This window comes from Ips typographus, linkage group LG11, assembly GCF_016097725.1.
Source record: "Ips typographus isolate SLU linkage group LG11, UJ_Ityp_2.0, whole genome shotgun sequence".
NCBI lineage: Eukaryota > Metazoa > Arthropoda > Insecta > Coleoptera > Curculionidae > Ips > Ips typographus.
Window position 1 is genome coordinate 2,030,267 of NC_138432.1, and position 72,089 is coordinate 2,102,355.

The following is a 72,089-nucleotide window of genomic DNA, read 5'->3' on the forward strand; positions in this document are numbered from 1 at the left end:
AGTCACGTGTTTTATACAGTATTTTATTAAATTTCGACTTCTTATATTAAAAAAAAACAAAAATTACAGTTCTATTAAATTTGCACCGTGCCCCGTAGATGTAACATTGATGTTTGTTTTTTTACATCTGTAAACAGGCGAATGTCATTCAGAGTGATTTAATAGTTATTTATACAGCAAGTGACTTAAACCATTTTTTAGCCTTAGCTAAACCACTTTTAGGCCTAAGCTCTTCGAGTGAATAAACCGGTTTAAGTCACGTGTACACCTTTGTGACTAAGTATGTTCAGGCGAATTGCGTGTGACAAGTACTACCAAGTAATCTTCATAAAACGTCTTATTAACTCAAAGCTAACTAAGGTAAAATTAGTTTTTATTGAATAATTTTGTTATTTAGATCACTAAAATCAGAATAAAACGTTCTATTTGGTGGGCTAAAAATCCAATATGGCGCCCATAAGAAAAAAGAAAGTTGATGATGGCCGCCAAAAAAAACGAAACGTCGTGTAGCAAATTTGAATCCATTATCGAATAGCTGGGAAAAAGTGGCAATGAAGAGGTGCTTTTAGTTTTGGAATATCTCTTCAAATAAGGTTAGAAATAAATAAAAACAAAAAATCAAATTTTCAGTTTTTTTCGGATATCTTCGAAAGTACTCGGAAAACCGAAATTTTTAAAACGGCGTTTGGTTGAGCTTTACATTGCGCATCTTTGCCCCAATTTAAACTTTCTCGTATCTCTCTCTTTCCGAGATCCCAATGGTGAGGGTCGAATTTGAATTACCTTGTATACATATTATCTTGATATGAAATAAAAAGTACATGTACATTATTTTTGACAAAATACTATAAGTATCTTTTGTAGTGAAAGTTGGGTAGTTTACTATTTCAGAATAGTATATTTGGAATTTGTTTCTCAAAAATAAATTTAATTTGCTGTTTAGAGATCTTAACTCTATTATTTCATTGTATCTAATCTTATATATGTATTTTATGTTATAAAAATTTTCTTACTTTGAAACTAGAACTGACCTGCATTTTACTGGGGATAATTGATAGCTAAGAGCAAATATGGCCCAAATAGTAATATGACTTTGAACCACATTTGCTCTAAACAGCTCAATTTAGCTCGAATAACATGTCTGAAGGACGTGCAAGTGACGTCTGTGGTATTTAAGTGTAACGTTTGTGGGACGTCGAGATCACGTTAGCAGGTCGTCCGATAAACGTCCGCAACTAAGCCAAAATGACGTCCCAAAGACGTCACATAGTAGGTCTATGTGACGTCGATATAGTGACGTCTTTGGGCTGTGACATTTTGCCTCCTCTGCGACGTCCGTAGGACATAAGTTTAAATCTGAAACTGGTCATCTACGTCACCAGCAGACTTCTACAAAACGTCGTGAGGGCGTAATCATGTTACTTGGGTAGTTAAATGCAAATATTGCAATAATAATATCACCAAGACGCAAGAGAGTATCTTGTGTCATGGAGACTGCGCCGGATGGTAACATAGAGGCTGTACCAAGTTGAGTTATAAGGAATATGACTTGACAGCTTTCGTGAGGACGATGCTGCGGATTCAACTGGATCATTATCGGATTCGGACCACTCTGACGAGGAGCCTGTCGCTTCTCAGAGTCGGCGGTCTTTGTCTAAAGCCAAGAACGTTGAGTTGTCTAAGAATAGCCCGTCAAATAGGGATGTTATAACTGTTCTTATGAAAAGACTGGACGAGCTCGAAACTTGAATTAATTTTAATAACAATCTGGTAGATAAAGTTCAAAAAACACTAAAAAATTATTGCTCTTAGATTGACTTTATTGGAGGGGGAACTTGCTACTGTTAGGGAGTCTGCGGATAAGAATGAAATTCTAAAAAAGGCAAATAATATAATAATCGTTGTGTTGGAGGGTGGCGAGAAGTGCAACGATGAAGTTTTAAAGGTTTTCTCCAAGTTCAACTTTGTCGCCGGGACTGCAGATTATAGTGTGCACTCGCTGAGGAGTGAGCTTCAGCGAAAGCCGGTCTTGGTGGAGTTTGCGACACCCCAGCTGAAATCTGACTTAATGGAACATTTGAAGCGCAAGAACTACAACCTGTCATCTATTGAATGTGGTCTGGATGGGGGTAATCGAAGGATATATATCAATGATGATCTGCCTATTCACGTTCGGAAACTCCTTGCTGAAGCACGTAAGTTGAATAATCATGGTTATCGGTATGTGTGGTGTAAAATGGGACGTGTGTTGGTGAGAGCGAAAACACATCACATTTTTCAATGGCCTTAAATGTAAGTAAAAATATTATAATGCACATAAATACTCGGTCGCTTTTCAGTCAAGAAAATGTTTCTTGCTTTTTATCGGATCAATCTGGCTATTTGTACAGGTTTGCAATTTACACGGGAAAGGTAGGAGATAAAACTGAGAAAAACCTAGGAGAAAGAGTGGTCAAAGACTTAATAAAAGGCTTGGAACATAAAAATCATTGTCTATTTATAGACAATTATTTCTGTTCATACAGGTTACTACTGGATCTTAAAAACAATGCCATTTGGACATGTGGTACAGTTCTTTCCAACAGAAAAAATATTCTACAGATGAGAGCAGATAAAGAACTAAAACGGGGAGACACGGACTAGAAAATGAGTGACACTGGTTTGTAAATTTTTAAGTGGAAAAACAAAAGAAGCGTGCATTTATTATCTAACTATCACGATCCTTAAATTTTCTCGACTGTGAATCGAAAATCGAGAAATGGGCAAGATATAAATTGTCCCCGTATTTTATTGGACATGAATATGGGTTTTGTGGAAAAATTGGATCAACTTAAGTAAAACTTTGGATTAGATCGACGAAGTCGTAAATGTATTTTTTTTCATTTTATTGACAGTTGTGTAGTGAACTCATATATACTTTTCAAACAAAATGGGCAACAGATATCTCATAAAGATTTCAGAAGAGCCGTAGTCAGTGGACTAGTTGCCGAGAAACTAGTAGAGCTAAAAACTACTAGGGTTAATTCTCCACTATGTATTAAAAAGCATTAAGCAACCGTGTCTTCGGAAATTAGATTGGAAAGTTCTGCCCATCAGCCAGAAACAAGCACCAGAAGACGCTGTGCATTATGTAGCACTAAGACGAATCAAATACTACTAACAGAGTGGACCTGTTCAGTATGCAAAGTACCGTTGTGCTTGTCAAAGTCGAGAACATGTTTTCAACAATACCATCAGAAGGTAAGATAATTAAATAAATATATACATTTTTCGTTAAAAGTGAGAATAACTTTCAGGCATAGTGGTATTAAATTTGAAATTTGAAAATTATGACTTTATTTTTTACGTGCAACATGGGTAAAAAAGAGCAATTTTTGTTCATGCTTCTAAGGGATATGTTGTACAAACAAAATGAACAAGAAACCATCTCGATCACAGATTTCAAAAAATCCGTCGTAAAATATATAACATCTTATAAACATCAAACTGAAATTTTAGAAAAAGGCAATAATAATCGAAATGAAGGTACAAAATCATTTTATCAGGTACATCATCCCCGTCTAGAAAGAAAGTACAAAATAAAATATTTACCAAACTTAAGGTACGTTTTACACTTATGCGGTGAGATCTTTAGTAGATTAAGATTTTTACAGCCTCTGAAGATGAGCATCTATATGCTCGAAACATGTCAGGCGTTTTGACTTTCAGCTGAGTTTTGAGGGTGTAATAAATATATTGTGGAGAAGGTTGCGTGTTTTTTCACCACTTTTACGATTTCACCTCCACTGCGAGTAACATGGACACTACTTCGCTCCGTAAAAATTTGAGTTTCAAAGTCCCAACGAATATCATCGGATCATGACTCAAGTCATGTGAAAAAGATTGATTTTATATTTCTTTCTCAAAGAGTGTTTCAAACAAGTTTGTATACACATTAAAAACGAGGTTTTTTTAAAGTTCTAATAATAAACATTCTGGTTCATTCTTAGAAAACACACGTGATATAAGGTTGATTCTTCGATATAAATCGGAACTGGGCAGACACAAAAAGTTAATTTTGCTGTAGGATGTTAATCAGTTGGAAAATAAATTGTACGTTTGATAGATATTAATGACTGATTGCTGGTCTGGTTCAATGCCAATGTCAACTTCTGCACAGTTACTCAGTTCGCCATGCGTAGATTGACGTTTAAAGGAATGACAATTGTCAAGTGGATAGGAAAATGCTGCATATGCTATAACAGCAAATCGAAATAGCAAATAACTACACAACCCGCGCCCCAATCTTTATATTAGTAAAATTCCAGCGTTTCCCTGTACGACTTTTTATGCATCTCGCTTCACCGGGAGAATATCTGAAACAAAGAAAATAATATTACGACAAGAACATAAAAACGTCAACGTGTTTTAACCGATTTCAGCTGAATACCTAAAAAAAATTCTAAAACTTTTTATTACATTCGGAGATTTCCGACAAAAACCGAAAAAGTGAAATTTCTATTTGTTTTTATCACTTTATTAATGATTATTTAGGAATTTACTCCGGATATATTAAAAAAATTTTAATTTTTCTTTACCAAATTATTTAGCAGTAAAATGCGCAACGTTTCCTTAACGAATTTGTAACACCCTGTATACAGGGTAATTCAAATTCGACCCTCACCATTGGGATCTCAGAAACTATAAGAGATACGAAATAGTCTAAATTGGGGCAAGGTTGCGCAATTTAAAGCTGTAACAAATGCCGTTTTAAAAATTTCGATTTTCCGAGTCCTTCCAAAGATATCCGAAAAAAACTGAAAATTTGATTTTTTTGTTTTTATTTATTTCTATAATCTTATTTGAAAAGATATCCCAAAACTAAAAGCATCTTTTCATTGTCACTTTTCTCCAGCTATTCGATGATGGATTCAAATTTGCCACACAACGTTTCGTTTTTTGGCAGTCATTATCAACTTTTTTCGATTAGGCGCCATATTCGATTTTTACCCCACCAAATAGTACGTTTTATAAAATGTCATTATTTGACAGTACTTGTCAAACACGAAAATTCGAACGATCATTAAAGCAAGTCAAGCATAGTTAAAAATGTATCTAGAAAAGAAACCGCCGCACAAAATGCTATTATTATACAAGCTATGCTGAACTATTTAGGTTAATCAGAAGAAGAGATTGGTTAGCATTATCTGTAACTTAAACCGCTCATTTATATTTTCAAGAGAAATATCATCATTTTAGGAACTTGATTTTATTCCAAACTTCATTTTTTTATAATGTTAAGTGCAAGTTTATAGTTATTTATACAGCAAGTGACTTAAACCATGTTTTATCCACGAAAAGAACATAGGTCCACGAGCGTAGCAAGTGGCTTATGTTCTTCGAGTTAATACACCGGTTTGTCACGTGTTTTATACAGTATTTTCTTAAATTTCGCCTTCTTATATTAAACAAAAAACTAAAATTACAGTTTTATTAAATTTGCACTGCGCCAAAATCAGAATAAAACTAAAAAAAAAAGAATATTTGATGGGCTAAAAATCGAATATGGCGCCCATAAGAAAAAAGAAAGTTGATGATGACTGCCAAAAAACGAAACGTCATGTGGCAAATTTGAATCCATCATCGAATAGCTGGAGAAAAGTGGCAATGAAAAGATGCTTTTAGTTTTGAGATATCTCTTCAAATAAGGTTAGAAATAAATAAAAACAAAAAATCATTCATCAAATTTTCAGTTTTTTTCGGATATCTTCGGAAGTAATCGGAAAATCAAAATTTTTAAAACGGCATTTGGTTCAGCTTTAAATTGCGCCTTTTTTTTCGCGCGTTCAGCTAACTTTGCCCCAATTTAAACTTTTTCGTATCTCTTATGGTTTCCGAGATCAAAATGGTGAGGGTCGAATTTGAATTACCCTGTATAGTGTAAAAGTTTAAGAATTAAGTGTAGAATTTAAAATGTATTAAAAAATGTGGTTCTATTTAAAAATACCCATATTTTATCTGCCACAAATTTATGCTCCATCCTGCATAGTCAAATAAAAAAAAACATTTCTAATTTTTGTTTTAAAAAATGAAATGAATTGCCCAGCCTAAATTAAAACTGATATTATCACATAGCTTATAAAAAACAAAGATCACAAAACGGTGCACGCTAGATGTAACAAGTCTTCCTGATCAATCAATCAATGAGTAAATTCAAAAATTCAATAATATGCAGGGTGTTACATTTTACAAGATACTTTTTGTAGCTACCCAAATAGTTTACTCTGATTAAAATAATCAAATCAACCTTAAGGTTAATTCCTGTCTATCTGAGATATTATTTATAGAAAGGGAATAGCTTGAATAATGAAATTATCTAAAAATTCAGAAGAATTTACTTGGTTTTAAAAACACTGCAACCACACAAAGGTGTTTGCTTTATAATCATAGTACTCATAAGATGTATCATGCAAGCGGTGTCTGAGTTCATCATTTGTATTCACTGCAGACTACCTCATTATTACTATTACTTTAAACATGCTTTTAGATAACACTAAATATAATACATATTGATTTGACGTTCAATAATGCAATTTAGTAAAGTGAATAATGATGATTATTGCTGAGATTATTGTGTTAACATAAAACAATAATGAAAACTGCAATGCTTTTCATTTTAATGTCAATTTCAGTAAAAATAGTTAACTAACATTAAAACTGGCTCTTTTATACACTGTTGTAATGTAGTACTTCTTGGTGGGTAATTTGAGCCTTGTTTAAGTCAATTTCTTCATAAAAGTTATGCTTTCTCACATGAAAAAGTAGTGAAGTATTCAGCATATACCAGATACATTTTTGTAAGAGAGGCCTAATTTGCTACTTGACCTATACTTAAAAAATACCAGACGAGAAAAATGTGTAGTAATGATGCATCAGCAGGGTTAAATACCTAGGTTAAGTTTGAAATTGGCATTATAATTTTACTTAGACCAGCAGGCTCTATGTCCTTCAAAAAATATACATTTACTTGATTTTAGTGTATAATTTTCAACTATTATTGAAATATTGTATTAAAATTAAAAATATAACTATTTTAGCAGCATGGGAATCTGTTTGATATAACATAATAAAAACAAAAGCAAAGTGACAAATTCGAACTTTAGTTGACATAACAACAGATGGAAGATGGCTTAGATGGCTTAATCAGCTGAATTTGTTTCCTCAAAGTGATAAGGCGCGTGACGTTGCAGTAGGGTGCTCAGGCTGCACAATATGCACTTAAAACTTTTTATATTATTTTCTACATTGAACATTAGAAACTAGAAATCTACTTTCACAGAATGTACGCACTACTTTCCATCTGAGACCATATTTATAGAAAATGGTAAGCTCAAATAATCAAAATATGAAAAAATTGAACTTTATTAAGTATTGGATTGTTAAAAAAAACATTGCAGCTGCACAAATACAGGGTATATCACACATCATTAGTTTCAGAAGGGTTGTGGCTACTAAAAAACGAAATGTCGGAGCTGAAAACTAAAACTATTTTACGAAAGGAAGGAAATGACAAACAGTCTTCTCCACAATACTTTATTATGACCTTAGATAGTAAGGTCTGCTCAACAAGTTTCGGTCACATAAATGACCATCTTCAGGAGCTACAAGAATAACCCACTTTACTTGGTGTAACAGAAGTTAAATGTTAAAAAACGAGATGTTAAAAAACGAGAAAACGTACCTCAAATCAGTCGACCAATGTGACTACTGTCTTTTTACAAGGGGAGAGACAGAGAGACCCATGTTATGACGAAATAGTGAAATTAACAAAGTTAAATAGGTGAACAAAGCTGTAAAATTTAACACATGTAACTATGAATTAAAAAGATTATGTGAAATTTAATAGTTACCTCATTATGGAGAAAAAATAACTATAGCACATTAAATCAAAAAATTAATTAAAAATTAAACAAAAAAAAACTTAAACTAGACCCATTTAGGGCTGGGTGAGACCCTAGGGGGGAAAAAAAGAGCTTAACACTTGTGCACCATCCACAGAAGAGGCGATGAAACAGGAAACAAAATGGAGGTGCAAAAATTTTAAAAAATTTCACATTGATAAGCCGTTAATTCGAAGGCAGAGGGGGAACCGTTAAGAGGGGGTTACAATAAATAAAATCAATAACTTAGCTGACAACAAGTAGAGAGTTCTGCAACCCACAAAGCAATTGAGGATTAACAATAGAACGGTTAAAAACCCGCAACCATTCATACCGCAGGTAGTGAAGTTGAAAGTAAACAATGCACCAAACCAGCAAACAGGTGGACAACGTGTTAAGCCAGATGGGGGTGGCTAATAGGGGTTCAAACAGGGTGGTAAAACTCGAAGAAGTGCCGACACCGACACAAACCACGGTGAGGGAGGGGATGGTGAAAGAGGAGGTGTTAGGGTTGTGTAAAAGGGTATGTGATGAATTAAAAGGTTAAGGACCTAAAAAAGGAGGTTGATGTATGGTTAAGCTGATCATTCAGGCAGGTGCACCCACCATCACCAGAAGCCTTGTTAATCTCAAGCACCTCAAGGTGGTTAAGGAGGCTGCCCTTACCACACACATGAAGAATCTTGAAACCCTGTTCGGTGTTGAAGGTATGATCATTCTGACGAAGTAGTCAAGAGAAATTAGATTTCATGTAAGTGGTATTTAGGTTGGGGTTGTTGGTGAACTTCAAGTACTCCCGAGTGTGTTCATGAATGCGAGTGGCAAACTGTTGTACCCCAGGATGTAATGCCCTCTATGTTGGTCAGACGGGCAGGAAGTTTGCCACTCGCATTCATGAACACACTCGGGAGTACTTGAAGTTCACCAACTACCCCAACCTAAATACCACTTACATGAAATCTAATTTCTCTCGACATCTTCGTCAGAATGATCATACCTTCAACACCGAACAGGGTTTCAAGATTCTTCATGTGTGTGGTAAGGGCAGCCTCCTTAACCACCTTGAGGTGCTTGAGATTAACAAGGCTTCTGGTGATGGTGGGTGCACCTGCCTGAATGATCAGCTTAACCATACATCAACCTCCTTTTTTAGGTCCTTAACCTTTTAATTCATCACATACCCTTTTACACAACCCTAACACCTCCTCTTTCACCATCCCCTCCCTCACCGTGGTTTGTGTCGGTGTCGGCACTTCTTCGAGTTTTACCACCCTGTTTGAACCCCTATTAGCCACCCCCATCTGGCTTAACACGTTGTCCACCTGTTTGCTGGTTTGGTGCATTGTTTACTTTCAACTTCACTACCTGCGGTATGAATGGTTGCGGGTTTTTAACCGTTCTATTGTTAATCCTCAATTGCTTTGTGGGTTGCAGAACTATCTACTTGTTGTCAGCTAAGTTATTGATTTTATTTATTGTAACCCCCTCTTAACGGTTCCCCCTCTGCCTTCGAATTAACGGCTTATCAATGTGAAATTTTTTAAAATTTTTGCACCTCCATTTTGTTTCCTGTTTCATCGCCTCTTCTGTGGACGGTGCACAAGTGTTAAGCTCTTTTTTTCCCCCCTAGGGTCTCACCCAGCCCTAAATGGGTCTAGTTTAAGTTTTTTTTTTGTTTAATTTTTAATTAATTTTTTGATTTAATGTGCTATAGTTATTTTTTCTCCATAATGAGGTAACTATTAAATTTCACATAATCTTTTTAATTCATAGTTACATGTGTTAAATGTTACAGCTTTGTTCACCTATTTAACTTTGTTAATTTCACTATTTCGTCATAACATGGGTCTCTCTGTCTCTCCCCTTGTAAAAAGACAGTAGTCACATTGGTCGACTGATTTGAGGTACGTTTTCTCGTGTTTTAACATCTCGTTTTTTAACATTTAACTAAGAGTGTAATGCATAAATATAATTGAATTATTCAGCAAAAATATATTGAATACAGGGAACTTGCCGGAGTATCATTTACTACCTTTACAAGCGTGTAAATATAATATCAAACGTAAAAGTGTGCTTGCCTAAAATTGTAAATAAAAATCCTACTGTAAATAAAACCTGTACAGGGTGGGCAAATAAGCGAGGTAATGATCGTAGAGAGTTACGGTAAAAAAATTTATAGGTTAAGTAGGCAAGGGAAAATGCTGGAAATTATTTTCAAGTTTCCAAGATGGCTACCAGAGGGCGTTTGCGCCATCTTGAATTACATAAAGTTACGTTTCTTGTGATTTTCCCCAATGAATGTAACAAAAAAGTTTTTGCGTTTTAATGTTAACTTAAAGTCGAACATTTTTTGAAAAAAACATTTTTCTCTATCTTCCGAAATAAAGTGGTGGGGGGTATTTGAATGTTGTTTTAAATAAATGCCTGTAACTTCGAAACGTCTTTAATACATTTGGATAAATTTGGTATCATTGAAAAGAGCATTTCTTGGGCTTTTAGGTTTCTTCTGATAATGACAGTTGTGACCTAAACGGCCGCCGATAGAGGGCGTTATTTGATATTATAACCAAAATAATGGATTTTCTCAAAAAATTTAAATGCAATGATATTGTCACAAGTAGATTTTCGTTAATTACTTAGTCAGCAAATAATCGGCCACTGACCGAAACAAGTCGTCGACCACTTGGGTTGCAAAATAAGCAATCGAACCTTTTAGAACGGAAGCTAGCTAAGGTGTTGCAATCGCCAGTCAGCAATAAGTCATCAATTGTTCGGACAATGATCCAAGTGCTTAGACAAGCAATTAAGAAATTGAACTGACTAAGGGATCGCAATACCTTACAATAAATAGCCGAGAAATTGGGAAAGGAGGAAGTTAGAAATTATCCGCGAAACTAAACGGTTCGGTCGCGAAAGTTAAGGGAACTCTACCTTGACACTTACCCTCGTCCAAAATGGTTTGTGAATTAATTATCATGTAAGTACAAACCTTATAATTTGAATTAAACCAACTTATGTCTGACAATGCTTTTTATAAATTCAGTTTTCATTTAATCTTTCTTTATTAGTTTCTCTATGAATAAACGTTGTTGTTTTTGTTATCCAATCTTTGAGTTTAACTTGACTACGACCCCAGCCTACACGTCCCCGCGTTACGACTAAAAATTAGATCGTGACAATACTTCCATTCCTAACATCTTCTGTACAAATTAACAATTTTTACAATATTGAAATTGGTGGAAAGTTATATTAGAAACATCATGACTTCAATAACTAAAATTTGATATTTTTGGACTTGTTACACTACAGAACTAAGATATCAATAATATGATATATTACACCCTTGTATGTATTATAAAAAACTTTTTCGTAGGTGTCTTAAAGATGAGGTTTCGCTGTATATTGAAAGACAGAGTATTGAAGTATCAACCCCACAAAGCAGGGCAAATCATAAATGCCACTTGTGTTTTGCATAACATGTGCATTAGAGGAAATTTGCCTTTTGAGGAAGCTGAGATCATCCCTCCAGAAGAAGTTGACCAACAACTACAAAACAATGATTTAGTTGCAAGAGATGACCTAAGACAGGCCCAACAAAGAAGAGAGGAATTAATTCACCAATATTTTAATTAATATTTCATATAACATTAACTGATAACTGTTAAGTACTTTAATTTTATTACATAAGTACTTGCTTATAGACCATATATTATTCAAGTGTAAATAAAAAGAAGAATATATAAATCCATCATCTCTATTATTAAAAACATGAAACAAACCAAAAATTAATTCTTCATACCCATAGCATTGAAATAAAAATCAGTAAATGGACTCATAACATTTGAGCAATCTTTAATAACTAGTTTTTAACAAATAAATATAAACCAGCTTCAACATTTCTAATACCTTAAAAATATTAAACTTTAAACTCATCACAGAAAAACAACAACAGGAACATCACTTAAATGGTTCTATTCACTAATTAAGAGTACATGTAAGTAAGAAATCACAGCTATTTCAGTCTTAATGAGACTACTTTTATAGCCTTAATCTTCATAAAAAATATAAAAGAAAAAACCTGAGTAGCCCTAACAATTAATGATCAAAAACTAAAAAAGGTAAATTCTAAAGTCACAAAAAAAATAAATAATTAAGGCTGTACAAACATAATAACTAAGTAAGTAGTAACCTAATAATCTTTCATTATATGTTGACAATAGGCTGTTAGGGCATTGCTCATTTGTACTAGGGCACTTGCCATTGTACCCACATTCTTATCAATACTGCTCAATTTTTCCATGAGCTCTGCGTGCATTCGATTCATATTAACAAATCTTCTGGTTTTTTCACCAGTAGTTCGAATTTTTTTTCTTGGGGGAGCACCTGTTGTACTTTTCTCAGAACCCCTTTTTGCTACTTTTGGAGTCAGAGGTACCAGGGGGGGTAATATTTCATCAGACCCTTTGATGAGGCCACTAGCTTCATCTATGGTTTCTACCACTGCTACTGGGGCCATTGGAAAAATAGTGTATGTTGACTAAGATATTGATTTTTTATGTAAACATTGCAATTTTTTAAATCATGCTTATATAAAAATACTATATAATACTCACAATGCCTAATTCCTTATTCAAGTCCCCGGTGATGGACTTGTACTCCAGAAGGTTCATTAACCGTTCCTCCGTTGTATTTAGAGGTGGAGCAATAGCTGGACCTCCTCCAGTTCTTTGAGAGTCCAGTCATATGGCACTGGCTTTGGCCTTAGTTTTTGATTTCCATCTTCCAACTGCCTGGAGAAAATTATATTTTATATTCGGTTAATCACTCTTTATTCCCTATTAAATATTGGACTTACAGCTTGCCATTTGGAGACAGTTCTTATTCCCAGCCCCATTGAATTTAAATGGGTTGCAAGGTTTTCCCACAATTTTTGGTGTTTCTCATAATCACCATCTGAAGATTGAAATTTGTTTTTTAATAGAATGGGATATTCTTCTAGATATCCTACTATCAGGGTTGGGTTGTTTTAAAACAACTGTTTTAACACAGTTGTTTAAAACACGTTTAAAACACTGCAAATAAAACAGGTGGTGTTTAAATCAGTGTTTTAAAACTTATGTTTAAAACACTGTTTTTTTTTCAACTAATTAAAAGCTGATTATTATGCGCCTATATTTAATTTATTTAGTGCTTTCAATTCTTTGAGCCTGTGATCTGCTGGATTGTAATTTTTAAATTAGAGTTTTTCTTGTTTTTTTTTTTAATTTTTTTCAGTATGAAAGAACCAAAACTAAAAAAAAAATCAATTTGAAACATACATTTTAATGCTACTTTTTTAAAAGGAATATTTATGCACTAGGCAGCTACCAGCTCTACAAAACTTTATTGAAAATATAGTTAACTACATAGGAACAGAGGTATAACACCTGTAAAGTGTAAACTGTAAAAAAATCTGAACTTAACATGTCACATGGGTAATAAGTTATAAAAGTTAAAAGTCAAGACCTGAAAAAAAAACATAAAAGCTAATCTTCAGCATTACTAGTAGTACTAGTAAGGTAGAGCTCGAATCAGATGAGAAAAGGCCACCGCATCATCAATGACGCAGTTTTTAAAACTATTTCTTTCTCCTTCTACAGTTGCCGTCGCATTAGATATAATCAGAGGCGTCCTATTAAAATATTCCCGAAAATATATTGTTAAGCGGTCAAAAAGCCACTTGGCAACGTAGTACGGTTTTTACTTGGACACAATTAAAACAGATGCGGCAGCGGCCAGGGACATTTGGACCTTTTTATATGCTTTTACTAGCCGGCACTCTAAACGGTGTTGCCAAGTTTAAAAAAATGTAGTGGCGGACAGGGAGACTTAGGGGGTTAGGTTAGGTTCCGTTTTAGTCTGGTGTTTTGGTTGTATTGTTGATGGTCGCAGTTGAAGTTCACATAGTGTTATGAATAAAAAACGTTATTTTGTCAAAATGTCTTTCAAAAAGGTTGGAAAGAAAGGTGTTATCATATACAGCCAAGGCCGTGAAATCGTCAGTAACGTCTTACAATTTATGAAGATCTCTAGAGCTCGAATCAGCTAAGAAAAGGCCACAGGCGTCATCAAACGATGATGTCACGATCTCTGTACGTCTCGCTTTAAATATTGCTGCTCTCGTTACTTTCCAAGTTGTTGCAGCCAGTCAGTGGCGTGCTATTATTTTATCAGTAAAATGAAACATTTTCGTCGTTTTTAATAAAGAAAATAAAAGACAACAAGTTTTTCAAAGGAATGGAAACTCCTTCTGCTTCTTTCTTCATAAATTGTAAGACGTTACTGACGATTTCACGGCCTTGGCTGTATATGATAACACCTTTCTTTCCAACCTTTTTGAAAGACATTTTGACAAAATAACGTTTTTTATTCATAACACTATGTGAACTTCAACTGCGACCATCAACAATACAACCAAAACACCAGACTAAAACGGAACCTAACCTAACCCCCTAAGTCTCCCTGTCCGCCACTACATTTTTTTAAACTTGGCAACACCGTTTAGAGTGCCGGCTAGTAAAAGCATATAAAAAGGTCCAAATGTACCTGGCCGCTGCCGCATGTGTTTTAATTGTGTCCAAGTAAAAACCGTACTACGTTGCCAAGTGGCTTTTTGACCGCTTAACAATATATTTTCGGGAATATTTTAATAGGACGCCTCTGATTATATCTAATGCGACGGCAACTGTAGAAGGAGAAAGAAATAGTTTTAAAAACTGCGTCATTGATGATGCGGTGGCCTTTTCTCATCTGATTCGAGCTCTAGTGCCCACGTTCCCAAGCTAAAAACTATGAAAACTTTTACGTACATTATTTAACATTTTTATTTAGATGTTGAAACATGGTTACAAGTTTTGCAGCCTTATCGCCTCCTAAACGATTTCTTAATTTCGAATGTACTAATCCAAAAGAAGAAAACAGTCTTTCAACTCCAGCAGGAGATCCACCACGTTAAAGAAGTTGTATTTATTACAGTATTTTTTGCGAATAGATACTGTTTAAATGGTGTTGCTTTAGCTTGAAATGCTTGAACTTCAGGCATTATATCTGGATAAAAATCAGTAACATAAGTCATTGCCTTATCAACCTCTTCTTCCGTCAGTTGTTCCCCTTGATATTTGGGGTCCAATAAGTTAGCTAGTAAATGAGCTTCTGTAATAGCCATTTCATAACGTGTGCGCACCTTTTGCAGCTCCTTCTCGTCACTCCAACCTCCTCCTGGCTGAGCTTCTTTTTCAAAACACTGTATCACGTTTTTCCAAATTTCTGTGGCATCCGCTATATTGCAAGTATTGCGTTGACATTTATCCAATGCGATGGCAATGACTTTTAGCTTTGCCAAGTAATCCTGGGCGTTGCATTTTATCTGTATATTCTCGACTTTTGCAATTATATTTTTATCAAAAGTCAGGCGATTTTCTGTGCATATCTTGCTCAGAATATGCCAGTTGTCCAAATAAGCTTCGATAGTATCAGCAATTGTGTTCCATCGAACTTCAGAAGGCAAGACCAGCATTTTTCCACCTGCCCGACGATATTTGGCTGCAGGGATGTGGGTATTTCTAAAATATTTCACTATTTGCTTAATGTGGTTTGCAATGCCCGGAATCTCAACGTCTTGAGCTAACAAATTGAAAATGTGCGACGAACATCCGTATGTTATTACATCATTGTGGTGCGTCTGCAATTCTTCGGTCTCAGCGAGAGACTTACGCATTTTGGTCATATTTGCCGCATTATCGGTAACAAAACTCGTTACCAGACATTTGAATTCGTCATTGCATTTCTTGATGGCTGCCACTGATATTTGAAGCAAATATTCGGAATCATGTTTGTTATCTTCCGTGTTTATGGTATCAATTAAATATCCTTTTTCGGTAGTCACGTCTGTAACCACTGCACATACAACAGGTTCTCTGTGGATATTGGACCACCCATCCAAAGACATGCAGACATTTTTACCAATCAACTCAGTTTTGAATTCATTACAAGTGTTTTCAAATACGTCATCGAGAAGGGTAGTGCTTAATTTTTTTCTGGATGGAGGGTTGTATACTGGATGTAAGAGTTCACATAGATTTTTGAACTCGCGATGTTCAATGTGATTAAATGGAGTATTTGACGCAAAAAAATACTTGGCTATCTGAATGTCAAATTTCTGTGATTCCTCAGCAGATGTTTTAACCACAAAGTTATCAAGATTGCTCTTTTTTAGATGTTCTAGATGATTCTTCTTTTTCGGGGGTACGTCTACGACATCACCTTGCTGGCTTCGTTTGAAAGTTGAGTTACTACCACTAGATGAACTTGGACCTTTAAAAAAAAGATGCACTTGTTTAAAAAGCCTAGTATTTTTAATATTTTTAAAAGCTAAACAAAGTCAATTTTTATCAGTTGGCTTAAATAGTGGAGTTTATTCAGTTTCCTATGATTACTGCTAAAATGTGCACACATATGCTCGACAAAATAGGTGTAGATCTGTTGGAAAATATCAGTATGATCAAAGTAAAAGCACAGTGGAAAAGTATCAAAGAGGGAAAAAACTGTAATGGGAGTAAACGTTAAGCGTGGTGCCATTCGAAATCGGAAAATTGACATTTTGGAATATACGAAAAAAAAGGTACGTGTGTGAAGTAACATAAACCCTTTGTTCTTAATTAAAAAAAAAATGAATCACATATCACATAAACTGAATAAAAGTGAATCAATGTTCATGTTGCGAATGGAATTGATCATAAGGCTTATAGATTACCTACCTGCATAGATCTCGAAAGTCTCGGAATTTGAATTCATTTTCCATTCATTATCTGAGGCATCCATTTCCACTATTTCATTTTCATCGTCGTCTTCACAGTCTCCAGCCTCTTTACGAGAACAAATTGCATAGTGTTTTTTCATTCTTTGCACTAGCACAGGCAACTGTTTTTTACATTTCTTGCATTCAGCTTTAGGCACAGCTTTATTATTAGCATTCATTATTTTTATCTCATTAAAATGAACCCATATAGGGTCTCTTTTTCGACCCTGGCCGTGGCCAAACATCTTTTTCAAGTTTTACGATTTACAATATTTTAATGAGTAGAAAGAAACAAAAATCAACGACCGCCCAGTGTCGACTTGTCCCAACATGCAAGATGCAAGTAAAGTTAGACAGTTTAAAGAATAAATAAAACAGTTAAATCCCCCACTTCGACAAATCGCGGCGTTTTGTTCTGGCGCCACGCGCCAGGATATAATTAAAAAGCGAGCATCTTCGAAAACGGAGGCGTGGCCAGAATGCGACGTTAATACACGGTGGTTTCCGGATTCCCAAGGTTGCCTGTATACTGTATTAGATAGCAAGATAAATATTGTTTTAAAACACTTTTTTGATTTTAAAACAATGTTTTATTTCACACGCAAGAAAAGACTGTTTTAAAACAAAAAACATGTTTTTTTGGTTAAAAAACAAGTTTTTTGTTTTTTTTTAGAAAAAAACAATTTTCACCCAACCCTGCCTACTATTATCTTCCATTGTTCTGGAGACGTTTTAAATTCCCTTTGTCTAGTTTGGTCCTCTGCAATGAGTTAGGGGAATGTAAAGTGATATTAATTTAATAATTTTAAGTGATGTTATCTACTTACCCATTTTGAGAAAGTTTATTCACTTTGATAAAATTCAGTACGGATCAAACTTAACCAAAACTAAACACAAACTCTAAAACAAAAACCACACAAAAACTAGTAAATAAAAAAACAAATTCTAAACTTTTTTTTATTGACTTATTGATTAATCAATATAGCCTATATAGGGCACAACATTTATTATTAAGATGGGTACTTTAAGCACACTTTTACGTCTAGGGAAAAGACAACGGAAAAGAAAGATAGACATATGTAAAACTTCATGCCCCAAAAAGAGATAAAATCAATAAAATCATAGCAAGACCTTATTTGGTCTTTCTATTTTGCACATCCCGAATAGCTACGTTAAGTGCCGATCTTCGCCGATCGAAACATAGAGAGTGCCGTGTTTTACGATAGAGAAGAGTTTGCTATAATAGCAAAGAAATTTCCTTGCTATTCGTTAGAGAGTTCGCCTTCAGAAATATTAATTATGTACTTACATTTATTTATATTCAAAACGACTTGTTCCTAATATTTCACGGAACATTGACATTGAATGATAATATACGTTGTTAAAATCTCATTTCTAAAATTATTGCATATACAGGGTAATTCAAATTCGACCCTCACCATTGGGATCTCAGAAACCATAAGAGATACGAGAAAGTTTAAATTGGGGCAAAGTTGCGCAATATAAAGCTCAACCAAATGCTGTTTTAAAAATTTTGATTTTCCGAGTACTTCCGAAGATATCCGAAAAAAACTGAAAACTTGATTTTTTGTTTTTATTTATTTCTAACCTTATTTGAAGAGATATCCCAAAACTAAAAGCATCTTTTCATTGCCACTTTTTCCTAGCTATTCGATGATGGATACAAATTTGCCACACGACGTTTCGTTTTCTGTCAGTCATCATCAACTTTCCTTTTTTTTTATGAGCGCCATATTGGATTTTTAGCCCACCAAATAGTACGTTTTATTCTGATTTTAGTGATGTATAATAACTTATGATTTGCTTCATAAATAACAAAATAATTCAATAAAAACTATTTTTACTTTAGTTATTGGCTTTGAGTTAATGGACCGTTTTAAAAAATGTCATTATTTGACAGTACTTGTCAAACACGATAATTCGGATGATCATTAGAGCGTCAATCATAGTTAAAAATGTATCTAGAAAAGAAACCCCCGCAGAAAATGTTATTATTATACAAGCATTGCTGAACTATTTAGGTTAATCAGAAAAAGAGATTTGTTAGCATTATCTCTAACTTAAAAGGCTTATTTATGTTTCCAAGAGAAAGATCATCATTTTAGGAACTTCATTTTTTGCCAAATTTCAATTTTTTATAATGTTAGTTTTATTAATAAAGTTAAGTTAATTTTTTATAAAGTTTATAGTTATTTATTTTGGAAGTGACAAACCATTTTTTATTCATTCATATTTATTCGAGTGAATAAACCGGTTTAAGTCACGTGTCTTATACAGTATTTTATTAAATTTCGACTTCTTATATTAAAAAAGAAAACTAAAATTACAGTTCTATTAAATTTGCACCGCGCCCCGTAGATGTAATAGTGCCTATTTACAGATGTTTGTTTGTTTACATCTGTAAATAGGCGAATGTCATTCAGAGTGATTTAATAGTTACTTTGCAGCAAGTGACTTGTCAAATAATGACATTTTATGAAACGGCCCATTAACTCAAAGCCAATAGCTAAAGTAAAAATAGTTTTTATTGAATTATTTTGTTATTTATGAAGCAAATCATAAGTTATTATACATCACTAAAATCAGAATAAAACATACTATTTGGTGGGCTAAAAATCCAATATGGCGCTCATAAGAAAAAAGAAAGTTGATGATGGCTGCCAAAAAACGAAACGTCGTGTGGCAAATTTGTATCCATCATCGAATAGCTAGGAAAAAGTGGCAATGAAAAGATGCTTTTAGTTTTGGAATATCTCTTCAAATAAGATTAGAAATAAATAAAAACAAAAAATCAAATTTTCAGTTTTTTTCGGATATCTTCGGAAGTACTCGGAAAATCGAAATTTTTAAAACTGCATTTGGTTGAGCTTTACATTGCGCAACTTTGCCCCAATTTAAACTTTCTCGTATCTCTTATAGTTTCCGAGATCCCAATGGTGAGGGTCGAATTTGAATTACCCTGTATATGTATTTAAATTTAAAAGCTTTTTTTATAGTCTTTCAATTAATAGTTTGAACTCGAAAATTAACATGGTATCTTACAGTTAAGCTTCAGATATTTAATATCCATTGGAGAATGTACTGTCTATATATTAAAATATATCCGGCGCCGAATATGCGTTTTGGGATATACTGTGGCTATACGTGTTATTCTAAGGTATGTATGATTTAGAATATACTAAGTACATTCGAAGAATATCAAGTGCCTCATATTCGTTTCAAAATATTCTAAGAATATACTATACATGTGAATGTCCGTTTTATGCTATGTGGGTTAGCTGTCAACAGTTTTTCCGGAAAAAAATTCGAAAAAATTTCACACTCCCCACAGCAACATAAAGAATAGTGTTACCCTTTCTAGCTTGAAAGTTATTGTTCTTATTAATTATTGTTCTTATTGTTTTAATTAAAATAAAATGTTTATTTTACTCAGGAGATAATCTTACCAAATACGCCTCGTGCATCTAATTTTTCCTGTGGAAAAATTGTAATACTCGTTTCTAAGTAATTTGTTTTAACAAATTATTAATTTGTTTTAACAAATTACTTAGAAACTCGTTTTTACTAATTTTTCCGGAAAAATTAAATGCACTAGGGATATTACCCCCGATAATACAGTTTTTTTTTCAAAGACACAACCAGTCAGTCTTTTAATATTCAAGTCACAACGTGAAAGTCCTTTTAGACGAGTAGTTTGATTGGGAACTCGTAGTAAGAGCAGTAATAAGGTAGTTTGGTGTGAGTTCAACTAATAGGTCTAGAAACTACTCATATGAGACAATATTTACCTATCTAGTACTATGATTGTAAAGCAAACATCTTTGTGCAGCTGCAATGTTTTTGTTTAAAGAAATAAGCCAATACTTAATAAAGCTGTATTTTTAGATATTTTGATTATTCAAGCGTATCACTTTATAGTATAAATACTTTGTCAGAAGGAAAGTAATACCTCCACTCAGTGGAGGTGGACTTCACTTGTTCAATGTAAAGAATAACCCATTGGTTTTAAGTTCATACTGTGCAGCCGAGCATCCACTGTGACGTCACGCGACGTATCGCTTTGAGGAAACAGGTTTTGCTGATAGGGCCGCCCTCTTGGATCTGTTGTGTGTTGTCAAGAATGTCAAGTAAAATTCCCACTTGTCACTTGTTATGTCAAAAAAAACTACCTAGAACATGCTGCTAAATTATATTTTTATGACAAAATCCAATAATTTAATTAATGAAAATTATACACTAATATCAAGGAAATGTATGTTTTTTGATAGACATAATGGATGCAACAGCTGCTGGGCCCAGGTAAGATTACGATGGCAATTTCATACCTAACCTATGTAATAAACCATGCTATTGCTGATGCATCATTACTACACATTTTTGTACTAACATTTTTTAAGGGTGGTTCTAGTAACTAATTAGGCTAGTCTTACAGATCTGCAACTGGTATATGCTGCATACATCACTACTTTTCCATGTGGTTGAAAAAGCAAAACTTTTATGAAGAAAGTGACTACATTTCAACATTTCCCAGTGACTGCAATCAAGTCAAGTTGGAGAAGAATAAAATCCTGTGCAATATTTTAAACTATCTACATTACAACAGTGGATTAAAAAAGGAAGTTTTAAGGTGAGTTAACTGATTTTAATGATAGTAACATTAAAATAAAAAGCAATATGGTTTTACCTTTAACACAATAATCATCATTGTTCACTTTGTAGACTGCATTGTTCAACCTTGAGTTAATATGTATTATATGTAGTATATGAGGCAGGGTTTACCCAAGTTTTTGGTTGTAGTATTAATAAATATACTTATTCTCCATATCAACCGAGGGGTAGAATGCCAAGGTAATTTGGTGTACACACTCGAGGTATTATGAGGCACTTTTCCATTACTACAAGACATTATGAGGCATTTTGAGATATTTATAAAGCATTTGAGGGTATTGTGGGGCATTGTCTGTATATTTCAAAATGTAGTTTATTAATATAACAAAATTGAGTGAAAATTGAACATAACAGCATAGGCACAAGTAATTATTATGATAAAATCTTTGTTACATGATATTGAGTTGAAACAATATTCATTACGAATTATTATAAAAATGTACCAATTTTTCAACATTTAAACTACATTTTTATGGTCACATGACTGTTTTTAACAGGTGTCAACTGGCTTTTACAGTGTTGCAGGCTCAAAATTGTATTATTAACGTCGCACAACGTGTATTTTACAATTTCAGCTTTTACAAATGTCTAAATTTAATTTACCAAATGATCAACATTTAAATTACATTTTAAAGTTATGTGACTGTTTTTGACAGGTGTCAGTTTGCTTGGACAGTGTTGCAAGCTCTAAAATGACATAATCAAAGTCACGTGATGTCTCTTGCAATTTCAGCTTTTACAACTGTCTAAAATAGTCTAAATGCAATTTGCCAAAGTTTTTAATTTTAAACCATATTTTAAAGGTCATGTGACTAATTTTGACAGATGTCAACTGACCTTTACAGTGTTGCAAGAACATGCAGAATTGCATTTTCAACGTCACGTAACGTGTATTTTGCAAGTTAAGTTTTAACCACTGTTTAAATGTAATTTACCATTTTTCAAAGTTTAAACTGCGTTTTGAACTTCACGTGACTGTTTTTGACAATGTCAACTAGCCTTTACAATGTTGCAAGCTCAAAAATTGAATTATCAAGTCATGTGACCTATAGTTCTTACAATTTTATTACTGTCTAAATTTAAATTACTTCAACTGTTTCTATGTCTGTATTTAAGAAAGCAACAAATGTGTAAACATTTTAAGGTATCCTAAGGCAGTTTAAATAATTTAAAGGCATTTTGATGTATTTCAAAGCAGTTAGAGGCATTTTAGGCAGTTTTTTTAAGGCATTATCACTATGAGGCATAATCGAAGCATTGTGAGGTATTTTAAAGGAATTTCAAGGTATTTCGTATGCAAAAAGGCATTTTGGTGTACAAAAAATTATCGGCGGTCTACCCCTCGATATCAAGCCAGAGTAAAGTAACCTCAACTACTTTGTTTACTACGTGTTGTTATGGACAAAAATTAAGTTTTTAATTACGTCTATGTAGACCTGCGAATTAAAAATAAACTAAATTTTCATTGAAGTCAAATTAAGTTTTCTCAATTTCATAAAACTATTAAAAATTTAGCTACATAATGAATAAAATGTTATAGAAGCAATTGTGAGTCTAAATAGAATTCATTTAGGCATTATTTAAAAAATACCACATATCGTCCATTCATCTTGCTCCAAAGGGACTAAATGCATCCTGAACTTATTAAGTCACTTTAATGTTCCTCTCGAAATTTGTCTATTGCATTGTAATGTCCTCCTGTTTTTGTGTGATTTTTGGAATCAATTTCTGCCAAAAAATATACCACCAATATATTTGTAAGTTAAAAAGTATAAGGTATAACTTAAAAAGAAGGTTTAACTTAAGGTATAACGTTTAGTCCCTTTGGAGCAACATGTATATTCTGATGATATATGGTATTTTTAAATAATGCCTAAATGAATTCTATTTAGACTCACAATTGCTTCTATAACTATAACGTTTTATTCATTATGTAGCTACATTTTTGATTTTAGTGATGTATAATAACTTATTATTTGCTTCATAAATAACAAAATAATTCAATAAAAACTATTTTTACTTTAGTTATTGGCTTTGAGTTAATGGGCCGTTTTAAAAAATGTCATTATTTGACAGTACTTGTCAAACACGATAATTCGGATGATCATTAGAGCGTCAATCATAGTTAAAAATGTATCTAGAAAAGAAACAGAAAATGTTATTATTATACAAGCCTTGCTGAACTATTTAGGTTAATCAGAAAAAGAGATTTGTTAGCATTATCTCTAACTTAAAAGGCTTATTTATGTTTCCAAGAGAAAGATCATCATTTTAAGAACTTCATTTTTTGCCAAATTTCAATTTTGTATAATGTTAAGTGCAAGTTTATAGTTATTTATACAGTAAGTGACAAACCATTTTTTATTCATTCATATTTATTCGAGTGAATAAACCGGTTTAAGTCACGTGTCTTATACAGTATTTTATTAAATTTCGACTTCTTATATTAAAAAAAAAAACTAAAATTACAGTTCTATTAAATTTGCACCGCGCCCCGTAGATGTAACATTGATGTTTGTTTGTTTACATCTGTAAATAGGCGAATGTCATTCAAAGTGATTTAATAGTTATTTATACAGTGTAACGCCTCCTTTACGTACCGGTCCTGGTACGGTTTTTGCCACACCTAGGGGTAGGTGCTTTGAAACTCGGGCGCCACCTTAGTTTTATTTGAAGAAGCGTAACTAAGGAACTCGCTTCGTATACCTGGGGAGCTTTTACACAGTCGAAGACAGAGTTCACGTTTATCTGTGAATGGATGAAGGGAGTGGGACAGAAATGAGGAAACACAGGGTTGTCAGCAAAACTAAACAAGTCGTGTTAACCATGAAAAATAACAAACATTCATATCCTTACTTAAAACTCTAGCACAAATGAACAAACAGAGAACAACACAGCCTCGTGTTCATATTAATAAACGGTACAGTCGGACCTGGAGATCCCAACTAAATTAATACGGTAACTTTGAAACGGAAAACAAGGGGACAACACAACCTAGTGGTCAGAACGGGGAACGGTACGGAGAACTATCAGTAACAGCTTTCAAACGGTCAGCCCTCGGAGTTGACCAGTTGGGGGCTAAAACGGCCGGAGCTGACAGTCCGAAGAAATCAGTTCGGAAAGACCTGGGTGAGATCAGGTCTGGTTACAGGATTTCGGAGCCATAGCCTTCGAAGTTAACCGGCAGTGTTATAACATCCAGTACCGGCGGTCCGAAGGAAACGGTTCGGAAATACCTAGGCGATAGTGAGATTGTAGCCTCCGGAGTTGACCAGCAGTGCTATAACATCCGGTACTGGCAGTCCAGAGGAAACAACTCAAATCGCCGAGAGGTTTTCGGAGTCGCGGCCCTCGAAGTTAACCAGCAGTGTTATAACATCCTGTACTGGCGGTCCGAAGGAAACGATTCCGAAATACCTACACCTTCAAGCTTGCCCCCAGGAACAATAAGATTTACCGTTCAGCGGGCTGAAGCGTCGGTCGGTAGTGGTCCGGGATGAACCGAACTCCCAGATGAACTGAACAATGTAGCGCGCGGCGCATCACCTGTTTACCAGCTCGCGAGTCGCGACGGCGCGATGTTGCTTCGTTTACGCTACCGCGGCTGCGCGCTGAACCTTGATCGATCGCGGCGGTGCGTTCACCATTCTGTCGCGAAGACGCATTGTAACTTAAGCGTGTGAGGCTGCGCATTGTTTTCTTTAATCTAATTCTACATATTAACAAAAAATTAGTAACTTCGTTACAACAGCAAGTGACTTAAACCATTTTTTATTCACGAAAAGAACAACTTGGTCCAGAGCGTAGCGAGTGGCCTAAGCTCCGAGTGAATAAACCGGTTTAAGTCAAGTCACGTGTACACCTTTGTGACTAAGTATGTTCAGACCAATTGCGTGTGACAAGTACTACCAAGTAATCTTCATAAAACGTCTCATTAACAAAGCTAACTAAGGTAAAATCTCTAAAAGCTCTAATGATCGTCCGAATTATCGTGTTTGACAAGTACTGTCAAATAATGACATTTTTTAAAACGGCCCATTAACTCAAAGTCAATAACTAAAGTAAAAATAGTTTTTATTGAATTATTTTGTTATTTATGAAGCAAATCATAAGTTATTATACATCACTAAAATCAGAATAAAACGTACTATTTGGTGGGCTAAAAATCCAATATGGCGCCCATAAGAAAAAAGAAAGTTGATGATGGCTGCCAAAAAACGAAACGTCGTGTGGCAAATTTGAATCCATCATCGAATAGCTGAGAAAAAGTGGCAAAGAAAAGGTGCTTTTAGTTTTGGAATATCTCTTCAAATAAGGTTAGAAATAAATAAAAACAAAAAATCAAGTTTTCAGTTTTTTTCGGATATCTTCGGAAGTACTCGGAAAATCAAAATTTTTAAAACAGCATTTGGTTGAGCTTTACATTGCGCAACTTTGCCCCAATTTAAACTTTCTCGTATCTCTTATAGTTTCCGAGATCCCAATGGTGAGGGTCGAATTTGAATTACCCTGTATATCTGATATATATCCGATATATATCATGTGATATGATATTTATATAAATATCATGATATTTTCAAACCCTGATTTTTAATAGTTTTATGAAATTTACCGCGCTATCCTGGGCCTTCAAAGATCCATTAATCTAATTTGCTCAATATTTCAGGTTAGGAACCAGAATTTGAAAAACAGTTTTCACTGACCTATTTGGATGTTCTTTGGCTACTTTTTCGTAAAGAAAAAGGTCATATCATTCCATTTATTTTTTTATCTTTTTTGGAATTTGAGTTATGGTGTCAAAACTAGCCCCCTGGCGGAGAAATAATCAACTAAATTAACTATATTTTGGTTGATTCTTATTGCCCAAGAAATGGTCTTTTCAACAATACCAAATTTGTTGAAATTGGTCAAACTGTTAAGAAGTTAAAGCAGGTTATTGTAAAAACAATTGAACACCCCATGCCATCTTTGTTTTTGAAATAACAGAAATTTGTGTTTTACGAAAATAATAGATAAATTGGTTCGCTTTAAAAATGTGGAAAAAAAATTCTAGTTTATTGTGTCAAATTTATAGAAAATGCAATTTAAAAATTTAAGCTGGCAGTTACGGCCTCTGGTGGTCATTTTTAGAACTTTAAAATATTCTCCAGCGATTCGTCAGGGCCAATTAACCTAAAAAAAATTTACCCCTAAGTCATACGACGAACGGTTCCCGAGATATGGTCGAGGAACAGTCTTATTGGGTCACCCGGTACAAATTTACATTTAATTAATTTGGGGGTATAAACCAGGCATTTGTTTTTTTTTATTTTGAATAGAACCTTATATTTTTTAATACATTTGTAGATACTAGGTAGAATTTTTTTTTAAAGTTTTATTTTGATATCTATACTTCAACCTAATAGTTTTCCTCGAGGTTTTACTAATATTTGATATAAAACTGTGATATAAAATTTTCTGTATTACCAATTACCATTGTTTGTACAGGGAGCACAAATTAGATTTACGCAAATAAATTTGCGTTAGATGCTACAGGGCGTTCAATTTTTTTACAGAGTGTTTCACGATAAATACGTCATATTTTGGTATAAATACCAAAATTGAAATATAACCAAATAACTCTACTTTGCTTTATAAACCATGATCCAAAGATGTTTTGCTATAGAGATACATGGTATCAAAGTTTTGATAAAAAATCTAAATTTATTTATTTCTTCAAAAGGGCTGCAGATTCCTATGTTTATAAAACTTTGTAGGTGTCAACAATAGAGCACGCTTTGCAATAAAAAAGACATTTTTCAATTTTGCCAGTGGTATCCAATTGAACGAGTTGGTGAATATTTTTGTTGAATATAAAATTTTTTTTATCAAAACTTTAAGACCCTGTACCTCCATAACGAAACATTTTTGGATCATGATTTATATAGAAAACTAGGTTTTTTTTGACGTTTAATCAAACCCTAAAATACAGGGTTTCACGATAAATGTGTCATATTTTATGGTTTGATTAAAAGTAAAAAATTACCCCAGTTTGCTAAACCATGGGCCAAAGATGTTCCGTTATGGAGATGCAGGGTGTTAAAGTTTGGATCTATTTCTTCAAACCGGTCTCAGATATTTTTATTAAACTTTGTAGGTGTCAACTGTCCACGATAAGGCACGTTTGGCCATAAAAAACACATTTTTTAATTTTGCCAGTAGCGTTCAATCAAACACGTTCCTGAATGTTTTCGCAAAAAAATATGTACACCACTCTTTTTCTATTAAACGCAAATCAATTTTGAATTCCCCATTCAATTTAGAACAGAATAGCTTTCTAGTAACTTTTCGGTACACCTTTCTGTTTTCCAATAAAAAATTGAAAATCCTAAAAATGTACCCATAAAATCAATACTAAATCGTCGACTGTTGTTATTAATTTAGTCTTTTAAAAAAAAAAAAATATTCGATAGGAACAAGAAGTATCTTCCTATTTTTTCATTAAAAAACTGAATAAATCAAAATTTTAAAATTGAATAGAGACGAAATTCGAAGATTTAATATTAATTTTAATGGTACTTTTGCATGATTTTTTATTCGAAAACGAGATGACGTACCAAAAAGTTACTGGATGCCTTTTCTGTGTTAAATTGAATAAGGAATTCAGAACTGATTTGCATTTTATGGAAAAACAGTGGCGTACATATTTTTTTTTGCAAAAATGGTCAATAACTTGTTCCATTAGACGCCACTGGCAAATATAAAAAATATATTTTTTAATGGCAAAACGAAGTTTATCGTTGACACCTAAAAAGTTTTATGAAAATATCTCTCTCCCTATTGTTTTGATGAAATAAATAAATTTTGATTTTTTTACCCAAACTTTAACACCCTGTATCTACATAACGAAACATCTTTGAACCATGGTTTATATAGCAAATTAGAGTTATTTTTTGACGTTTAATCAAACCCTAAAATATGACGCATTTATCGTGAAACATCCTGTATAACGCATTTATTATGGAACACCATGTTGACTGATTCATCTTAAGTAATTTCGACTTTTTTAAATGAAACAGCCTGTGTATTCCTTATTTTTCTGATAGCTTTTACATACTTTATTCAACTTTTGTGAAATATGTCATATACCTACCTAATTTAAATGTCTGCGATTTATTTATATTTTTTAACTTTCACCTCCATTTTTTGTTATCTTAACTAAACTATAATCTGAAAATTGTCTTTAACAATTCAATTGAACAATAAACATTTTAAATTGTTGTGGTTAATGACGTACAAAATTAAAACATTTGTTTTTTTATAAATTATACAGGGTTATTCACGATATTCGACACGGAAAATTGTGACTAAAGTATTCACTTTCAACAAACTTTTAATTCTGGGATGGATGTAGACCTATTGGAGGTTTCTTTTAAAAATATTTTCAAGATTTACCGGTTGTCCCAAATGCAGAAAAATTATCATAGTTATATTTTTTCAAATGGAATACGTAGTATTTTATTTTGGTATCCATCACAGAATCAAAACTTTTTTGAAAGTGAATAGGTTAGTCGCAATCTTAATAATAATATAACGTGAATAACCATGTATAGGGTGAACCTTAAGTAATGGGACATAGAGCTACATCATTACTACTACTATTTTGCAGTAGCTATCTGCAACCATTTCAGCTGCTTAAAAGGACTTAAACTTTTTTTTACGCAGCTGAAACGCGCATACGAATTCAAAATATTTTTCTAATATGTATTCTATTTAAAAAAAACTATACTAGTTTTAGATCTTAAATGTTGACCGTTTTCGAGATATTTAATGTTTTAATATTGCATTGCTAATACGGTTAATGGTTAAAGGGTAAAGTACATTTACATAATTCATAAAAACCTTAAAAAAAAGTGCAAAAAAGAACATTAAATTTAGAACAAATCTATGTGTACTCTTCCTCTACCTAACTTCAACCATTTCTGACTTAATAACAGTTTTTCCTTAAAGTGCGTATAAAATCGTAATCCATACTAATCTGAATACGGACCCCTGTTTGTGCTAAGTTTTAACCAGTTTTGTATTTGACAAATATCTGTCAGAACATGTTGTCGTTATAGAAACGACATCTAGTCATTAAGGCCAAGCAGGTGTCCGTATTCAGATTGGTATGGATTACGATTGTATGCACCCTTTAAGGAAAAACTGTTAATAAGTCAGAAACGGTTGAAGTTAGGTAAAGGAACTGAGGACAAAAGGTCACATCGGCAAGCCTTTCAGGACTTGAGAATTTAATTAATGTTTAGACTACCGTTTTGCTGACAAAGCCACCATTTTTATGGAACATCTAGGAAACGGTGCAAAATAGGTATAGGGAAGTATTAAGAATAATTACTAGCCTTCTTGCGAATAATTAAAAAAAAAAAGGAATAGAAACAGGGTGTTCAATTTAAAACTTTTCTTCCTTAGGGAGGAAAAGTGCCACCAGTAAAAGTCACACTGTCTAAAGACACTTTGTCACTTTCTTGACAAATTGACAAACATATCTTTAGTAACAACACCTTCTTCAACCAAATATTAACATAATATTTAACTGCTGCTTTTAACTATGCGCAAATAACTATTTCCTACGACCTCTATAGAAAATAAAAGTTTTCTCCCTCATTTGAGAGATGAAAATATCACTTTCACTACCTAGGGAGTAATTAGACAATTTTAAACTAAAGCCTGTCTGAATATTGTGGGCTTTCTTTGGTTTGTTATCTGTTTAATAACTTTTTCAATTTTTTAATTTGCTTGAGCATCTCATAAAAAGGTTGGTGCAAGTGGGTACTCTCGTTCTACACATACCAGGTGTCCAAGAGCACCCTGGACATAGGAGATTAACATGGGAAAACGGTTTTGATTTTTTTGCGCCTGTACGGTTGATTTGATTGAAAAATCGTAATAATGAAAGTTGTAGTACCTATCACGGACTAGTTTTCTGTATTTTTTTCAAATCTGTAACTTGAGCCTTTTCGTCGTAAAACACGAACAAAAATGCAAAAATTTTAACTTTTTACCTGCACTGTATAAGCGGTTGTCGAGCAACCGTACCAGCAACAATGGCCTGTTTACCCGTTGCCCGACAACCGCCTATACAGTGCAGTTCAAAAGATTAAATTTTCTCATTTTTGTTCGTGTTTTACGACGAAAGGGCTCAAGTTAGAGATCCGAAAAAAATATACAAAACTAGTCCGTGATAGGTACTACAACTTTCATTATTACGATTTTTCAATCAAATCAACCGTACAGGCGCAAAAAAATTAAAACCGTTTTCCCATGTTAATCTCCTATGTCCAGGGTGCTCTTGGACACCTTTAAAATTTTAAATTTATTGTAAATTAATTTTGCAATGCGGAAAAGTAACTTTACCGCATCCGGTGCGGAAAAGTACTCTTTCCCGCACTCAAATAAGTGTGTAAAAGTGCATTTACCGCACCTGAGTAGGAAAGGTTTTTTTCATTATTCTTACTAGTCTGAAAACTATCTATTTTTTGGTTGATTTGTTTGAAAAAATGTACCTTTTCCGTGAGGACGCTGGAAAGTGCGCATTTCCCATGCGCTGTTTTTAACTGGTGGGTTTTCTCGTGTGCTAACAAATACGTGTTTTGCATAAAATATTTTTTTTTTAAAGTCAGTAAATTTCTGATATTATACGTTAAGTTACGTATACGAAAACATGCGAACAGATGTGTATGGTAAATACCTTCCTCGAAACTGTGCGTATAATTTTCATACTTCTAAACTTGTTTATGGTCAGAAATAGACCACCTGTGTGCTAGATTGAATGGTAATTCAATGTATAATGAATTTTTATACTGATTTTATGCTACAATATAAATTCAAGCTTCAGCTAACATTGGTTAAAACCGAGTTAAAACTTAAAACACATTGACATTTCTTATATTTTCGTGATAATATTTTTTTTTTGTTACAGATATTCTCCCGGTGAAGCGAGAAGCAAAAAAAGGTCATCCAGGTCAATCTTGGATTTTTTTTTAATTTTAATAATAAACTAATGATTGGGGCGCGGGTGGTGTGTAGTTTTATTTGCGATTTCGATTTGCTGTTATGCCATATTCAGCATTGTTCTATCCACAATATCTGGCCGAATACTTTTCATTTAATTTCCAACTAAATGCTGAAGTATTAGAAATCTTGTCATTCCTTTAAATGTCAATCTACGCATGGCGAACTGAGTAACTGTGCAGAAGTTGACATTGGGAGGAACAAGGACCAGCAATCAGTAATATCTATCTAACGTACAATTTATTTTCCAATTGATTAACATCCTACAGCAAATTTAACTTTTTGTGTCTGCTCAGCTCCTATTTATATCGAAGAATTAATGCTAATCACATGTGATTTCTAAGAACTATGCATAATGCCCAAACGGCATTTGGGCGTTGATCCAACGTTCGATTAACCGACGTTGGGGCGACGGCATTTCTACTCGTATTTGCACTATTTTGGGGAATACAAATTTGAGTCGATTGGACGTCAGGTCACGACTAATACGGTATATTAACCCTTTCAGTCATGACCCTTCTAAAAACATTTTGAAAAAATTTGGCGTTTTGAGGGAAAAATATTCATTTTTTTATGATTTTTCGTGAATTAGTCTAATTGGTTTCCTACGGCCGTGACGTCATGCCGTCGACGAAAGACAATATGTCTAAGTGGAAAATTCATATACATATACGTTGAGGACGTTTTATTTATTAAAACTCTTATTTGTTATGAAATTATAAAAACAGTTATTACCCTTAAAGCAGCACAAATGTAATTCACATTTTACACAATAAACATGTGTTTTTGAAGAACAGCCTGGCAACTTGCACCTGGTATTATTGGGCTTGTCATCTGTGGATAATGATCAACTCCATCTAGTCTTTTTTCTTTTACTGGTTTACTTTCAACTTTTTGCAGTTTTGGGGAAGGTTTTTCAATGCCGTTTTGTAAGCTTGGCCTACCTCGTTTGGATGACTGCGCTATATACAAGTTTTTAGGCAGCTTTATGACGAAATTGAAAAAGATCGTAAGTTTTGCTTCTTCTTATACCCAAAGATTCGTTTTTTTTTCTATACTCTAGCCAAGAGTTAACAAGTACAACGTCAAATGCATGGGAGATCATTCTAAGTGTCCATTTTCTAGATCTTACATGGGATCGATACAATCGCAACAACAAGTCGGCCTTATCCGCACCTCCATATTTACGTTATATATTCTTACAGATTCTGGTCTGGGTACTTGTATGTGAGTGTTTTGTTTTTTTATCCCAACGCTTGCAGTCGTTCTGTATCCCGACTCCAACAACATTTGAGGCTAAATACACTGGCTTGTTGTCGTACCATTTGGTTATAACAATTTTATCTCTGCTAACAGCTGTGTCGTGGGAGACCCGGCCTTTTTTCTTAAGCTCTTTATCGTCCAACAGCGGATTATTTTGAAATCGTTTGATTCTTATGGTCCCAACTAAAAACAAAAAAAAATGTATTGAGTTTTATTGATGTTGTGATCTATAATCTCTTGTCACTACAACTAACCCGCAAAAATTTATTTGGATTGTAAATATTGCAGAAGTTGGTAACTTGTAAAGTAATTATCAAAGTCCATGGTTTTTTTCAGTGATACGGTTGTCCAAATACATTACTGTTCCAGCTCCGCTGCCGAACTTCATGAATTGCGCAGATATTTCTGTCGTAGCTTGTCCAGCCAATATACAGGGTAATGCAAATTCGACCCTCACCATTGGGATCTCAGAAACCATAAGAGATATGAAAAAGTTTAATTTGGGGCAAAGTTGCGCAAAGCTGAACCAAATGCCGTTTTAAAAATTTCGATTTTCCGAGTACTTCCGAAGATATCCGAAAAAAACTGAAAACTCGATTTTTTGTTTTTATTTATTTCTAACCTTAAGGCCGTCTGACACGATAGTAATTTTTGACAATAAATGGTAAATAAATTACTAAACAAAATATGTTTGAGAAATTACCAACAATTTTTACATGGTTGGTATGACACGGTAAAAATTTAGCTCATAAATTTGTATCACGCGCTTGCGCATTTCTTCCAATATTTTATTGTCAAATATCAAAAGTTTAACGTCATTATTAGGCACTTAAGGAAAACAGCTGATGTACGTCAAAAATTTTAGTTAGGGCAAACACCGTAAAATTCAGTGTGGTGTCTTATGAGCTTTAAGGTGTTACTTGCAGTTTTCTTGTGATTTTGAGCTTTTTAAAGCAGTTCAAAGTGATTTATAAATTCTAATCAGAGAGAGAATAAGTATGAGTAACTACTATGTTAAGTTATGCTCCGATTATCCAGATGTGGCCGTCAGGTACAAAGAGAAACTAAAGGCTGTTAACAGTGTAGATCCATTTGAACTGGATAATACGGACTTTAGCATCAATCCAGCAAATTTTCCACCGGTAACTAATATGGATTTAGTAAGCTATTTAGTTCTTACCACCAGTTACTATACTTCGCTGCAAATGAAGGCTTATAAGAGTTTAAACTCATATAAATACTTTGAAGCCGGATTTGTAACTGACTGCAGAGTGGTAAAAGTGAATGATCATTTCATTCTCAAAGGGAAGGTAATTTAAAGCTTAAGCAGCATTTGATTATGTTTGGAAGTAATAATTTCATAATATTTCTAGGTTAAACACTCCCAAAAAATGAACTTACCTCCTCTACAGGCATGGATTATATGTCAACAGGATGGTAGTGTTGTAACAGCACATTGTACGTGTATGGCAGGGATTAGTGAAGTTTGCAGCCATGTAGGAGCATTGTTGTATGCTGCAGAATATATTTCGACTGCTAAAGCAAATACTTCATGCACAGACGTAAGGGCTATGTGGAATGTTCCTTCAGTCAGTCAGACAAAAGTAGAATATATGCCAGTCAGCAGTATCAACTATGGGCCGACATTTACTTATTCAGACTCCCAAAGCATTCCAGCCATATCTTCTGAAGAATTAAATAATATGCTTTTCTCAATCAATAAGGATGTCGGCTCATCTGCTTTAATGAGAGTCACAGAACCTTTTGCCAGCCAAATTGCTATGGAAATGGAATGCAACACAAATTTGAATGTTGTGAACCCCTATAAAGGACTTTATGAAGATGAGTTGTTTTCATATTCCCTAGAGGACCTGATCACCTTAGGTATCTCATTAAACATACAGGTCAGTGGGGATGATTGCAGAAAAATTCAAGAAATCACTATTGAGCAATCAGCTTCCCAGATGTGGTTTGAACAAAGAATAGGGCGTATAACAGCCTCACATTTTAAGGGAGCAACAAGAACATCAGTGGCAAAGCCATCACTGTCTTTAATTAAACAGATATGTTATCCTTTGGAATGCACTTTTAAGACAGCAGCAACTGAGTGGGGAAAAAACCATGAGAAAGATGCTCTAGAAGCATATAAACATGAAAATCAAATCTGCCATGAACAATTAGAATTAAAACCAGTTGGACTATGTGTGCACCCTGATTACCCTTATTTTGGAGCATCACCAGATGCATTAGTGTCCTGTTCATGTTGTGGTTCTGGGTGTGTGGAAGTGAAGTGCCCATATGTCCTTCGAAAAAAATCTATTGAGGAGATGACTATGAACTCTTCTTTTTTTTTGAAACAAAGTGAGAATGGAATATCTTTAGATAAGTCACACACTTACTACTTTCAAATACAGCAACAAATGGCTGTCACAAAAACTTTTTACTGTGATTTTGTGGTATGGAGTCCATCAAATGAGCTATTTGTAGAAAGAGTTCAATTTGATGCAGAATTTTGGCACTTTCACTCAGAAAAAAGTGCACAATTTCATAAGAAAGTCATTATGCCAGAGTTGTTAGGCAAATATTTTACTCAAAACAGTGAAAAAACTTTGACATATTGTATTTGTAAGTCTACTGAAGATAATTTACCAATGATTTGTTGTGACAATGAAAATTGTAAAATTAAGTGGTACCACTTCAAGTGTATAAATTTAAAAGAAATCCCTAAAAACCTGTGGCTTTGCTCAAACTGCAGGTGATAGGGGTGATATCAACTTTAAAAAACTCTGTTTGATAATTAAAATAATTATTTGTTAAAATGTTAGTTATGTAATTACTTACTTACTCTTCATTTTATTTTCAGTCCTGTAAATATAATATAATATGTTTTTTTGATGTTATAATATTTTTTCAACATTGAATAAACTTTAGTTATAAATAAGTTTGTATCATATTAGATATCTAATTTCAGCTGAGATTAGAAAATACAAATAGGTATAGGTATATAAATAATACACTATGGTAAACCAAAAATTGTTTTAATTAAAGTAATAAACATTTCCTAAAAAAAAGTAAAGTAAAAAGCAGTTAAATTATAGAATCTAGTCATTTCTATCATCTAGAAATATGGATATTAAATAGCTTATAAGGGTACCACTGATGGACATAAATTTACTAAGGCACAACATACTAGCACAACTTCATCTACTAATGCATTAGTTTTACGTGATGCCAATAAATGAATGGGTAGAGGACCATTGAGTATTCTATACTTTTGACGTATTGTACCTATAACTCGCTCGACGTGTATGCGTACATGAGCTATTGCTCGAGTACTTTCCAAATCTACTGGATGTAATTGATCTTTACCTCTTGTAAATGCAGGTATTTTCACTGTTGCCTGAAACAACTCGACAAATTCTTTTATTAAAAAACCTCTGTCAGCCATCACAATATCTCCTGGGCATAAGTTATTTAAAAAAGTTGAATTTTGGGTTATATATTTGTCTGAAATTCTGCCCCCCCAACCTTCACTTATATAGGATATAGAACCCTGAGGAGTAATGCCAATTAGGTATTTAATGGTTTGACTGTGCTTATAGTTGGACCATGACTGAGCAGCAGCAAGTAGATTGGAGGGTCTTTGGCATTTTATTTCGAAACAATCTATTATTATTGTAGTTTGATCATGAAAACTTTCCCGAAAACATTTTGGCATAGTTTTCCTCAAAACTGCTCTTTCTGGCCAAATTATTAAACTTTTAAATCGCATGTACATGATATGTACAATGGTTTTAAAATAAAATGAAGCTGTTACAGAGCTTATTCCAAATCTATATCCAAGGTCTGTATAGTCCAAACTTAATCTCAACTTCATTAGTGTTAACAGAATTTGATCTTCGGGTATTAAGGTATAGTTTCCATGAACTTTTACATATGGTTTTACTGTTGAAACAATAATCTCAAAATGTCTATAGGACAGAAGTCCTGTATAATAGTGTGTTTTAGCATCATCTTTGTTTATTGCTTTGGAACATATTTGAGTTTTCAACATCTTTGAAATCAAATCTGTTTTGGAGAATAGATCCAAATACAATTTACTAATCTCAAACATATCAATATTTGTTTGAGTTGATTTAGACACATTCATATCACACTGTTGGTTTACATCATCTTCAGATTGATTTATATCAGTAAGAGGCGTTGAAGAAGCACCAGCTACCTAGGTTAAAAATCAAATTTGCATTAACATAAAGTAGTTCTTTATAATAATAACTGCCCAATTACTCTGAAAAAAATTAAAATATGCTACGGACAGGAGTAGCTCAATCAAACTTCATAATTAGTAACTAATCACCTGTTTAAAAACTAGTAATAATATGAAATGAAACTATGTCAGGTATTACCTTTGCACACACACTGTTATGCACTTGCTTGTCTCAACTCTAAGTTCTGAATATGACTTACTATTTGTTCTTGCTTATCTTCAACTTCAAGTAACTGTTGTCTTTTCTTCTGGCGTTCATAGCGATCAATATTTTCTACAGTTTTTTTTGAGTATCCCAGATTTAGTGATGGTACCCAGTCAGGATGTATATCTTCAGTCAACTTGGCTGGCCTTCCTACAAGGCAATACACTACACATCACATATGCAAATTGTGAAAATAGTTTACTATTACTCTATGAACCTTCTTACCTCCTAAGAAATGTTTAGAACAAACTTGTGCGTTTTTTAATTTACTTTCTGTAAAATCATCTCTTTTTATGGCTGCAATCCATTGCTGTCTCCTCAATATTGATAGTTCAATAAGATGCTTTTTGTGATTTGGGGTTAAAACACGCGGAATACGGAAAAACCCTACATTGTCCCTGTTTCCTCTACTTCCACATTTGATCACACAACAAAAACCGGGCATATTCTTCCTCTAAATTTCAAAAACTATAAATTTATGCTAAATAAATCTCTATTTCCCATAAGAAGGTATGGACTGTTTGCCAGTGTTTGCCCTAACAAAAATTTACGTCTGTCCAAAACAGCTGTTGATGACAGTTTGTTTAAGTGCCTAATTGTCAAAATTAATTATCAGAAAAGTTTTGGGTTATGTGTTGTTTGTTATTTCTCTGTTTGTTATTGATGGTGCTGGATCGTAGACGGCATATTAACAATAATAATAAGTATTATTTGGCTACCCATTTATTACATATAATATTAAAATGGATGATTTGCCACTCCATTTCCATGCTGCGATAACTACAACCGCAATAGCAGTACTTGTAAGCTACGTATTGTTAAAGAAAAAATCCAAGAAAAAACGACGAATTTGGACCAAGCCATGGTTACAAAGACGCACAAGGCACAACAATAATAATGTTTTGTCCATGCTGAATGAAGAATTACTGCAAGAAGATCCAGCATCCTACAAAAACTTCTTAAGAATGTCCAATCAACAGTTTGAAACCCTGTTAAGTTATATTTCTGATAGTATTAAGAAGAATGACACCTTTATGAGGGAATCTATTTGCCCTAGAGATAGGTTGGTATTTTATATTCCACAGTAATAGGTATTTATAAAGGTTCTTATAACATTCATTATCATTTTGTACAGGCTAGAGGTAACACTAAGGTTCTTGGCAACCGGTGAAACATTTCGGTCACTTATGTATTCGACAAGAATACATGAAACCACTATTTCGAAAATAGTCCTTGAAGTTTGTCAGGCCATAATAAAAATAATGCAATCAATATATTTACAGGTGAAGGATGTTCAGTTTGTATTATTAGTCTAAATCACTAATAGAATAACTTTTTAGACACCAACAACAAAGGATGAGTGGAGAAGAAAAGCGGATGAGTTTGATGAAATGTGGCAGTTTCCCCATTGTTTAGGTTCACTTGATGGAAAACACATAACATTTAAGCCACCAATTTCTGCAGGATCTTACTATTACAACTATAAAGGAACTAACAGTATAGTCTTGCTTGGATTGTCAGGTGCATCATATAAGTTTCTTTATGTAAACATTGGCTGTAATGGGAGAATAAGTGATGGAGGAGTTTTTCAAAATAGTGACTTATATAGAAAGCTTTCTAATGGAACTTTAAACATACCAGACCCGCAAGCTCTGTCAAATGACACTGAAAATATACCTTATGTCATATCTTGTGACGTATTTTAGTTATTTGTATTGTAATTTTAATTAACGGATTTTATTATGTTTAAATTGTTTTCATGTACCTACTTTGCTGCCTGTATTGTGTGACACTGTTCTACGCCCATTTGGGTTTTGAATAAATAAACAGTATCTATCTATCTATTAGCCGATGATGCCTTCCCACTATCTGAGAATATAATGAAACCATATCCAGAACGGGGCCTTGACTTTGAAAAAAGGATATTTAATTATCGTTTGTCTCGAGGAAGCAGGATAATTGAAAATGCTTTTGGCATATTGGCTAATCGCTTTAGAGTATTGCTCAATCCAATGCAACTTTTACGTGTGTAGTACTGCATAATTTCTTAGCATCTCAGGGTACTGGTTATACCACATTAGAAGATGATTTTCAACATCTGCCTTCAATTGCACAGCAGGCTGGTAATCGCTCATCCCAGACTGCTCGAGAAACAAGAGACTTGTTTAAAAATTTCTTTAACTCGCCAGAAGGCGCAGTGTCATGGAAAAATAAAGCTGTAAATAATTTCAATTTGTAGAAGATAAATTTGTTTCTATTATTGAATAAAATTAACTCGTTTATGGGTTTTTCTTATTTTCCAACAGCCAGGGCCCATTGAAAAGGTCATAATTTTAACTGTTTGCACAAGTAAAAATAATAATAGCAGGCATGTAAAGAAAATGGGCTTTGCTGGCTTAAATGTGACCAGGATTTACTAAATCAGTGTCCATATTGTCACGTTAAGGGTTGGTTGAGGGGAAGAATACGCAGGATTCCACAGGTAACCCACTTTATTTAAGTAAGTTGTGCCTTATTGTCTAGATAGTTATCTTACCCCCAGATGGTCAAGATGGCTGGGAGCATGATGTGAACTGGCTAGGCTGAAGATACACGGAGGGCAGCGCTTTAGCGGTGGTGAATGAACCCTAGACTTAGGTCCCAGAGCATTCACCGAGCCGGCAAAGACGTGAAGAACCTAACAAAGGGAGGTAAGCTGGAACGGCAACTTAAGCTGCGCGCCCACACTATTTCCTTTGTTAGGGCTGATCTAGGGTGTGGCACTTGGTCACCTACTGCTCCACGTTAAGTTCCACAATAGGCATACCCAGACTAACCCAGAGATCAGTCAGTGACCTCCCTCTAGGGAGACCCCAGAGTTCGGTAATCTGTACGTGCTTTTGGTGCAGTATTTATACCCACATCATGACCCCAATTCGCCAATCTTGCTGACACAAACCTTGTACTGGGGGAGACCGGGGCAACTTAGGGTAACGGCACCTAGTGTAATCTTTATGTTACATGCCCCTCCCCTAGAAAGTGTTCGCCCCGAACACTAAAAGCGAAACTTATACATAAAGTCTACATATACTAATGTTAATCTTAAATGCTATAGGGTGTATAAAGGTGGTGGAACGAGTCCTTTATTTCTTCACCAGATTACAATATAATAGCTTAATATAGTAGAGATAGGGATTTAAAATATCACAAATGTTACCTTTCAACCTTGCTGTTGCGTCTATCTTATTGCCTTCCTTATTAAGCGAAATTCACGTAAATTGCTCATTGTACCCTTCTTTGGCACCATCATCTAAGTGGAAACGCTTCACCTAGGCTTCATCTCATCGTAGTGCCTTCTCTTGGCACTGTATTCTCTAAGCGGCAAACTTCATCGCTTAGCTTCATTTCTTCATATTCTGTCCTTTTGCGTGCTCCTTTAGCACACCTATCCTTGGACATGTATATTTCTTCCTAATTAACGTGAGCCCATCTGGAGATGCTTCTTCAGCTCGACTTATTAAAGACTTCGGGTGCACACGGGTGTAAGTAAAACTGTCGTGGCGGGACCCATCTGAAGATGTCGGCTTCTCCAAGACATAAGGCTAGTTCGCTTTTCAACAAGGCTGTAGCAGTTGATCGATAGACGCAACAAGATTGCCAGGTTGACCCTAAAAAAAATAAAACAAGATTCCAATCATTACTTTGTTTGCCATACATCTCTTAAAACATAAATAAAATCATTATGTAAACCAGTACACTTTGTTGTTGTAACCTAGAACTTCACAATTGCACGAATTTGCTAGGTCATCACATACCTACACTTAGGTCAGGGATCGCGACACTGGCCTAGAAATCAAGATATTGTAAATAAATAATTGCGCTAACTATACACTTATTCTATGAAACCTAATTAAGAAAATTTGCTTTTTACCATACCCAATCTAATACAAAAATAATGTGCTGCTATGCACTAAAAATGTTGAGCTATGGTTGCTTTCTTAGAGCGTCCTACAGGCCCTTCTTGACATTGCCCTACTCAGTTCAAGCAACTGTGGACCTGCAGGCTAGCCCTTTTTCTTCCACAACCTATTATTGTGTTTTCTCTATGTCTCTTCCTTACCATTCTGGCCCTTGTCTTATCTTATCTTCTTCCACTTGAGCTTCTGTACCTTATTCGAATTTGCCAGATTTTGTGGACCTAGAAGTGTACCGTCTTCAATCATTCCCTTTTTCTTTGTGCCCTTGTTTAGCGTGTGTCTGCGAGGGTGTGTCTGCCAATGTGAGGATTAACAGACGGGGATCCAACGAGGCGCCTCCACCATGTCACGTTAAGGGTTGGTTGAGGGGAAGAATACGCAGGATTCCACAGGTAACCCACTTTATTTAAGTAAGTTGTGCCTTATTGTCTAGATAGTTATCTTACCCCCAGATGGTCAAGATGGCTGGGAGCATGATGTGAACTGGCTAGGCTGAAGATACACGGAGGGCAGCGCTTTAGCGGTGGTGAATGAACCCTAGACTTAGGTCCCAGAGCATTCACCGAGCCGGCAAAGACGTGAAGAACCTAACAAAGGGAGGTAAGCTGGAACGGCAACTTAAGCTGCGCGCCCACACTATTTCCTTTGTTAGGGCTGATCTAGGGTGTGGCACTTGGTCACCTACTGCTCCACGTTAAGTTCCACAATAGGCATACCCAGACTAACCCAGAGATCAGTCAGTGACCTCCCTCTGGGGAGACCCCAGAGTTCGGTAATCTGTACGTGCTTTTGGTGCAGTATTTATACCCACATCATGACCCCAATTCGCCAATCTTGCTGACACAAACCTTGTACTGGGGGAGACCGGGGCAACTTAGGGTAACGGCACCTAGTGTAATCTTTATGTTACAATATTGCCAGATTCAATAACCTTTTTTTATATATATTTTACTTACTTACCTAAATAACTGTTATAACCTTTGTTACCCAACTTACGTGCAATTTAAATGTCAAACTGACTGCCATTTAGGGTCTTTTTACATACTTACTTGAGTCCTGTACCCTGGTTACTGTTGAAACAATAATTTTTAAGTTAGTTCAGTTATAGCGAGTTACCAAAAACTTCATTTGTGTGCTGGCACATTTATTAGTCAATTTAAATTTTAAAAGTGATGGGAAAGAACACACAGCCTTCTCCACAAAAAATTTATTCAAGCCCCCCAAAAATGTTAGAGGGGTCGCTAGACATATGTTTCGGGCACATAAGTACCCATCTTCAGGAGCTAAAAGTTAGAAAGTCTACAATGTATTACCCCTAAATGGTAGAATCAAAACATACCCCATATGACAAGGTGAAACGCCGGCTGTCTTTCTTCAAAGGGGAGACAGCAAGACCCAAGTTTTTTAAAAAATTAATATGCCGTAAGGCCAAACATTACTGTTGTGCTTAAAAAATCTGTAATTAAAACTAGAATGTTATATAAAATAGAGAAGAGTACCAAAATTTTTACCTTATTATGGAGAAAAAAACACTAAGACTAAAGTAATACTAAATAGTTCACATTATGTGTTTAGGTCGGGGCGACCCTTAGAATTTAGGATAGAAAGTTCAATCATCTTAAAATTTTTAACTAATGTCGGGTTGCACGAAGCTAACAGAACAAAATGGGCGATAAACGTTCTAGAATTTACAAAAAAGTTTTTTATATAAACATTCGCAAAGCGAAGCCGTTATTTTGATGGCGGGGGGATGGCGCAGAAAATAGTTGCAATGACAACATAGGCGGCACAGCGACAGCACCCGGCAACACCGCCCGCACAAGTGACAGACGACAGAACGACAGTCGACGACTTAATGTCAAAAGCGTCAACAGCGCAAACTACCGTAGATCAAGGAGGGGTCCAAGAGGTATAAACAAACATAAGTGAGGTTAAGGCTATAAGCTGGTTGAACACATTGAAAAATACATTGAAAAAACTGTAAAAAAGGCAAATCTGGGAGAAAATCGAACACTAAATAGTGCGTGCAGACCTGGGAGATGAAGCAGGTGAACAAAAAAAAAAGAAGAAAAACTGAGTTTAAGGAAGGGGCTATTAGAAGTTCAAAGATCTGAAGAATGGAGCCGAGGTGTGGTTTAGCTGGTCATTGAGGCAGGTATGCCCGCCACTCTGAGAGGCCTTGTTAATCTCGAGGACCTCTAAGAGGTTCAAGAGATTATTCTTATCACAAAAATGTAAAGCCCTGAAACCTTGTTCAATATTAAATGTATGTTGATTGTAATAGAGATGTCTAGCAAAATGAGACTTTATGGAGTTTGCATTAAGGTTGGGGTTGTTGGAAAATTTATCTGCCTCTCTAATATGTTCGTGGATACGAGTGGCGAACCTCCTACCAGTCTGGCCAATATAGAGTGCATTGCAGTTGGGGGTGCAGCAGGAGAGTTCATAAACTCCAGATCTGTGAACCTCTTAGAGGTCCTCGAGATTAACAAGGCCTCTCAGAGTGGCGGGCATACCTGCCTCAATGACCAGCTAAACCACACCTCGGCTCCATTCTTCAGATCTCTGAACTTCTAATAGCCCCTTACTTAAACTCAGTTTTTCTTCTTTTTTTGTTCACCTGCTTCATCTCCCAGGTCTGCACGCACTATTTAGTGTTCGATTTTCTCCCAGATTTGCCTTTTTTACAGTTTTTTCAATGTGTTCAACCAGCTTATAGCCTTAACCTCACTTATGTTTTTTTTTTTTTTTTTTTTTCCCTCCGTTTAATGGCGTCACCAACTAGGGTATTTTGCCAGCTCGATACGAAAGAGGCTCAGATAGTCGGGCTTGTGCCCCTGAGCCCCAGATAGCTACTAAAAGTTCTAAAAACTCGCTTAAAGGCACGATCCGAGCAAAAGATGTAGTTCTTCCTCGTGGAAACTATAACCGTCACTGTCACATCCACGTGGTCCTCTCCTAGGCTTTCACCCTTTCCGGCTCCTGGAAGTGCACCGCACAAGACAATTCCACGCGGACTTTTAGGAATCGACGTTTCCACTTAGAGCTCCCACCATCTCCACTCGACCGGCTGCGGAATTCGGTCTTCAACTTCAAATTTCTCTGAACACCGTTTCAAGAAACGTGGTTTCTTAGCGACACAAAATGGCGCCCACGAAACAGACGTGCGATACGTTTCAAGTTGAAAACCGGACTGCTCACTTATGTTTGTTTATACCTCTTGGACCCCTCCTTGATCTACGGTAGTTTGCGCTGTTGACGCTTTTGACATTAAGTCGTCGACTGTCGTTCTGTCGTCTGTCACTTGTGCGGGCGGTGTTGCCGGGTGCTGTCGCTGTGCCGCCTATGTTGTCATTGCAACTATTTTCTGCGCCATCCCCCCGCCATCAAAATAACGGCTTCGCTTTGCGAATGTTTATATAAAAAACTTTTTTGTAAATTCTAGAACGTTTATCGCCCATTTTGTTCTGTTAGCTTCGTGCAACCGGACATTAGTTAAAAATTTTAAGATGATCGAACTTTCTATCCTAAATTCTAAGGGTCGCCCCGACCTAAACACATAATGTGAACTATTTAGTATTACTTTAGTCTTAGTGTTTTTTTCTCCATAATAAGGTAAAAATTTTGGTACTCTTCTCTATTTTATATAACATTATAGTTTTAATTACAGATTTTTTAAGCACAACAGTAATGTTTGGCCTTACGGCATATTAATTTTTTAAAAAACTTGGGTCTTGCTGTCTCCCCTTTGAAGAAAGACAGCCGGCGTTTCACCTTGTCATATGGGGTATGTTTTGATTCTACCATTTAGGGGTAATACATTGTAGACTTTCTAACTTTTAGCTCCTGAAGATGGGTACTTATGTGCCCGAAACATATGTCGAGCGACCCCTCTAACATTTTTGGGGGGCTTGAATAAATTTTTTGTGGAGAAGGCTGTGTGTTCTTTCCCATCACTTTTACACTTACACCTCCACTTTGAGAAAAATGGACTACTACTTCACACAATTTAAATTTTACTTTAAAAAAGTGATTGAATAAAAAAAAAGTAAGGTCCATTGATTTATTTTTCCTAAATAACTGAACAGTTCTTTTTATTTTATTTCACCACATCTCTTAATGCCATCATATAACAATGAAATAATTTCTTGCTCTGTGTGTAATCGTACATTTGGATCTGTTATCATATTTAATTTAGTTGTAATAAATTTGGCCAATATGTCATTGTCGCTAATGGGACCAGTTTGGTTTTTACTTGAGTTGAGGCTCTTCATATGATTATCGAAGCTGCTACTTATATTAGTAAGCGCCATTGTAGCTCCTTGAAGTAGTTGCTGTTCATCGTTGCAACGGCTTTTCTTTGGTTTTGGAGCATCATCATATCTGTGAACTTTCGACTGTTTAGAGGTTGCAGACCGAGGAGTAGCCAAAAATGTAGCGGTACACTCTTTGTCTATTGTTGGGGTGAGAATGCCATCATCACAAACAGTATACTCAATAATGTCTTCACTTTGATCCTCTGAATGTTGAGTGTCTTCATTATCCGTGATATCATTACTGATCAAGCTCTCAGATTCATCTCTAAGAGTATCCAAAGTGCTTCGTACCTCAATATGCTCTAACAAAAACATCATCCTTTGGTAATACCATATACTAGGCACGTAAACCTAAAGCAACATAAACTTATGTGTTAAGTTATATGATATAAACCTACTAAAATATTACTGCTACCTCCTCTTCTCCAGCACCACTAGTTTGACTATTCATGCACTTCCTGTGTTCAGTCATAAAATTACCTCTTAAGCCACTAAGCTTCTGTTTGATTTCACTTATGGTGACGAGCGGTTTAAGCTGCTTTAAACATTTGGCGATAGATTCGAAAGCTGCGGCTCTGGCATGTTTATTCCTATAGCTTAATGATTTAACAGCGTATAAGCAAGGGTGTTTTTGATATTCGTCGATTATTAACTCGCACTGATCTCTGGACCAAGACATTTTTCGTAACTCACTATTGGTTCCAATTATTATAAGAAAAGAAATTAACTAGATTTGGCGGCACTTTCCAAGTTTTCAAAAAACGCACATAACCAAAATCAACAAAATATGAAGTTAAAAATACAGGCGTCACGAAACTTGACAAAATGCATTTGTCATAAATATTGAAATGACAGACAAACAAAAATGCAGTGCGCATGATTTGTAATAAAAATTATCAATTTTTAGAACAAATTCTATAAAATTTGTCAATAAATTTTTTTAACACTAAATTTGATACTAAATCTTGTATGACACGACGACTATTTTTTCGTCACAAATTTGTCCACAATTTTATTACAAAAATTACTATCGTGTCAGACGGCCTTTATTTGAAGAGATATCTCAAAACTAAAAGCATCTTTTCATTGCCACTTTTCTCCAGCTATTCGATGATGGATTCAAATTTGCCACACGACGTTTCGTTTTTTGGGAGTCATCACCAACTTTCTTTTTTCTTATGGGCGCCATATTCGATTTTTAGCCCACCAAATAGTACGTTTTATTCTGATTTTAGTGATGTATAATTATAAGATCAAACGAACTTACCTAAGTGATGTTCGATCTTAATTATATGTAGGCCTCGTCGAAATAAATAAGAATTCATATTGTAGTACCCCGCTTCTAGGGTCAAGCCACACATTTAAAAGAAAGAAATAAAAAAATCGATATTCCCGGTACCTACCCCCGTCCGCCTACGGTGGCGCTCGGTATCTCATTTATTTAAAGAAATCTAGTTTACTGGTGCAAATTGAATTAAGGGGATCAGGGAAATAGGGAGGGTCTTATTTATTTCGACGAGGCCTACATATAATTAAGATCGAACATCACTTAGGTAAGTTTGTTTGATCTTATAATTATATTTGGCCTCGTCTTCATAAATAAGAATTCATATTGTAGATGTTTAAAGACAAAAAATCGAAATTTGCAGCAATTAAACGGAAAGCAGATTATATATAGTTTATTACGAAAAACCCAATCAAACGTAACAAAAATTATAAAAAACGTGATCCAAGTAATAAAACTGCAACATAAAATATAACACTAAAGAACTCAACTCAAAGTAGTATAATATACTAACTCTAATCTCCAAACACAGCCTGCGCAAAATTATTATTAGCTAACAAGGGGCGGTTATAAAAATTGGCAAAATTCTTTGATGCTTCTGACCCGCAGAAAGTCGAATTACATCTAGGCTAACACCTTTCCGAACTGCTGTTGAAGTCGCAGCGTGCCTGGTGCTGTGCGCAGAAAATACAGAAATGTCTATTCCACTCTTACCTAAAAAGGTTTTTAGGGTAGGAGTGTGACTTTAGGGATTAAAAGTGCACTTTTATGCCTCATTTGAGGGATAAAAGAGACACTTTTAATCCCTGCTCTGCATTCTGTTCAACGCACCATTTTTGGTAAACAAGAAACTGTTTTTTGTAAGCCTCGCGAGATTTTTCTGGAAGAAGGCTAGCGATGGCCTCTTGGGCGGCCTCTTCAATGTTCATTTTCAAAAAATACGATTTTTCTGGATTCACCGTTTGATAACAACTGATTGACATTTGTTTTGTGCCATAGCAACACTTCCAGGGCACAATAAATTTTAAGTGAATCGACCATGCCAACAACAATCAATAACAACTATCAGTAATACGAGAGTACCGTTGTAACCACTGTTAGTTTTGTAATTTTTTTTATTTTTAGTTTCTCGCATTCTAAAGTGCATAAAATAGTATATAAACCTCGTGACTAAAGTGTCTTTTAATCCCTTAGCAAATTGTAGCCCTCCCTACGGTCGGGCTACAAACCTTTCGCCGCGGGATTAAAAGAACCACTTTAGTCCCTAGGTTTATAATATACTATTATCCACCGGCAGACAGTCTGCGTAGAAGCAACCTTGTAAGGTTTCTTATAAGTTATAAATAATTCTTTAATATCACTACGCAAAACCTCAGTCCTATCCAGCTAAGACCGTCGATGCTACACACACTCTGGGATCCTGCTTAAAAAATGGCAATAATAAGCTGGGTTGCGGTCGGGTTCGACCTGAGGATTTTAACCGCTTTGTTATATTAATTGTTATCAAATCTGAAGTAACAATGATGTTCCTATATTATTCTTTATTATCGATAGCGGTCAGAGTCTGCGCTCTTTGCCCTGTGGCCAAAGCTAAGAGAACCACTAATTTCTGAGACAAAATGTCTAAGGACATGTCTATAGGCGAAAGTGTCCTAATAAAGTTTAATACCAAAGCAAGATCCCAAGTGGAGCTGTACCTCGGTAGGCTCGGCCGGTGTCCATATACTCCCTTAAAAAATCTTTTTACTCTAAAATCCTCGGCAATGTCAAATCTTGCAATCTGCGCTATTGCGGAGCGATAGCTATTAAGTAATCCATAAGACAAACCCTTCTGATAATGTATTGTAAGAAATTCTAATAATAAAGAGACAGTAACTAAAAATACGTTAATATTCCTGGATTGGCAAAAGGACCACCATAACCGAAGACCTACGTTGTATTGCTTTAACGTGGCTGGTGCCAAGGAATCTGTGCAGATGTCCAAAGATACTTCAGGCACGCTGTTTAACTTCAAAGCTTCGCTGATAAGTGCCCGACTACCAGGGTAAGAGATCGCCATAGAGGATGAGGTGTTCTATTAAAAGAAAGTAAGTTCTTACTCGGGTGTAAAATTAGCGGTGGCTTTAACAATAAAGAAAGGAAAACAGGGTACCAGGGTTGTGACGTCCATCTGGGTACCACTACTAAGCCCTCCGCCTCACTATCAATACTTTTCTGAATCACCCGCAAAATTAAAACAAATGGAGGAAACGCGTAAAACTTAAGATTGCCCCAATCTAAGGTAAAAGCATCAATAGCCCAGGCTTCAGGATCGCGCATCCAGGATACAAATCTGGTGCATTTGTGATTTGTCCTAGACGCAAATAAATCTACTTTAGGCAAAAAATAATGATTACAAATGGGTGTAAAACCTGTATCCTGTAACGTCCACTCTGTTTCGATTTCCAGAATACGCGACTCCTGATCAGCCTCACAATTCTCCCTTGAAGGTATAAGGAATGCACACACTGGCGCGAATAATTCGGTGCGACGGCGAAATTTTCGCTTCGCGAAATATTCGTCGACTCAAAGTCTTTGGCGTATAACGAGGAGCAACAAACTGGCGCGAAAATTTCGCCTGGCGACAACGAAACTCCAGCGAATTTTATTTCTTTCGCGACAAGCCGCGTTTTCGTTGCGAATCAAAGATGGCTTCAACTGAAATGATAATAGAGTTTGTGAAGAAATATCCGATTTTATACGATTTAAGTCTTCTCGTAAATTGGTAGTGTTCTCGTAAATTGGTATATCGTTTTTCGATGTCATCTTTAATTAGATTTAATATTTCATCAAAACAAGCAATGTCCATTCTGAAATATTTATAAAAACGCTTTTTATCTAGTCGCAGTTGTGGCATGAGTGTGTGAAATTCGCCTTTTTCTTTTCTTTCCAAATTTATATCATGTGTCCCGAGCTTTTTTCTAAAAAAAAAAACACCAACTTTAGCACAAAATGTTACTTTTTATTACTCAATTGACGTTAAACATTTTCCTGTCCTGTAAATGTTAAGGCGCTACTGAATTTAAAGTTACCACATAATTATATTTAATAAAAAATTGTTAGAATGCCTTACTTTTCACCTTCCTCATCTTCTAAAGCAGCCAATAATACTTCTTCTTCAGAGCTTGAAGAATCCATCTTTCTATATAATCAATAAAAAAATATGTCTTATGAAATTTTTGCGCAAGTGTACCCACAAATTTTGACTTCCTACGTGTCGCGAAATATTCGCGCAAATGTGATAGAAGAGACGAATTTCTCTACCGCCTGTGTCGCGAAATATTCGCTTCGTTATCGCGGCGAATCAATTCGCGTCAATGTGTGCATTCCTATATACGACGCAAATATATAAATTTTTCGCAATTCGCACCATTGCCAAATTTCTTTAGCAAGTGCATGAAGTTTCGGATGTTGAATACTGCCCATTCTGTTAATGTACCCAATTGCTGTAGTATTATCAATACGACATAAAATATCTTTATGCGTTAAATTACTGGCAAAGCATTTCAAACCAAAAAACGCAGCTAAAAGCTCCAAATAATTGACATGAGAAAGTCTTTCTGAAGCACTCCAGAAACCGTGTGATCTTTCTCCATTACAAAATAAACCCCAACCTGTTAAAGAAGAGTCAGAAAAAATTTTCATGTCAAAATTACGAGGCTTTAATGACTTCTGCGCAGTTATAATATTGGTTAGCCACCAATCAAAATCTGTAGATAAAGTAAAGGTTATATTCATTAAAGAGTCATAGTTTTCCTGGGAATCTCGCAGTGCCAAATACTTTTGGCGTTCAAAAGATTTTGTATAAAGCCAACCATAAGATATCGCTGGACATGCAGACGTCAGTGTCCCTACAAACCTCGCAAAAACCCGTATCTGACATCTTTTCGTAAGAGAAAACTTTTTAGTCAAGGCAAATATCTTTTCTTTTTGGTCCATTGGTAAAATTATAATCATTTCTGCTGAATTGTATAAAAAACCTAAATATTTAATTATTTGTGTTGGTGTAGTAACACTCTTATCATAGTTAATCGCAAAACCTAACGACTCTAACAATGCTATCGATTCAACAACATTTTTGGTAAATTCCTGATCTGAGGCCCCCAAAATAAGAAGGTCATCCAAATAAATCACTAAGCGGAAACCCTTGTTCCTTAAACAACTTATGACTGGTTTCATTAATTTGGTGAACAGAAAAGGAGCACAATTTAAACCAAATGGGAGAGAATTGAACTCATAAATTTGTCCTTGGAAACAAAAGCGTAAGTATTTCCTATGCTGCTTATGTATTGGAATAAAAGTGTAAGCATCCTTCAGACCCACAGTAGCCATAAAATCGTCTTTGTTAAGCAAACCTATGACTGTCTTATGATCTTCTAATTTAAAATAAGATGTGTGAACAAACTTGTTCAAATTTTTTAAATTTAGAATCAATCTAAACGATTTATCAGGTTTTTGTACCAAGAAAATTGAAGAAAGGTATTGCCCTTCGCAAGGCTGAACTTTTCGCAAAGCACCCATTTCCAAAAATTTTCCAATGGCGTTAAGAAAGTCGTTAACCTCAACTACTGACCAACTAGGTTCAATAGGCGCTCTTTTTTGAACTGGCCTAGATAGAAAAGGTATTTTAAAACCCTGAATAGCAGATAAAATAAATCTATCTGAAGTCAATGCTTTCCAAGAAGAAAATTGAAATTTTAAAATTCCAGCTGTCTTAGAGCTACTAACCCTAGAGTTTAACGCCTTCGTTGTTCCATCCGATCCGTTCTTGTTGGAAAGGCCACCTTTCTGGGTCTGGATCCTGGCTGACGATAATCCGACGTCTGACGTAGAGAAGTGGGAGTTCGGGTCTGATGATTCATTCTCACTTGACGTCCGCCCTGACGTCTTTCCCTGACTGGTCGGGACGGACTGCGGAAGTTTTTTAAATTCTGCTGCATGGTAGTAGTCGCCCTTTTAGCAGGACTTGCCTTGATTTTCATGACCGAAAGATTCAGCCTCCATACGTTTCTCCAAATCAGAACCGAACAACCATTCATCTGAAGGAGATGACACCAAAGTCTGTTTAATAGACTTGTCTAGCCCAGATAAGGCCACTGTCCTTTTAAAGGCCACATACTCTATTTCGCCAAGTATGTTTTTATAGTTGTGTGCAACATCTGGTGACATCTGTACTCAACTCTATGAGTTAGAAAGTACAGATGGCGTTCCAAAATCTAGGAACAGCACCATTAATGCCGCATCATTCGGTAAACACCGATCTGATTGGTTGAAAATGGTGAGGTTTTGTTTTTTGTTTATCAATCCCAATCCTCTGACCGGTTTCGCCGTATTACGGCTCATTGACTATACTGGAACGAAGGTTTTGTTTTTTGGTTATCAAGCCCTATAGCCTCTCTGATGAGCCGTAATACGGCGAAACCGGTCAGAGGATTGGGATTGATAAACAAAAAACAAAACCTCACCATTTTCAAGTATGTTTTTATCGTAAAAATACACTATAATTCATGAAAAATACTTTTATTGGTGTTACAAATAAATACCAAATAGACAAGAATTAAATTAAATTAACCGTTTTTAAAAAAAACAGGTGTTCTTTAGTAGTAGAGCAATGGGGATACTGGACCATTTTGATGAAATGGTGAAGGCGCGAGGTTCTCGTAGCGTGGTGCCCGTAGCCCCGGAGCCCCGCGCCCCGCCGTGCGGAGCCCCGTGGGGGCCCCCTCGTTGGGCCCCCTGTCACTTGTCATACGTCACGGGCCCCCCTGTCACTTGTCGTCACGGGGCCCCCCTGTCACTTGTCGTCACCCCACATGTCACCAGGTGGGTGGGGCCCCCTGTCACTTGTCATACGTCACCTGTCACCGGGCGCGTCCCGGTGCGCCCCCCCACCCCCCACCCCTTGGTGACGTCACGTGGTCCATGGTAATTAAACCTTGAATATCAACAGCAAAACACTTTCATTTCTTTTTCGGAGAGAGCTCAACTTTTTTAGGTCAACAGTCGGACATTATATATTGAAAAATAATCAAAAAAGTGATTCCCAATTTCATACATGGTCTGATCAGGGTCACTACGTAGTAATTAGGTATTTGGTTGCAAATACAAATATATTCAAAAACAACAAATTATGCTTTTTGTTAATGTCCTATCAGCCCATATTTGGTGCTGCACTTTTCCCACTATTGACACATAATTGTTGTTGATGTACGCTTATTTTTCATGTATCTACCCACAAAAATATATTTAAAACAACAAATATGGGGTTTGTAATGTCCTATCAGTCCTACTATCAATACATAATTGTTGTTTTTCGTTTATTTTTCATAAATTTCACCACAAAAATATATTCGAAAGTAACAAAAATATGTTTTGGTAATGTCCTTCCTTTGGTCACAACTGTGTATAAAAGCATAAGCAAAATCGGTAGTAAGGCAGTGAAGCAGCAGAAGTTAGCAGCCAAAAATCGACGATTTAAAAAGCATTTTTTTTCAACCACCACCACCACCACCACCACTATGAAGCCAATAGTTCTGGATTTCCAGGGGTTCAAAGACGAACCCAACAAGTTTATAGTAAAAGAGTTGGCCACATTTGATGGTGAGGTGCAGAACCATTTCATTTTCAAACCGCCATTTAAGATCGAGATGCTTCCCGTCCAATACCAAAAGCAGGCGGATTGGCTGATGAACAACCATCATTATATCCAGTGGGATGAAGGATTCACCCCACTGCACCATCTGCCGGCGATTATCAAAAGAGTTACGAGGGAGGCCGATGTTATATGTGTTAAAGGTTTAGAAAAGTTGGAATTTTTAAAACCTTATTGCTTCCCCACACCTGTTAGGGAAATATGTTTACCGATAAATATCAAGTCTCAACAAGTTAGGTGTGGGTCTCACAAAAAATCGCCCGCTGTATGTGCTCTAGCTAACACTATTTTTTTATACAATAATATATATGAATCCTATACTTAATAAACATTACTTATTATATAATACAAACACTTTTTTGCTTTTAAATCGTCAATTTTGGTTGCTAAGTTCTGTTGCTTCACACGCTATGTACTTATCTTTGAAATGTTTTAATCAGTTGTAAACATATAAATTGAAATGTTTTAATCAGTTGTAAACATATAAATAGAGTGCAATGTTAATTACATTTCCCATTCGTTCTAGTAACATGGCTTTGTTACATCCAACTTTTTTAATTCTCACTGCAATAATCAACAATGTCCTATACGTGTATCAACCTGAAAAGAATCCTGATGTATACGTGTGTTTCGATAAGATGAATGACAGCTGGCCTGATAGATGGGTGAAGATGAGCAAAAATGACTTAATTGTGTCAGCAACAGTGCCACTTAACGCCACCAACTATAAGCTGAGGCTTTGGTACCCAAATCGAACACACGGCGATAGCGGCTGGCGAAACCTGACACAACTAGTTGCGACAAGTGATTGTGGTGGTGGTGGTAGTGAAGCGTGTTTGTGGATTGATATATTTTGGTGCACCATAACAATTACCTTATCTATATTGTTACTGGCGGCTGCAGTTTCTGTACAACATATGCGAGGTAGAAAATAAAACGAATGTGTGTTTTTTATACTTTTTTGGTTCTTTATTTTTCCACACAAAAACTCTCTTTCTCTTACAGCAGCAACATTGTTTTTTTCCTTACAGAAAAAAAACGCTCTTATAACTATTGAACATTATTTTTTATTTTATAGTGTCCCCATGGAAGGGTATTGTAACAGTCATTCAATAAAAACCTTTTATCGTCACATGAATTTAATGCTAACTTAATTTCATTACAACTAAATATATTATGCTTAATTGATTGGATAGTTCTTTGTTTAACAATTTTATTTTCACCAAATTTTAAACATTTTACATAGTCATCAAAAGTGATTTTATTTTTTACAATTTGATATTTAATACCTTTTAATTTTTTAACACATTTTGTATTGTCAAGTTTATATGAATACATTTTAGATCGTAAACCTACGAAATGAGTAATAATTCGTCCAGCAGTTTCATCTTTCATAAGACCTAAAACTTTCTTGTTAGCTTGAGGAATCCCATAGATGTTGTCTTTTGGGTAATCGCTAGTATCGAAATATTGCAAATCAGTTTTGATGATTTCCGCATAGGCGTTATCACATGTAATTTCATATATAAAACTGTCAGTGTCGATATACATTAATTTAAGATTATTCTGAGGCACTTTGTAAAGCATGTAGCTATAATGAAAATCATACATGATGGTTTTGGAAAGATCTAATATGGTCATACCTACATAAAGTGGTTTGTTAAAAACAAGTTTAGTTTTTTTCATCTCAATAGCCACTAAATTTTCAGTAAATTTTACAACACTATCAAAATTTGGACTGGAAATCAGATTTTTAGCTCCATACCTGCCATACCAGCGGTTAACTAATTTGACAATCCTGTGTTTTCTAATATTTTCCATTGTTTTACCAAAAACTGCGTTATTCATCAGTTTAAAAAGATTTTTTGCGAAACCAGTTGTGGCTTCGGTTCGTAATTTGGTGTTTAAATCAATATATGGTTTTAACCAAGGAGATTGACTAAATTTTAAAATACGATGAATTTTTTTCAGTTGAATTCCATGATTCAACGCTTGTTTTAAATTTTTGTAATGAATGACATATTTTTCTTTCTTATAAAAAGTAGTTAAAAGTTTCGGCAGTTTTGAGTCAGGTGGAGTTTGATGTTCAGGACAAAACGGCAAATCTTTGTGTAAATCATGGAGATGTTCGGGACATTCCAAGTCCACTTCTAAAATATACCCAATGTCTGAATTATCATCGATGCTGCACACATCAAAATTACAATCTTCCATCCATTCAAAGTTATCATAAGGCAAATATTGACACATTGCCCAGCCATATAAGTTGTTTACATCCAAATATAATAAATAAGTGGATGGTTTTGAGCTATCAAAATTTTCCATAAATTTATTGTTTGCCTCAGAGTAACGATTGCAACATTGTGAAATTCCCCCGCGTAGACCATTTTCAATAAACATAATTTGATCGATATCTTTAAGTAACCGGAGTTTACATTTGGTATATTTTAGCATACAGTCCCAGGTGTATCCAGGCAATGTGTAATACCAACTAGGGTCTAATCCGTAGATGGTATGGCAATTACTTCGAAAATTTTCAAAAACATCTGCTAATAATAAAACATCTGTTTTAAGATATAAATCTGAATACTGCCCCAAATTTTCAATGTTAAAACTTGTCCAAACAGTTTGGGCATGGTAATAATCTTCATCACTAATGTTTTCATCATTGAGCTGACTGTAAAAATTTTCTTTGCTTGGTAAAGCAGTTTCCTGCAACTTATCTATATGGTCAATGTAATCGTAACAGAAAACACCTTTTCTTGTTAATAGAGTAAATTGGTTGTCGTCGGTCACGTAAAATTCTTTTTTTGTTATTTGTAAATCAGCAGGATCCAGTGTAGACACTAATTCACTTAATGATGCATTTAAAAATCTCAAAGAATCTACAAAGCGAAACTTGAGATTAGTTTCAGAATTGTAGATGGTGAAGGAAATATATTTTTCCTTGTTAAGAGGTAGAACGGTAATCCTCTCATTTTCCCCAAATTTTTTAATAAGGAAGTGAGAATCATACCCAGATAAACAATGGAAAAAAACTGGAATTACAAATTGTGTTTTAAAGTTTAAATTGCAGGCTTGATGACTCAGACCTCTAATTTTCCCCGTGAAATGGCAATGATCGCGAACGACAATGTCACTTGCGTTAAATATTTTTTCACAAATATGACAATGTCCATTCTTCTTATCATAGTCACTACTAAGATCCATTGGAATAATATTTTTTATTTTAGATTTAACCAATTCTGATAGAGTTTGCATTTCGTTTGAAAACCAATCTAAGCAATCAAGACCTCGATATGTTTTATAAAAAGAGAGTGTATCATCATAGTCACACTTGAAATAATAGCCTACACTAAATGCGGTGTGTTTTTGATAGTGCACTTCATCATTTTGTCGCTCTAAAATCGACTCGAAATCAGCGTAAATTACAAAAGGTGTTGTTTGTTTATAGCAATAATTTTTGAACTCCACATAATCATAAGGCGGAAATGTAATTTGACCAAAATTTTTTTGCTCACATAAAGTGGTATGGTTTTTTAATGTATCATTACTATAAAAATAATTTAAACATCTATCACAAACAAATTTTTTACATCTATGTTTATTTATCTGTTTAAATAAAAGCCGAGACAAGTCTTTGATCCAACAATAATGGTATTTCAGCTCCGTTTCATCTTCTTGTATAACATAATCAGATTTTATGGTATACTGGTTTTGAATTAAAAGTAAATTGACATGTTTTTCTAATTTTTGATTAGTAAGCTTGGCTGGAACGGTAACATAACCCTGCTTTTCCAACTCAAGCATGTACACGTTAATTGAAATTTTATTGAGTTTTTCAAATTTTGGAATATTAGACAGAGACATTGCTTCGATACCATTAGTTTTTAACACTCTTTTATAATTTGGATAAGAAGAAACCCTGTCAGAATGTGTATGTGTTGGAAAAAGGGCTGCCATTACACTCCAGAAAAAACATGCATTGTCGTTATTTTTAATATTAATGCAAGCGTGTTTATTCGCAATTTCCTGTGGAAGTGGTATGTATGACGAACCGCCATTTCCAACTTCATATTTATTAATGTTTATTTCTAAACTGACAATTTTTGATAACGCCCATCCACTATCCTTTTCTTGAAATTCCTCCATTTTAGTTAAAATTAAATTTGTGATATTATCACGAAACCACTGGATCAAATTTGTACTGCCATCAATAATAAAATTTGAGGTATTAAAATATTTGAATTCAATTTTTAACTCATCCTGCCGTTTAATAATGTATTCACCACAAAATGTGCTATTTACTTTAATCATATTATATTTTTTTAAAATGTTTGAAATTCGACGCTTAAATAAACCTTCTGCATCAACAAAAAAATCTCCAATCTGCTTATGTACTAAATTAATTATTAAACCTGATCTTATCCTACTGTTAAACGCTAAAGATACATCTAACCATTTAACTCTATCGGATATTTTTTTTCTGTTTAAACCACCACCTACGTGATTGTTTAAATTTTTAAAAAGTATCTTAAGCCTTTTGAAATGTCCTAAATTAGTTAAAAGTTTTTTGCACACACCCACATTGTTGTCCGACCGCCGCCGCCGCCGCAGTACAGTTTGCACTTGTCTAATTGAAATTGAAATTTTTTTCAACCATTCTGCTACTTCTTCAGGTACTGGCTGAAGTACCAATATGGCGTAGGCTTTTCGGAATAACTCAAGGGTGTGTACGCTGATTTCCGCTGCAGCTCGAGTACAATCTGACATCTTCGATCTTTCTGAAATGATTAAAGCATGATTAGTATTACACCTAAATATATTTTAATTATACTTACAAATTTCCGTTATTTCCACAATTGGTGTTGGTGATAAACCACTAACCACTTTCATACCTAAAAATTTTAGGCCATATTTCAGCGGTATAAACTCCGCCAAACTGTCTTTAATGGGTGTCGTCATCCGACTAGGCAAAAACACCACGCTGTCAGACAACTCGGCCCGAACCACATCACCAAATTTTGAATTGACCACTTTTAGGTTGTGCAAGGGATACAATTGGTTTAATTCAAGTTGTTGAAACTTTAGTAGAGGTTTTTCAACCAAACTGCCGGATTCGTTAATTTTGGTTAGGTTCATGATTGTTTTGTTTAAGGTAGATAGGTACGTTTGTGCGTAGACTAATGTTTTCAACTCTCTTGTTGACTGGTTTTATAGGCATTTGGGGGAGGGGGGGTGGTCTACCACATTTCCGCCTCGCTTACCACATTTCCAAGGCACGTGATAAAGGAATAAAATATATGAGGTCATTCCTATGCAAATGTTTATATTATTAATTTACTTGACTCGCGTGAAAGCCAAGATTTTACATATGAATTGCATCACCCACGCAAGTGATTATGCATTTGTGATGAGGTTACAGTAAAAATTCTATTTTAGTTTAGACAGAGAAAAAAAATAATGACGGTGTTTGAAATGGATCAGGTGTTGAGTAAAACCGTTTTGGATGCAGAAAATTGCTGTTGTTTTAAAGAATTGTTATTGCCAATACCACCCCTTCTGTTTGAAGAGCTGTTACTCGCGCCACACGAAAACGAGGAGGAGGAGGCGAAGGGGCAGGTGGACTTTCTCAATTCCCTACGATGTTTTGAAATAATGGATTTTTATTTTTGTGAGCATTGTAATCATGTAGTTAGATTACATGAAATAGGTGTGCTTTGTGGGGGCTGTAATAAACCTGCTAATTATGTACTTTATACAATGTTTTTTTATTTATTTACAACCTTTGTTATATGAGTAAGTAGTATTTTAAGTTGTTCATACAAAGACAAATTTGGACAGGGAATGTCAAAGATGCTTAAACTTAATTGATCAGATTTTTTTAAAGCATTTGAAAATTCATCATATTCAAAATAGCGCTGATTTTGGAAAAAATACAACAACCCATTGGTATAACGGAAAGCTCCATTTATAGCTGGAGGAATTCCGTTAAAGTCTTTCGAAATATACCCATAGTATTCTACAGTGAAGGAACATTCATTGATTATACAGTAATAATTATCGCTAAAAAAATATATGGTTTTCCCGCTATAGGTGTTGATTGCCCCAATCAAATCGTTTTCAAAGGGAATCTGTAGATCTGATAAATCAAGTTTTCTACTTAGCTTAAAATTTTTATCGTTTATAACATAGATTTCCTTATTTACAATTAAAACTAATTCATCATTAGGTCTTTGATAGGCAGCCGTAATTTTTTCTATTTTAGGTAAAAAAGGAAATATAGAGTAGATAGAAATACTCTTTTTAGACATTTTCTTCAACTGTAAATCCATAATCCATATTTGATCTGATTGTAGGATATATAAGTTGTAATGCATTATTAAGAAAAACAAATCACTTGGATTTACATCACATAAGTCAAGTTGCGGTTTAATTTCAGGCTTGTACGGTAAGAGCGGCTGTGTATAGGGTGTGTGCATGGTACTAGTCAGAGCAGGTTTATAGACGGTGCGAGATGGCTCAATAGTAGTAGTAGTAGTAGTAGTAGTTTTAAATCCATATAAACTTTGAATAGCCAAAATATCGTCCGAGTGTAAGCGTGAATTATCGTTGTAGTATGCATACATGATGGCTTTGGGAACAGCTGAATGTCCTAGTCCGAGCGCATGACCAATCTCATGCGTTAAAACATCTATGAAGCTGTGCTCATTTGAAGGTGCTTTATCTGTACCTAGATACCATTTTTCTGAAGAATCTAAGTGAATCTCGAGACAAGTACTTCCATTGCGTCCATTTGGTCCAAACGCATGGCCTAATACACCACCTACCCCATCAAAATTATAAGGGCAGTTTTTTTTCTTTAAGCATCTAACCTGGTTAGAATGGTTATAGCTAACAAATGAAATTATCAAATCCGGGTCTCTAATGTCTCTTATAAATTCTAAATTAGTAACATTGCTCCACACACTAAAAGCTTGCGAGGCTAGTTGCACTAGTTTTGCATGTGGTAACGGAGTGGTAGGGTGAGCAATATGCCAAACTAATTTCTGTTTACCCCATTTTCCCTGAAGTGAAAATGCATTGTCACTCACACCACATCTAGCTTTTTTCATAAATTCTAATGTTTGATCATCAAGAATTCCATTTACATTTAAGCTGTAGTACTCTTGAAATGCCATTAAGGCATCCGTTACATCTGTTTGAGCGTTTTCATTTGCACTTGAAATATTAAGATAACCATATTTAGTTAAATAATCTGTAACACTAAAATTAGCATCACAACAACAACTGCTAACTAAAACCAACAACACAATTAAGCACTTCATTACTGCAAGGAAGTTGGGAGTAATATGATTAAGAAAGTGATATACAATTAATTTAAAACTGGTTTATTTGTCATAGGTTAGGGTTCCAGTGAAATACTTCAATCACGTTTTCATGGTTTTTTATTGTTTTGCAAATCTTGTATAAGCTGTTTTTTGTTATTAGCTAAACACTCCCTTATACAATATGTTTCTACATGAGAATTAATATTACAAAACACGCGTACAAGAGCTTCAATTTTATCTACAGAAACATGATGAACAGTTATATAGTCGTGAAATACATTTACAAAATTATAATAATATTTGGCAAAATCCAATATTTTTAACTCACTAATTTTAGTGTCTATAAAAAACCAATCAATAATGCACAAATCGCATACATTACTTTCCGTTAAGTACAATGTGGCGTCCTGATTGGTTAACGCAAGAACTTTAGTGTTATCATTCATTAGGTGTGTCGTAATTAAACCGTTGCAGGATGAAACTTGCATGCTGACTGTCATTGTTATTCTTAAAGTAATTGTTTTGAAACCACTGAAGATTGATAATGAGGTGTTTCCACTCACTTTCGGTAAAACAAAATGTACCGTTTGCCACTGGAATCCTTATAGTTGGTTGAAAATCCATTGACATATTAAGACCAATACAAATGTCAAATCCGCTACTGGGGCATGCAAAAGTGGTGTTCAGCAGATAACACTGTTGTTCTGGTTGACTGCCCCCATTAAATGCAATGTTTTTATGCGTAGCTTTCTCATACATATTTAAAAGCTCAGTAACATCCTGATCTAATACTTCACTACACATGTTGCTTTAATGAAAATTGAAGCACTACTAATTTTAGAGTGATAAGCTGTGTGTGTGTTATTTTATTAGTTTAACGCATGTGCATTATGATTTATTACTAATATACAACTATTGTCATAGGAGGCAGTCATTTTTTTCAATTTTGTTGGATTCTCAAAGATGCTTAAACTTAATTGATCGGATTTTTTAAGCATTTGAAAATTATAATTTATTACTAATATCTATCCAACTATTGTGAGATTTGTCGAAACCAAGCCACTTTACAAACACCTTTTGCCCCTTCTTTCGCAATATTTTTTCAACCAAGAACACCTCCGGTTGTTGGGTTTTTTGTAATTCTTGACGGTAAAAAGCCCCTTTTATGGGTCTACCCTGCTGATCTTCCAATAAATAGCTTACAGGATTTGTAAGTTTAATCTGAACTAATTTTAAAGAGTTCAGTAGTCCAATTAGGTAAAAATCCTTTCTCAAAAACATGTTTTGCTTTGCTAATACGTACTAAGTCGCCCACCTTAAATTTGTTTGTTAAATCAACCATTTTAATATTATTATATGCTGTAGACAACAATTTTTTTTCATTTTTCTTATTAACATCAACGGGCTTCATTTTTGTAGTTGAGTGTATGGTTTCATTGTAGTTTTTAACAATGTCTGCTAATATACCAATCCATTTGTGACTTCCGTTTAAACTAAAAAATTTATAAAGAGTTTCCTTAAGCGTTCTGATACAGCGTTCCGCTATAGCGGCCTTGGTGTGACTGAAGGTACTATAATGATTAATATTCCATTTTTGCATGAGATTTTGAAACCTGTGGTTATAGAATTCTTTTCCATGATCCGTATGAAGATTTTTCGGTCCAGTCTTAGCACGTTGTAGTATCTTAGCAAATGCGGCAGTTACTTCTTCACCCGATTTTGTCTTCAAAGGTTCAGTCCAAACGTACTTTGAGAAACAATCAATGACAACAAGGAAATATTTGAATTGTTTATTTTCTCTAACATGCATATCCATTTGAGCAAGGTCAGCTTGCCACAGATCATTCAAACCCTTAATAATAGTACGTCGTCTAGGAAACTTTTTTCGAATGGGTTTATGTAACTCGTTAATAAGCTGAATTTTTTCTTTAGACATCACCGGGGGATATCTGGGAGAACTACACAGGTTTCATTTCTATAGCACCAGAGCTTGTACTGTTTTTGAAGATCTTTTAAGATAGTTTCCTGTTGCCTAAGTAGATCATGCGCCTTATCAACATCATTTTTTATACCTCTTAATATTATATTCTTATCTATATAAATTGCAATTAAATTATTTATATATTCCTTACTCATTTCTACTTTTGTATCTTTTATAATTAACAATAAATTATCTATATATTCCTTAGTAGTTGCATCATTTTTGTCTATAGGTGGTTTTAAATTACAAATTCTCAAATTTTCTGCATCAATATCTCCTTCAGGTGTATGGGGTAACACTGATTTGGAGTAACTTGTTGCAGCTTGTTTTCTGGAGTGACGTCCGAACTTATCAAGACTCATTTTCATACTGAGACCTAATAAATAATATTTGCTTCTTTAAGTTCCTCAATTATTGATGCGATTTCATTATCATGGGAAGTATTGCCGGCCCCTTTCGATGCATATAACAGTCGTAATCGGTCAACTAGTTCATTGACATCATTCCACCATACATAGTCAACTGGATTTGTATTATAAATCATTTTCACTTCACCACCTTTTTTCTGAGGTGTGGGAGCAGGTAATAGATAATTACGAACAAGATTCTTATATTTAGCAGATGAACTCCCCTTTATTTTCCCAGCAGGTAGAAAGTCTGTTCTGTATAAATTAGTCAGATTTACAATTTTTTTATAATTCTCATGGTCGCTGGTTGCAAAATCACTTGGATCTTTGTAAAACAACAAATTGTAAAGCCCCCTAGTTCCTTTAAATCGTGTACCGTTTATTATTATATCACCATTATCTTTAAAACTGAGATCTGACTTTCCTAAAGTCCATTTATCGGCAGCTTTATTAAATGCAGGTCCAAATGTTATATCTATTTTTGGCGATGCCTTGAGGTATTCTGTGATGTACGTTTGTGCAATCTTAGAGTAGTCAGAATCAGAAGATTCATAATAGTCATCACTTGTGTCATCACTATTCTGCTCTATTTTGGTTTCATTATTTATATCCTCATCGTCCCCCTCAACCTCCTCCTCCTCCTCCTCCTCCGCCTCAAACAATTTCTTAGGTTTTAGTTCTTGATGAGGTTGAACTAGTTGTTGTTGTTGTTGTTGTTGTTGTTGTTGTTGTTGTTGTTGCGTTAGAATTAAAGCAAGTGGTTTTGTAACTGGTTTGAACAATTCGTTCAACGTTTTGTCCTCTTCAGATCGGCCTAGCTTAAGAGATTGATATTTTTTCCGAACATTTTGACTCAATTCGGCAATTCTTCTTTTACGCTCTGCATCTGCTTTACTAAGGAGTTTCATAACGGAAATAAAGTATACAAACAGTTACAACACTTTTATATACTTGTCAAAACCCTTACGGTACCGCCCACTATCTAAATCAAAATCTTTAGCAATAATTAAAACTCCAAACTTATCATTCCAGCATTCAGAACACAATTTTTTAAAAACATCATAAGTCATGTCTGGTGACACGTGTTCATCAAAAGCATGTCTCAAATTCACATCATCTTGTTTAAACAAAACTATTATATTGCAATTATCTCTGATTAATTGTTTGGGTATTTTCGAATACGTTTGACAAATGTAAACAACATCAATGTCATTATGTCGACCCATTGAAAAATATGAACGTATTTTATCCTGTTTTTCACATGCAATATCATCAAATATAAATATGGAATTCTTTTTAGCATTTTGATAGTCAATTAGCTCATCATTATCTGTAAAGGGAAAATACCCCACACCTTTAACATTTTTTAACACTTCCTCCAATAGCGCATATTTAGGTTGAAAAAGAGATTTTGAATACACATACACATTTTCAAATCGTAATCCATTCACATTAAACAATAACGATAAAAACAGGTTTGTCTTTCCACAACCACTTCGCCCACAAATTATGGCGCGAAAACAATTTGGCAATAATTTGCTATGTTTTACATCTTCAGTTGTTTTAAAGTCTAAATTCTCTATTGGAAGATCTATGTCTTGCAGCACTACCTCCATTTTCATAGAGAAAAATGGTTCTTGTTTTAGGTGAACAACCTATTTATATAGCTGTTTTACAGATGGTAACTTCAGTAGTATGTTAATAATCCAAGAGCACACAGGTGCTGGTATTGTCAACTCCCTAATTAACAAATTACCCTTTGAACTACATCTACCTTCCTATCAGTGGTGTGGACCCGGAACTCGTGTGAAAGAACGCTTAGCTAGAGGAGACACTGGAATTAATCCTTTAGATAGTGCCTGCAAAGAGCACGATCTTGCATACAGCAAAAATAAATCGTTACAAGACCGACATAAAGCTGATGCAATATTAGAAAATCAAGCTTGGGACCGTGTTAAGGCGAAAAATTCAAGTTTTGGTGAAAAAAGTGCTGCGTGGCTAATTACAAACACTATGAAAGTAAAAAGAAAATTGGGAATGGGCATGAAAAAGAAAGCAAAGAAAACCCTATCATTCAACACCATTTTAAGACCTACTGCCAAGTCGTTGACTGAACTACTTAAAAATAAGAATGATTTGTTAAATGGTAAGAATGGTAAATTGTTAAGGAAATCATCGTTACATGCGCTTCGTGCAGCGCGTGTTGCTATAAAGAAAGCTGGAGGTAAAAGAAAAATTCGAATTCCCCGAAGCATCCCTTTTGATGATAAAAAATTGGGGGGAATATTACCACTTTTACCAATTCTCTCGGCGTTAGGAGCGCTTGGAGCACTGGCTGGGGGTGCATCAACTGTCGCCAAGAATGTCATAGATATTACAAATGCAAAAAATAAACTAACAGGAGATAAAAAGAAAACTGAGGAAATTGGAGTGAAAGGCTCGGGACTTTATCTGAAAAAAACGCAACGGGGATTTGGGTTATATTTAAAAAAAAAAAACTTCCAATAGCCCTTCCCAAACATGCCTTGAGCAATTATGAAATTTTAAATTATATAAAACAATTGCAAATACCTCATTTTAGAGGGGTCTTTATGCGAGATACGCTTCCCAAAACTATTAAATACAGGGAATGTGGTATAGTCAACTTGGACTCTTCAGTTCATAAAGGTACTCACTGGGTGGCATACAAAAAACACGGCAACACTGTAAATTATTTTGATAGTTTCGGCCAATTAAAACCACCACAAGAACTAGTTCGTTACTTTGGTTCTAATGTTAAAATATTATACAATAAGGATCGTTATCAGAAATTCAACACATATAATTGCGGCCATCTTTGTATTGAATTTTTATATAATGTAATTGAATAATGTAATTGAATAAAATTTTATGTTTTTAGTAACATTTGTCTATAAAATACCCCACAATCCCACTACTGTCAGTCAGTATGTCCTTAATCTTCACTTTAAAAGGACGTCAATCAACTTTATCTATAGACCTCCCCATACCCATCAATTTGAACCCAAGTTTCCAATATAGTCTTGCTTTAATTGGATTTCATTCGTATAATACAATACCCAACATCGAAACAAGCAACAGTATATTTCATTATATAGATAATACCGAATCCGCAAAATCTATCAACATTCCTCCCGGAGCTTATGAAATAACCGATATATACAATTATTTAAAAAGCTTCTTTCAACAGGGGTCAAACAATATAGTTAAAGAAGGAGAGCCAACGTTTTTCTTGCGACCAAATAATAATACCTTAAAGTGTGAAATATTTCACCCCACTTTCGACATAGACTTTAGGCCTGAGAATTCATTAGCCGGACTTTTGGGTTTTTCGCATCGGCTGTTAAAAGCTGGTGAAGTACATAAATCCGATCTACCTGTAAACATTGTAAAAGTACGAACCATTCATATTGATAGTAACATAACACAAGGAGCTTACTACAACGATCGACCTTCACACACCATCTACGAATTTCCGATAAACAGCGACCCCGGATTTGCAATTGACGAAGTGCCGCGAAATTTAATATATTTACCGATCGATCGTACTGATATCAGTAACATTACTCTACAAGTTCTTGATCAGAATTCTAATTTAGTAAATTTTCGTGGCGAAGAAATTATTATTCGATTGGAATTAAAAAAATGGTCTTAGTGATCACACCCTATAAAAATCAAGTGCATGGTACACCGTCAGCAGTTCCCTTGCGGCACAGCAGGAGTAAAAACCTAAGCGGAACGTTATCTACCGTCAACAGTTTATTCTTATCTTCAATCGGCTATGTTGTCAAGCCAAATTTTAGACCTCTACCAACTGCCTACAAGCGACAATTCCATTAATCACATCGAATTTCGAACGTATTTACCATACATAAAATCCTTTCAAAACAATGATATTATTGAGATAACTGTAAACCGCAATGATGCTTGGGTTCTATTATGCGATGCAGCTTTGTCTATTAAAGGAAAACTATCAAAAATAGCGGGAACGGGTGATGTGAAATTAGTGAATAATGCAGCAGGATTTTTCTTTGATTCCATGACCTATGAACTAAACGGTGTTGAAGTTGAACATGTTAAAAATCCCGGAATTGTCAGCCTAATTCGTGGCTATCTGTGTTACAATACAAGTGATAAAAATCATTTAAAAACAGCCAGCTGGAGTTACCCAGAGAATGTGTCAGTAAATACGGATGGTACTTTTTACATGAGGATACCCTTAAAACACTTTTTTGGCATTTTCCAAGATTATCAAGTAATTATGAGTGGAAGACACACTTTTAGATTCGTTCGTTCACGAACTGACACTAATTGTGTTCTCGTATCCAAGGATGATACAACATTCACCTTAACTATTAATAATATTGAATTAAAAGTCAAACATGTGGCACCCAATGATCAAACTAAACTTGAGCTGCTAAAATCATTACGTAACGATAAACCCATTCTAATTCCATTCCGAAAATGGGAACTACATGAATTACCTAGCCTTAATGCAGGTTCTACAAAAGAGATTTGGAGTGTGAAAACAACTACAGATGTAGATTGCCCTCGTTACATCATCGTTGGATTTCAAACAAACAGAATTAATCAAGCTTTGAAGGACATAACTCAGTTTGATAATTTGAATATATCTGATATCAGACTATTTCTCAACGGTGAATATTATCCTTATGAGCGATTGAATTTAAATTTTACCAATAATGATTATGCTGACGCCCACTACAACTATGTACAATTTGCATCGAGTTTCTTTAATTCAGCGGAAAGGAGGGAAACACTTTTGGATTATGATGCTTTTAAAACCCACAGTATTTTTGTTATTGACTGTTCTCGGCGTGATGATAGCCTAAAATCATCTGCTATTGATGTTAAAATAGAAATTGAAACAAGAGTGGGTATACCCGCAGCTACTAAAGCTTATTGTGTAATAATTCAGGATTGTATTATGGAGCAATTACCACTTAGTGAAATTGTTCGCAAAGTAAATTAAATAAACAAGTTTTTTTTTTGTTTTTCAAGTGGGGGTACTAATAAAAACAATGTTGCTGCTGCTGCTGCTGCTGCTGTAAGAGAGTTTTTGTGTGGAAAAATAAAGAACCAAAAAGTATAAAAAACACATTTTATTCTTCTTCTTCTTCTCGTGCTCCCCATAATTTTACCATTTCTAAACGTTTATGTATTTTGTTGCCCCAAACACATGAAAAATTGAAATTATAGGCGCTTGTTTTACAACACACATCACAATTCATATGAAAAAAGTTATGCTCATGCACTAGCAAAAAAGACACACCCTTGTAGTGATAAGCCACTTTCTTGTAAAACTCATCGTCAAAATCTTCATGGCATTCGGGACAAATATTCATAACTAAATTTATAGATCTTATCTCGAGAACATAATGGAAATTGCAAAAAACTATTAAATCATGGTGCTGTACAGCACGATTCCACAACCACCAATCCTTGTCTCGTTGATTCACATCTCCAGTAATGCTGTGGATGCGCTTGTCAACCTGGGCCTCATAAAAATCATTCACTTCCCTTATTCGTAATCTCACGTCAATATTCGGATTGTACGTACAGCAGCTATAGGTATCACTTACGACATCTTCACCATCATTATTTTGGTTTTCTTCTTCTTCAATCACTTCGTCGGGCCGGATTTGTGGTGGTGTAACAATGTTGCACAACTCGATGAGGGTTTCAGCACAATCACTAATGGCAGGTGACTTAGACATTGTTCTTTGTTGTATCTTAGCTGCTGCAAACTGACTTGGAAGAAAAGAACTGTTTATTTTTACTACTGCGTTCGCTGCTTTTATATGCAGTTGTGACCAAAGAAAGGGGAGATAGGACATTACCAAAAACATATTTTTGTCACTTTTATATATTTTTGTGGTCAGATTTATGAAAAATAAGCGAAAAACAACAATTATGTATTGATAGTAGGCCCGATAGGACATTAACAAACCCCATATTTGTTGTTTTTAAATATATTTTGTGGGTAGATACATGAAAAATAAGCGTACATCAACAACAATTATGTGTCAATGGTGGGAAAAGTGCAGCACCAAATATGGGCTGATAGGACATTAACAAAAAGCATAATTTGTTGTTTTTGAATATATTTGCAACCAAATACCTAATTACTTGAAAAATAAGCGTAAAAATTACTACGTAGTGACCCTGGTCAGACCATGTATGAAATTAAAAATCACTTTTTGATCATTTTTCAGTAGGTGTCCGACTGTTGACCTAAAAAGTTGAGCTCTCTCTCTCTGAAAAAAAATGAAAGTGTTTGCTGTTGATATTCAAGGTTTTACCTTAAACGGGGTGCAAGGTTCAGAATTTATTGCTAAAGAAGTTACCATTTCAAATGGGTCGCAAGTTAACCATTACCTGTTTGAATCGCCAATGACGTACGCATCCTTATCTGCTGCTAATAAGAAAATAGTCAGTCGGGCAACATTTAATTACCATGGACTTCAATTTGCGCGTGGTAATATTAATTATAACCGAATAAATGATATAATTAAACGAGCGCTGTACGGTTGTGACGCCGTTTACGTTAAAAGTGTTGCAAATAAAGATTTCTTAGAAAAAGTTCTCAATGGTTTAGATATTAGCCCAAGTATTATTGATATGTCATTGGATTGGTCCGCACCGCCAACTCAACCGAGTTACCCAAAATGCATGGAGCATTTAGCAGATAAACCATATGTTTGTAGTTTTCGCAATTGTATTGAAATACATGATTGGGTGTCTAATACACTCCCGCAATAAAAAAAACATTAAGTACTTAGTATTTTTTTTATTTTCAACTAGTGGTTGTTTTGGGTTCGGGTTAGGGGTTGGGGTGTAGGGGTTGGGGTTAGGGGTTGGGGTTAGGGGTTGGGGGTTAGGGGTTGGGGGTTAGGGGTTGGGGGTTAGGGGTTGGGGGTTAGGGGTTGGGGGTTAGGGGTTGGGGGTTAGGGGTTAGGGGTTGGGGGTTAGGGGTTGGGGGTTAGGGGTTGGGGGTTAGGGGTTGGGGGTTAGGGGTTGGGGGTTAGGGGTTGGGGGTTAGGGGTTGGGGGTTAGGGGTTGGGGGTTAGGGGTTGGGGGTTAGGGGTTGGGGTTGGGGTGGGGGTGACCTTCACCGAACCTGTTTTGACAAGTGACATGCTATTCAAGGTTTAATTACCATGGACCACGTGACGTCACCAAGGGGTGGGGGGTGGGGGGGCGCACCGGGACGCGCCCGGTGACAGGTGACGTATGACAAGTGACAGGGGGCCCCACCCACCTGGTGACATGTGGGGTGACGACAAGTGACAGGGGGGCCCCGTGACGACAAGTGACAGGGGGGCCCGTGACGTATGACAAGTGACAGGGGGCCCAACGAGGGGGCCCCCACGGGGCTCCGCACGGCGGGGCGCGGGGCTCCGGGGCTACGGGCACCACGCTACGAGAACCTCGCGCCTTCACCATTTCATCAAAATGGTCCAGTATCCCCATTGCTCTACTACTTTCTTTTTAAAGGACGCTGGCAAAAAAGGATGCCATAATGTGTACATTATTTGGGAAACATAATAAGTGACAGTTCTGCAAAATGCTAAAGTATACTGTCACGATCTAATTTTTAGTCGTAACGCGGGGACGTGTACGCTGGGGTCGTAGTCAAGTTAAACTCAAAGATTGGATAACAAAAACAACAAAGTTTATTCATAGAGAAACTAATAAAGAAAGATTAAATGAAAACTGAATTTATAAAAAGCATTGTCAGACATAAGTTGGTTTAATTCAAATTATAGAGTTTGTACTTACATGATTGTTACGTGGATTGTAGTTGCTTCCAATAATGCGATCTAGTGGACTGTATTCAACTCAAAACTTTATTATAACTAGACTAAACTATTTACAAGAGACATTCAAATATCTTTTTTCAACTTTTTTTTCTCGCGTGTGTTCACAACCTTGCCGTCGCGCTCGCGTTCCTTGTTCCCCCCTCCACACGCACGTGACACTTTATTTTTTACGGTGTTGCCGACGTTGCCACTAATTTGTTTTTAAATTAGGGAAACCCTAACATGCCGCGCGGGTTGAAAAGTTCTACTTTTCAATGAGTACAGAACAACACTTTTTGTTCCATTTCTCTGTTCCCGGCTCCAGGTTGATCTGGTGATTCGTCTGTATCAGGATCCACTACGTCAACTGGAAGAGGGCACACTTTTGACAAAGCCCTTTTGACGACGTTTCCATGGGGTAATTGTACTGTCGCTACTCTGACAATATTGTCGTTGCCAGTATGTAGTTGGGTTATCCGGGCCATAGGCCACCTTAACGGAGGCATATTATCCTCTACTAGGATGACGAGGGATCCAACTTTCAGTGGGCTGCCAAGATCTTGTTGCCATTTGTTTCGGACCTGTAGGGATCCAAGGTACTCCTTTGACCATCTACACCAAAACCTTTGGTACATCTGGGTCACATGTTGATATCGGTTTAAACACGATGTTTTTGCGTCTCTAACATTGTCGTCTGGTAAGGTAAGTAGTGAGTCTCCGATTAAAAAATGGGACGGGGTCAAAGGAAGGTAATCGTTTATATCAGTAGACATAGACGTGAGAGGCCGTGAATTCAAACATGCCTCAATCTTGACAAGCAATGTATATAGTTCTTCGTAAGTCAAACACGAATCGCCAAGAACTCTACGAAGATGATATTTTGCGGACTTCACAGCCGCCTCCCAAAGACCTCCCATGTGAGGTGACCGAGCGGGTATGAAATGCCACTTTATCTGATCCTCAGCCAGAAAGGATGTCACGATGTTATTATGCTCTTTTTGATTTAGTAAGGAGTATAATTCTAAAAAATAATTATTTGCGCCTACAAAATT

At 35.2% G+C, this 72,089-nt stretch overlaps 4 protein-coding genes and 2 long non-coding RNA genes across 6 annotated transcripts; 3 read left to right on the forward strand and 3 right to left on the reverse strand.

Moving 5' to 3' along the window:
* Nucleotides 1-14,636: 14,636 nt before the first annotated feature.
* LOC145735601 (uncharacterized) lies at nt 14,637-17,046 on the reverse strand. The gene is made up of 2 exons (XM_081989581.1): nt 16,715-17,046; nt 14,637-16,271 (listed from the first exon to the last, which is right to left on the reverse strand). Exons 1-2 carry the CDS (start codon nt 16,998-17,000, stop codon nt 14,884-14,886), a joined length of 1,674 nt encoding a protein of 557 aa, XP_081845707.1. The 5' UTR covers nt 17,001-17,046; the 3' UTR covers nt 14,637-14,883.
* Nucleotides 17,047-20,909: 3,863 nt separating this feature from the next.
* Nucleotides 20,910-33,551, forward strand: LOC145735645 (uncharacterized). The gene is made up of 3 exons (XM_081989635.1): nt 20,910-21,075; nt 21,209-21,403; nt 31,403-33,551. The coding sequence occupies exons 1-3, from the start codon at nt 21,050-21,052 to the stop codon at nt 31,482-31,484; spliced, it is 303 nt and encodes a 100-aa protein (XP_081845761.1). The 5' UTR covers nt 20,910-21,049; the 3' UTR covers nt 31,485-33,551.
* A 79-nt stretch (nt 33,552-33,630) lies between these two features.
* LOC145735642 (uncharacterized) lies at nt 33,631-35,652 on the forward strand. Its single transcript, XM_081989633.1, has 2 exons — nt 33,631-34,067; nt 34,131-35,652. The coding sequence occupies exons 1-2, from the start codon at nt 33,756-33,758 to the stop codon at nt 35,514-35,516; spliced, it is 1,698 nt and encodes a 565-aa protein (XP_081845759.1). The 5' UTR covers nt 33,631-33,755; the 3' UTR covers nt 35,517-35,652.
* A 127-nt stretch (nt 35,653-35,779) lies between these two features.
* Nucleotides 35,780-37,835, reverse strand: LOC145735647 (uncharacterized). The gene is made up of 2 exons (XR_014179714.1): nt 37,455-37,835; nt 35,780-37,379 (listed from the first exon to the last, which is right to left on the reverse strand). It is a non-coding gene; the product is annotated as an uncharacterized LOC145735647 (long non-coding RNA).
* On the forward strand, nt 37,834-40,961 carry LOC145735643 (uncharacterized). Its single transcript, XM_081989634.1, has 4 exons — nt 37,834-38,292; nt 38,365-38,512; nt 38,570-38,921; nt 39,078-40,961. Exons 1-4 carry the CDS (start codon nt 37,973-37,975, stop codon nt 39,260-39,262), a joined length of 1,005 nt encoding a protein of 334 aa, XP_081845760.1. The 5' UTR covers nt 37,834-37,972; the 3' UTR covers nt 39,263-40,961.
* Nucleotides 40,962-54,521: 13,560 nt separating this feature from the next.
* Nucleotides 54,522-61,296, reverse strand: LOC145735168 (uncharacterized). Its single transcript, XR_014179595.1, has 2 exons — nt 58,319-61,296; nt 54,522-58,261 (listed from the first exon to the last, which is right to left on the reverse strand). It is a non-coding gene; the product is annotated as an uncharacterized LOC145735168 (long non-coding RNA).
* Between the last annotated feature and the right edge of the window lie 10,793 nt (nt 61,297-72,089).

Excerpts from the sequence above, each read along its gene's own strand:
- LOC145735601 (XM_081989581.1), bottom strand. The coding sequence starts at position 17,000 with ATGTTTGGCCACGGCCAGGGTCGAAAAAGAGACCCTATATGGGTTCAT. Across the intron at positions 16,272-16,714 it reads GACTTTCGAGATCTATGCAG|GTCCAAGTTCATCTAGTGGT; the intron begins GTAGGTAATCTA and ends TTTTTTTTAAAG.
- LOC145735645 (XM_081989635.1), top strand. The coding sequence starts at position 21,050 with ATGGATGCAACAGCTGCTGGGCCCAG. Across the intron at positions 21,076-21,208 it reads GCAACAGCTGCTGGGCCCAG|ATCTGCAACTGGTATATGCT; the intron begins GTAAGATTACGA and ends CTAGTCTTACAG. Across the intron at positions 21,404-31,402 it reads TTAAAAAAGGAAGTTTTAAG|ATATTCTCCCGGTGAAGCGA; the intron begins GTGAGTTAACTG and ends TTTTTGTTACAG.
- LOC145735642 (XM_081989633.1), top strand. The coding sequence starts at position 33,756 with ATGAGTAACTACTATGTTAAGTTATGCTCCGATTATCCAGATGTGGCC. Across the intron at positions 34,068-34,130 it reads ATTTCATTCTCAAAGGGAAG|GTTAAACACTCCCAAAAAAT; the intron begins GTAATTTAAAGC and ends TAATATTTCTAG.
- LOC145735643 (XM_081989634.1), top strand. The coding sequence starts at position 37,973 with ATGGATGATTTGCCACTCCATTTCCATGCTGCGATAACTACAACCGCA. Across the intron at positions 38,293-38,364 it reads TCTATTTGCCCTAGAGATAG|GCTAGAGGTAACACTAAGGT; the intron begins GTTGGTATTTTA and ends CATTTTGTACAG. Across the intron at positions 38,513-38,569 it reads TGCAATCAATATATTTACAG|ACACCAACAACAAAGGATGA; the intron begins GTGAAGGATGTT and ends ATAACTTTTTAG.